The sequence below is a fragment of the Bidens hawaiensis genome, unplaced genomic scaffold (assembly GCF_021521415.1).
Source record: "Bidens hawaiensis isolate Kalapana, Puna unplaced genomic scaffold, B.hawaiensis_p1.1 tig00041722_1, whole genome shotgun sequence".
Classification (NCBI taxonomy): Eukaryota; Viridiplantae; Streptophyta; class Magnoliopsida; order Asterales; family Asteraceae; genus Bidens; species Bidens hawaiensis.
Genome location: NW_027497389.1, coordinates 75,679 through 147,767, shown reverse-complemented (window position 1 = coordinate 147,767; position 72,089 = coordinate 75,679). Strand labels below are relative to the sequence as shown.

At 35.6% G+C, this 72,089-nt stretch overlaps 1 protein-coding gene across 1 annotated transcript; it reads left to right on the top strand.

The window, feature by feature from the left end:
• The first annotated feature begins 12,545 nt into the window (after positions 1 to 12,545).
• Positions 12,546 to 23,976, top strand: LOC143593140 (protein VERNALIZATION 1-like). The gene is made up of 6 exons (XM_077072857.1): positions 12,546 to 12,730; positions 19,460 to 19,532; positions 23,416 to 23,477; positions 23,562 to 23,661; positions 23,738 to 23,779; positions 23,902 to 23,976. Exons 1-6 carry the CDS (start codon positions 12,546 to 12,548, stop codon positions 23,974 to 23,976), a joined length of 537 nt encoding a protein of 178 aa, XP_076928972.1.
• The last annotated feature ends 48,113 nt before the right edge of the window (positions 23,977 to 72,089 follow it).

Below are 72,089 nucleotides of genomic sequence, written 5' to 3'. Positions count from 1 at the left end.
TAAACCCCTTTCTTATGTTGGCAAGGAGAATGCTACTAAGCTCCTCCGCTGGTTTGAACAAATGGAGAACAAGTTTATCCACTGCGAATGTCCGGAAGATAAGCGTACTAGGTTCGTAACGAGTGTCTTTGAAGAACGAGCTCTCACTTGGTGGAACTCTTATAAAGCTCTACATGGTGTTGATGAAGTGTTGGCTATGTCTTGGGAGGAACTCAAGGATGCAATGAAGAGAGAGTTTTGTTTTGAGCATGAACTGCAGAGGCTCGAGACGGAGTTTGGGAGCTTAAACAAATTGGTGGTGACAATTCAACTTACTCGAATCGTTTTAAGGAACTTAGCCTGATAGTACCTCACCTTGTGACTCCTTTGGGTTGTGGTATTCGGAAGTACATTCGTGGATTGCCGACAATTTTCCGTGATGTTGTGGTTAGTCGAAACCCTTTCTCAATCGAGGAAGCTATTACATTTGCTGCTTCACTGTCTGATGATCATGTTAGAGATGGAACCCTGCCTCGTAAGGATGCTAAATCTACCCCTGACAACTCTAAAGCTGATTCCTCAACCGATGCTAAGGCCGAACCCAAACCAACTGGTAACCCTTCTCTCCACAAACGTAAATCCAACCATCGCAACTATGCTGTTAACAAAACCAACCCACCATCCTCTAACCAAGATGCTCCTAACAAGAAGAACTATACTGGGCTTTTTCCGTTATGCTCCGTTTGCAACTACCATCACCCGCCTCAATCTCCATGTCGCTTGTGCACCAATTGCAACCGTTATGGTCACCGTACTAACACTTGCCGTGCATCGTCCGATACCCAAACTACCCCACCTGATCAAACCGTTGTTCTTAAAACCCGTGCTTGCTATAATTGTGGAGATCCTAGTCATCTTCGCAATGCGTGCCCTCGACTTATCAATGCACATCAAGCTCAAGCTATGCCTGCCCCCCCCCCCCACTACATCCCTACTACTTCTCAAGTCCCGACCCATCAAGCATATCCACTGCAAGCTCCAATCACCAACATGACTCACCCTTATCCAACTCCATACCTGCAAGATCAAGTTTACCTAACTCATTTCAACCCAACCCCACTTATGCAAGCTGTTCAAGTCTAATGTAACATCCAACTTTTGTTAAATAATACGTAATAGAAAGTTTGTTATTAACTGTGTGTCGTTAAGCTAGTCGTTAGTGTTAAGTATTTGGATAATATTGGGAGTAGGAATTGGGAATTGGTGGTGGGACCCATGAAACCCCCCCTCTATATATACCCAACTACTTCTTCCTTTCTTTTCTTTTCTCATCCAAACACACAAACACACACACACACACTCAAGACACACACACATACTCTCTCTCTAGCACTCGGATTTAAAATCCAAGTCAAAGAAGGGTGGAATCTCGTGTTTAACATCGTCAAGCAACAAGAATCACGTCCAGATCTACGTATTGTCCAGATCTGAACTTGAACCCGAAGCAAAAAGGTAGGTTTTGGTTTAAATGGTTAAGTTTTATGGATAGAATCGTCATGCAAACAGATAAAAGGATAGATCGGGTTGTAAAATGTAAGAAAAATATAAACTTGGTAAGTTATAACCTCTTGGGTACACTTTAAGATGAAAAGGTGGCGTTGGACTATAAGAGATATGGGTTCAGGATCAGGTGCATGGGGTCAGAATGTGTCGGAAGATGGGTTTAAAATGGTAAAAACGACGAAAGGCAGGAATTTCGCATCGCACAGCCATGCGAAGCGAAATCAATAATTTCGCATCGCATGACCATGTGAAACGAAACAGTTTCATGCGAAGCGAAACAGCTCAACCCCAGCCAGGGGCGCTGCCCCTTGGACCCTGCTAGGGGCTGCTGCCCCTAGACCCCGCTACCAGGGGCGTTGCCCCCGGACCCTCGTTAGTTGAGGGTGTCATTGACTTAGATATAAGAAGTAGTAGTAATGGATATTTGACACTCGTAATGCGTTATACAGTTAGCCGTGCACAGCTAAAGAAGGGCATTACTATTAACGGCGAGAGAAATCGACTTCAGGTGAGTTTCTAGCCCCATTATCCGTTATGTTTTTGGGGCTGTGTGCATACTCCTTTGTGATAGTTGTTAATACACTTAACTTAAGTGGTAAGTGTATGATATATGTATGATATATGTATGACTAAGTATTGAATATTATTATGGAATGTTTATACGAATGAATATGTACATATATGTATATACATGACCAGAAGATATGTAAAGTATGCATGAATGAAAATGAATGTCTGATCGAGTGACGTGACAAGTATGGTTATTGGAGACAAAGGGACTAGACCCTAATAATATCTGAGACAGAAGGGACCAGACCCTGATAATATCTGAGACAGAAGGGACCAGACCCTAATAATATCTGAGACAGAAGGGACCTGACCCTAATAATATCTGAGACAGAAGGGACCTGACCCTAATAATATCTGTGATGGTAGAGATAGAATAGCCTATGGTAAATCACAAGGCCTTATGAAAGAAAGTATGTAAGCGCGTGTGCATGTACATAAAGTTGTATGAAAGAAGTAAAAGTAAATAAGGTATGAATACGTATCTTCGGATACGTATAAGTAAGGATGTGAATGTATTGTATGCTAATTGATTTTCTAGAACTCACTCAGCATAACGGACTTTTAGTATGCACGCAGGCAAATAGGTTGAGGCAGCTGGCTTAAGGAGGGACACAGGGCATGGACTGAAGAGACTTGGCATCCATGATGAAGTGTTATGACTGTTTTAATTAATTACTTATGAAAAGACAATTTGTATGTTAAGACAAGAATGAATGTTTTGTAATGTGATGTATGAAGTTTTAAATTATTCCGCGAAAGTTTTAATTAACTCTGATTTTAGAACTGTGTTTATGAGTAAATCCAACACCAAAGTAGGGTTACCGGGAACGGGGCCTTACATCCAACCTATCCAAGCTATTCCAAATTCATCTACTGCTGCTGCTCAAATAATCATGGATCCAAGTACCTCAAGTGCTCCAAGTCAAGGAAATCAAGCCAACCGTAATTGAAAATCTTTGGAGACTTTGAAGTTTTTAATGCTTTATTTATTTCCGTTTAAGACTATCCTATCTTTTCTGTTTTTGCATCGTATCGACTCTTTAGTTATTTAGGTGACGTTGAGTGATTTTTTTCGTTGGACTATGTTGCACGTTCCATCTTATGAATGACGTTTCCTTTTATTCGTTAGGTTTTTGTTCTTTTACTTTATTATCTTATTTCTATCAATCATAATTCATTATAGCGTCTCAAGAAATCAATTTTCTTTCGATCTTCTAAATTTCCTCTTAATAATCAAAAGATATACTAAGAATTTCATGGTTTTAATTACTCAAACTTGGATATTTATCACCTTTTGGATTTAAATTATCAAAATATTGTTTCTTTCAAAATAATGATTTTAAAGGTTTTATAACCCACATGATGAAACGAATTATGCGGGCCATCCGATGATAAGAGTAATTATGGTCCGGAACATAATTATTCAAGTCCTCTCATGGAAATCATGATACGTATAATTGTGTGTCATGATTTAGAATCGAAGGTAGCTAGGGTAACGGTATGAATGATGAGATGATAAGGACATGGTGGATACGCTGCTGGTACATCCTATATATAAGTGCCCTTATCGTATTGTCATTTGAAGCGTTGCTTCGGTTATTATAAGTTATATGTTATGATATTTTCTTTAAAAAGTTTGATTGTTTTCAAAACGATGATGTTATGATTTTCCTTAATTTCGGGACGAAATTCCCTAAAGTAGGGGAGACTGTAACAACATGGGTTTTCCAAGTATGAAATTTTAACTGTTACCCGACTCGTTTTATGATTCGGGAAATTCTAACAATAAAAAGTATCATGTTTATCGAGAATTTTTTTTTATATATACAATTTAATTGTTTATTATAATTATTAAAGATATGTTTAACTTTGGGGAGTGTACGTTTTTAGCCCAAACTAAACTTTAACCACCTATCGTTTCCACATCAAAACTATAAGGACTGAAATGCAATTCTAACATACTCTTTAGATAACCCGTTTACCCATACCCGAAATCCATACCCGAATACCCAATCCGTGACCCATTTAGCTTACTTGAGCCAAAATTTTCGATCTAAACTAGGAATCGAATCATGTTTATGATTATCTTTCCTCTTCGCGGCCTAACCGACACAATTAATTAAGAAACAAGATCCCGTGTGATGCGAATTGATACGTTAATAACCGTCTAAATCTAAGAACCGATTATATAACTTAAGACTAGTTATAATTCAATTAATCTCTTCTACACGCTTCTCATACCAGCGCGAATCGAAGCCCTATGATCAATTGGATTATAGAAGGCTGCATATACCCTGTTCGTTGATTGCTTCGCCGGCCCTGTTGATCCCAAATCGGACGGTGTTTAAACATCGACACAAGTAATCAAATACATGGTTTTGCTCGTTCTGATACGTCTAACGTTAACCCTAACATTAATTGAATGAATACAGAATGGATTGATCGATTGTATATTTAGGGTTCTTAATCAAATATAATGCTTATGGGTTTCTGTATATATACAACTGTTTATAGACTTTTACCAACTGATAAACCGGCCCAGTTGGCTGGTGTGTGTGTGTTAAGCAATGAGCTGGCCGTCCAACCTGAGTTCGAGTCCCAGCAAATCCCTGTTTTTGTTATTTTTATTTTTAGCTATTTCTAACTTATTTTAATGATATTTTAATGATTTATAATACATTATAATTAGTATTAATTATTAAATAAACAATATTTTAGTTGAACCGACATCATAAAATTGAAGTTTTGTGAAAATTAATCTCGTTACAAGTTTATATATATGTGTGTGTGTATATATATATATACACTAGGAGATGTGCCCGCGCGTTGCGGCGGGGACAACGAAAATTTTGTTTGGCAGCGATTTAGTTTGTTACGGTACCAACATTTATATTTTACTATACAAAATTTATATTTTCCTTGCAGATTGTATTTTGACATGGTATATCAAACCAGATTTTTCTAACACAAAACAAATTACATGTTGTTTTTCAAAATTAAGCAGTTAACATTTTTTTGGTGTATATAATAATTCATTCGATTGGGAAATACGACAAATGTATGATTTCAAAATTGAGTACATCATTCTTTAGCTTGGATATAACACATTTTACCAAAATAAGTTAAATGTATGATTTGTGTGCATGCCTTCTGTGTAAGGTAGAACAAACTCCATCCAAATCGATGAAGAATGTTGGCATTGCCAACAAAACACCTCAGTTAAGTTTTTCAAGCCAATCTCCTTTCTCATCTCCCTGTACAAATAGCAACAAAGTCTAAATCAATCATTAGATATTACCTTGATAATTCCAATCTACAATGCAAACAACATTTATAATTTACCTCGCTAAACCAATTATAAAATGTTGCCGCATTATCAGTCGACTGACCATCTCCATATCTACACAACAAAGCATCATACAAAATTCAGTTATTTGTAATCAACAACCTGCTACAGATACGTTTTTAAAAAGACCAGTTTTGACTTGAACCAAATCAATACCTTTTTAAATAATACGTGATCGAAACCAGATCGATGCCTAAATGAACAATTTTGATCGGAACAAAATTGATACATTTTTAAAATAACCCGAACAAAAGTGATACCATTATAAAATGGCTTGTTTTGACATGAACAAAACCGATACCATTTTAAAATGACCCGTTTTTACACGAACCAAACCGATACCTTTTTAAAATAAATGGCCGATTTTGACCTGAACCAAACTGGTATATTTTTTAAACGACATGTTTTGACCCAAACCAAATGGACACCTTTCTAAAATGACCCATTTTACATAAACCGTTTTCATCGGAACCAAATTACACTTACACTGCAAACTCTCATGTACCAATGCAAGTTTTATTCAAGTTTTGGTTGAAGATGACCAAAATAATTAATTCATAACAAATTTAGAAATTTAGGTACTGAATTAAATAGTTAGTAACAGTTTGTTGCTAATTATTGTAATTTGAGCTAATTTTATCAATTTCAAAGATTAGTAACAGTAGATTATGAAACTTCAACCAACATAGATAGATGAAATTGTCAAGAACTGTAGAAAAATGATTTGAAATCATTAACGGGATTAGAGAGTTTATATGGTGGTATTACAAGGAAATTGTGTTTGAATCTTTAATTAGACAAATGGTAAACAAAGAGTTACGCTGATTAAAGTTAATCCTAAAATAATCATGTGTAGTTGTAGAAATATGTGTAAAGTATTGGGTATGCATTGGTGTGTGATCTTAGGAACATGGCAGGAGTTAACATATTTATTTACTTACAGAGAGTGGAATTACGAAGATAAGGAGTAACACACTAACAACCGTTCACCAAGAAAAAAAACCAACCACTTCGATCAATTTCCATATATTTCCTGTCAAACATTAAGCTGAAATTCAACAATAATCAAAATTTTCTTAGGGAAGCGACTCTCTACATGTTAAATCTGATTACTAAAGCATACAAACAACAAATGTTTAACAACAGCCCACCAAGCATCAATGGTGACCAAGGAAAAAGTCAGCGAACCATAAAGTCAACTCATACTAAAATCAATTTTGATCCTAGAAAAGTCAAACCTAACAAAAATGTCAAACTCGACAATAAAGTCTTTCTTGACCAGACAGCCGAGTTATCATCATACTTTTAAATACACCAAAAATAATGTTGGAATCATTTAACCCCCTTTTGAGCAAGTTGACCATTTTGCCCATGGCTTTCGTTCTCATCAAAACACATCTTTTAAGCCTTGTAATTCTAATCTGATTAAACCATTTTGCCCATGGCTTCCCTTTTACAAAACACATCTTTTAATCCTTGTGATTCTAATCTGTTTTTCCCCCCCTAAAACTACTATTTTCATCCCACTCTATTTTGGCTAAAACCCGTCTTGGCACAAACTAAACTGTTTTTTTAAATGACCCGTTTTGACGCCGAAGCCATTTTTCTTAGAACCCATATTGACCTAAACTTTAAATTAACTTAATTAGTATCTTTTTATTTATAATAAATAAGTTAACATAGGTGACAACCATATCAGCATATATAGTATTTTGGTCAGTTTCATGATTTTACTTTCCTTGTCTTTGTTGTTTCATTGCTTTCATAACTTTCGTGGACTTGAAAGTTAAAATGCACTTGAACCAAAAGATCCATCTTAAAAATGTCATAAATGAGGTTCTTTGTTAAACTTTTCATTTTTTTTAAATATTTACCATACGGGTGTTCTTCGTTTTTCTTTCGGGTGCAAATCATCGCCCGCATATCGATCCAAATTATTTGAATATTTGTATGTTGGAGGGAAATATATCTTCCCTCCACCCCATCCTTTAAACACGCGTCCCCTTCTTTGTTCTATCCGAAGCTGTAATCACATAAACCCGCTTGGTTAAAAATAGTCTGTTTTGGCCCAAACTCATTTTGCTTAATCCCGTTCTAAACTAAACAAAAAATGATATCGGTTTGACCCAAACTCATTTTGCTTATACCCGTTCAGAACTGAACAAAAAATGAAATCGGTTTGACCCAAACTCATTTTCCTTATAATCTGTTCTGACCCCAAACCAAAATTGATACTATACTAACCAAATTCTTTTGAACTAAATTCACTTTTCTTATAACCAGTCCCGACCAGAACCCGTTTGACCCGCTACCGAGCTCGACCCGACCAGCCCGCTCTATCCTACTAATATGAGTATTGGAGAGTCATAATTATATGAATTCATGGATGAATAAGCAGAAAATAAAATTAAGTTTCAAGACTTGCCTGATCTTTTTCCAATAAAGCCCTCCAATTTCGCATCTCGACAAGGGCCTTTGCAGCTCGATACGAGAGGGCAATCTGGTAATTTAAATCTCCAAGCCATATGATTCGACTGCACGCATTCTCATAAATTACATGCTAGATATTGATCGATTAAGAGGGAAAAGAAGAATTACACAAAAATATAAAGCCTAAAAAAAAAAAGCATCCCACAAAAAAAACATATTAAATACCTATTGTCCCTAATATCATCAAAAAGTTATCAAGAATCCAATTATGTTGATAAATAATTCAAACATTGATAATAATAACACGTATAGGCGTGACGAACCTAACAATAACAAAATGGAATCGTTGGGCGCACCATCATAGTTGACAAACCTAAATAACAAAAATCAAACATTTGTTGATGGAAATCAATCAAAATCCTTTACAATGAGAAAAAATGCAGATAAACAAGGTCGAAACCTTACGCCATTAACGAAAGTGTGGTGGAGCTTCCCTGGATTGTTGATGCGCGCTTTGATTCCTCACAAGTCGATGAACACCATTCAATTCATACACAGTTAAGAAGGTTTAATTAATAGGGTAACTGCTCAAATAATATAAACACTAACCTTGTTGTTGGTGCCGGAGTTATTGACGTTAATGGCCGGAAAAAGCAATAGCACTGGTGGTCGTCTCCTTCGATACACTGACTAACCTTTCTTTCATCTTATAGCACTTCTTCCAATAACCGATCCTTAATAATCGAGATCATTGAAGATAACCCCAATTAAATTGAGTCCCCCTTCTGTTTTCAACTAAAACGGAGATGATGAATAGATAGGGTGATCAGAAAATGATGACCAATTGAAACCACAATTTAATGCAATAATGAATAGGGAAATTAATTCGATGAAGGTAATATGAACAAATATGAAACAGATCATTAATATCACTGATTGATTGTAGAATCCTTTTGCAAGGGAGCGCCAAGGGCAATAAATTCTAGCGTCTGAAGGAGAGAGAAGGTTGAAGGTGAACAGTTGCCTATCTGTTTTATAAGATAATATATATATATATATATATATGAATTATAAATGTATGTGTATATTAAACCAACGACTTCTTTATTAGAATTTGACATCGATATTAGTGTTTCTCGTCATTGAACGTTTCCATAAATTTATTAATTATGTATATATATATGAGTATAACAAACGCATTAAACATGTTACCTATATTTATATTATTTGTTCTTCGTTAAAATTTACAAACATATAAATTTCATGATAAATATATATAGTAAACGTTTATTATAATGGATCTCAACCTCATATTTTTTTTGGGTTAATTAATTGTAGACCCGATTTTTATAACAAACAATGATCTTTATAATTTAATAATAATAAAGGTCCTTGGAAAACACTCGTTCAATCCAAACATATAATCCATAATTGTAACTCAAATCATGTCGAACTCCTAAATTCATTATACGTATTTCATCATTCGTTCATAATATTATATTATTTAATTAGGGTTTTTGTCGATAATTCTCGAAGAGTGTGATTTCCACTTTCTTGACGTAAACATTCTTGTTTGGCTTAATCGATCAGGTGAGTTTACCATTCCCCTATTTTACTCGATTTTCATAAACGTTTTGGGGACATATGCGTACGTATTCGTATTTTTATACTACATATATATTCAAACAAATGCATACGTGTTATTGCGAGTGATTTAATCAATCATACGTGATACTTGCTTACTTGTATTACCATTCAATCATTCGTATGTTGGAATTACTATTCAATTAATCATATAGCGGGTGTTCTTGCTGGTGACCAATGTCCGATTCGCTTGGCAACGTTCCACATACTTGTTCACGGTTTGATTTCATTATTCGCATTTATCATGTTATGCTTATTCTATTGTGGTGTCAAACTGGTGATATTCTCACTCAACTTTATGTCGACAAAAACTCCATTTTATACGCATATGCAGGTTACTTGTATGGAAGATTGAAGCTTGGACACTAGACAAGACTTTATGATGAAATCAAGTTAAACTTTATTTGAATACATATTTGTTATTTAAATTGGTTACTGTATTTGTAAACGTGTGTGTATTTTGGAATTAAAATAATTAATTAGATATTATCACTTTTATACTATGATAGTATCTTCGAGCTGTGAGCAATCGGATCACGCCCCGGCATTTACGCCTTAGGTTGGGGTGTGACATCCAGTGTGTCATCTCCTAGACCTGTCACGTGTCGACACGTGTCGGCACCTGACAAAGTTACTTCGCGTAGTGCGAAGTCTTCTTACCTATTTCCTTCGCATCGCGCGAAAGAACTTAAATCTTAACATTTTCATTTTTAGTCCCTAGTAACTTGTCACGTCTTGATCTATCTTCCACGGTTCAAAAATACAAATGCAGCTCGCAGCGATGCGAGCGCGCGAAATGAAAAGCTCGTCATTAAAGCGCCACATTTCGCCTGAGCCCGATCCCATGCGCGTGCGCGTCGGGTGCTTCCTACCTTCCGCTAGGACTACTGAGAGTGATTAGGCATATAAGAATATTACTATGGGAAGTCCCTTCATTATAAAGTGCTTCCATTTCTTTCTTTCTTTCCATGTGAGATGAATTTTCCCTCTTTAATTTTCTTAACATAAGATGCTTTCATTTTTTTATCTTATTTTTCCTGTTACTTATCTAAAGAATATTTTTGGTCCTTAATCTTTATAATTTTGTCAAATTTTGACCGAAACTTTGGGGATGTTACATTAAATCCAGTATCTCACAAAAGGGCAAACATATTGATCTTCACTCATTTTATTTGGGAACTTGTTGCGTTTGGGAAACTATCCACCATATTCATTCCAACCAAGCCTTAGAGTGGCCGATACCTTCGCCAAAAATCTTCCATGGCCTCAATTTGAATACTTTTGTATAATGCTCCCTCTTGGTCCTCCACCGTTCCACTTGAGGGGATTCATTGGGGACACATTGGTAAAGTTAATATCATTGTCGGCTTAGACAGAGAGGGGCGGGGGGTGACTCTCCTGGCTGAATCACCCCGGTAGGCCTAAAATGTTTTTCAACGACAACTTTCATTAACCACGACAGACTAGCAAGAAGCTAGGCCAACAAACAAGAAAACAAATTAAAATAAAAACTTTACACAAATCTTTTTAATCCTGGTTAAAAACTTCTACTCTATATCATGACAGAAATCAGAAAAGAAAACAATTAGATTGATAATTATTTTAACATATCTCAAACTATGAAGTGAATTGAATTTATAAATATAATAATATAAATGATAATATACACAAAAACAGTTAAATAGATTTATGGCTGTCATTTTTACCTGAAACCTGAAACCCAACTCGACAAACCCGAACCCCAGAAAAGACAAACTCGAACCCGAACTGAAGTGATTGAGGTTGGTTCTTGGATTCGAATTCTGAGTTTCGGGTCAATCTGAAAAAACCCGAATAAATTTTTAGTTTTAAAACCAAGCAATAACATGCATATATCGAATGTTGTCATTCCGCTTATTATGGATATGCTATTTACTGTTTATTAATGTTTTCGATTTATGACTAAAAGCAACTATAATCGAATACCCTAATCTTGGCATATCGAAGACAATTATATTTGTATTATTTATTATGGCTAGACTTTGTAACATTTTACTCTTTTTTAGTTTGTTCTACCATGTTGTTTTTGTTTTCTTATTTGCTATTTACGTTACAAGTGAGAAAAACATGTTAGCTTTTGTTTTAGTGCTGTAGTTTTTTAATCTTTGTTTGTTTTTTAGGATACTCAAAATCTGATTAACCAAACCCGAAAAACCCCGAATCCGAAAAAACGATGAGAGATTTGGGTTGGGTTTCAGGCCAAGAATTTGAACATTGAAACCCGAATAACCCGACCCAAAAAACCCGAAACTCGAAAAATTAACCTGAAGAATACCCCCATATACATTTAATATTATTTTAATGGGGTTTGTGGAGGTTTTTTGTTGTGGAAGAGAATGATGTTTTTAAGAAAAGTTCGGAATATGATGTGACGATAAAATGACAGTTTGTATAAGTTTGTCGTTGCAGATGTTCATACTATACGTACGTACCTGGCAAACAATACACAAAACATGATCTAGGGCATGTGACTATGCAATTTTATCATTTCTAGTTTCTTTGCTTCGGTTTCGGTTATGGGAGACTGCTACGTGAAAGACTGAAATAAATCTATGTTCGTATTCACTCACTTGGTTTTATAATAGGTTGACTTGGTTTGGTAGACCATAAGTCAAAACCGGATAGCGGGTGACGTGTATTCGTCCAGTAAAAGTGAAAAAAAAAAAAAAAAAAAAAAAAAAAAGCTCGAGGAGATATTTAAGTGACGAGTGCAGAGCAGAGCCACAGTTGTGGAATAAATACTTTGCACTTTGTACTTTGTTCAAACGCATGGCTCAGAGCACCCGATGGGTTGACACGTGGCGCCTCATAAAGCGCCCTTACACCAAGGTTACAAAACTCTTGGTTCACAGCCACCCGGATGGAGCGACACGTGTCTCGTAACAAAACACCCAACCCCGTGTTATTTAATGCTGTGAAGATGCCTCCACCTAGCTTGACCTAAATAAAACTTTTAAGTTAAAAAACAGCAGCTATGGGCAGAGGGAAGGTTGAACTGAAGCGGATCCAGGATAAGGTGAGCCGTCAGGTGTCCTTCACCAAGCGCCGGAATGGACTGATGAAGAAAGCTCATGAGCTCTCTGTGCTGTGTGACGTTGATGTGGCGGTTTTCGTCTTCTCGGGGAAAAACAGGCTCTCTGAGTTTTCTACCGGTGACAGGTACATACTTACATGCTCCGCCCGGGAGACTAATCAAAACCACTGCTTCTTCTTTTATCCTTCTCATGTTAACTTAACTACCAAATATCATACAAATATATATACATGTATCAACCAATGGTTTAAACCGAAAAGAAAATGATTAATTCTCAGCATATTAATATATGTTCTGATCTGGACCTATGGACTGGTAATCCGATATATATATTTAATCTGGTCTGATGTTTGATGTACGAGGATATTTTTCAACATATATATTATATCTTCTTATCCACCAATATTCTAGCTAGTTTCTAATTAAGATGGTGTCTCAGAATCCACATAACTGATCACGGCTGATCGATGCAACGGTAGTAAATATACATGCATGCTAATTCATGTATATATTATCAAACTGTGACACAGATCAGCTATATATCGTCATCGTGCTATACCTCAAGGCGTCTGATGTTATGAAGACGAGACTTATTAAAAAATATTGAGACTAGCTTGGTGGTCTCTCTCACATGACATCTCTAATGATTAATGAATATATATGGATGCCATATTTATCAAATTGCTATTTTTTTAACTGTCTCACTTTAACAACATTTTATTAGCCTTTTTTCCTCTTAACTTAGGGTAAAGTCCTAAAGAAATATGATTTAACATGAAAGATATATAAGCTATATTACTTAACATGAAAGATATATAAGCTATATTACTTAACATGAAAGATATATAAGCTATATTACTTTCCATATAAGCTACTTAAATAACTTTTTCTAAAGTTTGCAAAGTTTTAAGATGGTTTTATTGTTGTAAGTTTAGTTGTAAATGATTAAAACTCTAAAACATTTTTGACGAATGATGATTGTTTAAAGCAATTGAGATGTCATAACTGATTTATTTCTCTATTGTTCAACTAATATTAAAAATCTCATAGCAATTAACACTAACAAGACATTCTTGCCATTTGATGATTTTTCTTTTCAAAATAAACTAGTGGGTTTGAACACATGAGCTGCGATGAGGACACGTTGGAAATCCAGTCTGTATTAATTGGCTTGTTGCGGTAACAACAGAGCATGATCAACGCTAAGAACTTAAAATCGAATATTAGTACCTATGTAAGTATCGGCACAGCTCGCCACCAAATTTATACCAGAACTGAGAAGAAAAATTAAAAACACATACATTCTTAGCTTTTTAAAATATAAAAAATTGAAAACCAAAAACCATGTAACTAAATCTCAAAAATTACCAAAAAGTGGCCAACATTTAGATGACAAAAGTTTCGTGATCATTTTTTTTTCCATTTCTCATAAAAGAAAAGTTTACTTAAAAGATCCGTGTACAAACTTGAAGATAACTTTTATGTTTGCACACTTTTCAATTAATCATTAATTAATAATACAATATAATATAATATAACCCACCTCTTAACCCTCTTAACCCTTGACTTACATATCTACTAGAATATGAATCATACAAATAAATATCTCGTTAAAAAGTTAACCGGAGCATCTTGTTGTACGATACCAAATTATGCATACAATATATATGTGTGAATATCTTTCTCAATTCTAAAATTCAGAACTTGAATTCAAGTCCGGTCATCAAATTTCTTTTGAATTATTAGAACTAGAAGTATTCCATTTTGTATTTGTTTGCGTGCGCGTTTATACAGTGTTATGCATATCATTTCTTGTTGAGATAGTAAAACAAGTAGAATGTGTTTAGTTGTAGGTTAGTATTATAATATCCTATCTAATATTTTCTAGATTATTACTTATACTTTTAAACCTGTTTAAACCTATTGAGAATCCAAAAAATTGTGGCCCAAGAGAGAAAATATTTAACCTTAAAATCTAAGATTATATGTCTGTTAAATTGACTTTGGGAGTTAGATAGTACGTTTGATTGCTATATTGGAGTTGAGATCTGAGAAATTCCCCCAAAAAGAAATTCCAGCTAGGAGACATGAGAAGGCAGCGTACGTAGTAACTTAGTAGGGTTAAAACATTTCCATATAATGATACCATATGGAAATGAGAGATAAGATGGATGCCTTCTAGAATACTTTGTGACTTCCTCGTTTTACTCCCATTTTCTAAGAGAAGCATAATACACAACTTTAACGAATAAAATTTATTGAAGTTTAGGATAACTGCTTCAAATGGTTTGTTAATTATGAGGTTATAAAGTTTATTATTCTTTCATCAATTTATGCAGTGGTGGATCCAGAAATTTTTTTCAGGTGGTGCGCTACTTTTATATGCTTCAATTTTATAGAATCGGGTATACAAAATTCCGGGTCGGTTCGAGGTTCGGGTCGATTCGATGGTTCGGGCAAAGTTCATTACAAACTAACAAATTAAACTAACAAACTAAAACCAAAACTTAACAAATAACTTAATAATTAATAACATCAAGAACAATTAAATATTTAACAAATAAATCTAAACTTACTTTTATAGTGGGAGGATTCTAGGAAGAGTAGTGGAAGGATTCTAGAAAGAGTAACAAGGTTGAGTATGAGGAAGGGAGAGAGATGGCCACCATTTACAAAACAAACAAGTTACCAGGTAATCCAACACTTATAGTATAAATAGAATGGTTTCTTTCTAATTTATAAGGTGGTTCCTCTAATATTTTCTATATATTGTTACACTATTATTTCAAAACCCGGAACCACCCACTTGCACTCTAAATCCTCCATTGAATTTATGTGCCATCATGAAAGGTTTTGGGTTAATGAGACGATAAAATATCCGATTTTACTTTACATGTATCACCCTATTGGTTGTGAACATGAAAGATATTGGGTTCATAACAAATAGTGATATGTCTAATATAACGAAAACATGATCAATTTGAAGGCATCATTTATAGAAGATAGAAAAACTCCATAGTACGTTAGGCACAGTGTCAAGTGGCTTGGGTTAAGTTTTGGATAATTGACCTAGGAGCTCTTTGCTTGTATAACCAAAAATAAATTCGAGAGCTCAACTTGGTAAAACAATCAATATTGGCTGTAATGAGAGGTAAAATACGAAAGTCGCTCCTTAATCATTAGAGTAGTGAAAAAAACCTGATCAAGTATGACGATAATCAACATGGGTGTTTGAGCCACCTTAGGCAGATCCACATCCCTTGGTAAGAATGGTCAGGGCAAACCTCATCAACGACGATGAGTAATAATAATGATGATTATAACACCCTAGACAAATAACATCTATCGTAAAGTAAAGAAAGAAACGGGTTCATAAGAAGTGTCATGTCTCGGATACCACTAACACGTTTTAAGCGCGTAGATTATGGATGAGATAAAATGTCCATAATTAAACATATTTGGATGAAAGTAATTTTGAGTGATCTCTTGAGAAGCATGCACTCATGTAACTAAAATTAACTTTGTTGACATAATAATAATAATAATAATAATAATAATAATAATAATAATAATAATAATAATAATAATAATAATGATGATGATGATGATGATTGAAGTATAGCGTTTTTTTCAACGACGTTTTTTTTAAGTCTACTTACCTATGACGAGATTTCAACGATATTAGTTATTTGGCGTTTTAGTTCTGGCTCGAAAACCCCTTATAAACGAAAAGTCTAAGTAACTCAAATACGGAACTATATTGATTTTTAGATCTCAAACGTAAATGAAGAGTTAGTCTATATATGCTTAATTTTGTAAATAATTAGATTAAACATAAACTGGTTTTGATTAATAAATAAGTAAGATTTAGGTAATAATAGTTGTTATTATTATTATTATTATTATTATTATTATTATTATTATTATTTCAGACGTTGGCAACCAGTTCAACCATCAAACTGTGAAACACCAGAATAACCAAACTACAGAACTGTTTATATATCGAGCCAAATTCAAATATTTTATCTTTTACGTAAAATAATAAAAGCACATCAAGCAAAACAAAAATTATCTATGTTGATATAATGATGCTGACACACATTTGAAGCCATTTGCCTCGCAAACGCTACGTATACTCTGCAAATTTAACGTAATTAAAATGGGTAACAAACTCGTGTCAATACTTTTTTCACTATTTAGGTGAAAATATGTAAAAAACAAAAAACAAAAAACAAAAACGAGTGGAAGAAAAAGGGCTATTGACATTGTTAAGAACATAGTATTATTATAAGCCACGTATATGTCCTGACAACCTATAGTATCATCTTATACAAGAGACATGTTCACTCTTATGAATGCAACCAGGTTTGTTTCTGTATTATGTTTTTGTCATACTTACACTCTTTTGCATGAAAACAAGAAGAATTAATATTTACATGAATGCAATGATGTGATTGATACAGATATTTAGAAATGAACATGTAATATTAATTCTTCTTGTTTGTATACGCGTAAAAGGGTGAATACGATAGACTTTCATTCGACACTTTTAATGCACATGAGTTAGTGATGATTGCTACATGAGCCAACTTTCTCTTTGGATATGTATCATTTGGCTGGTGCGTATGTTTAGAGCTACTGGACATATAATAGCTAGCATGCTTACGATGTGATACACTGATACCCTAACTCAACATAAGAGGCCGGATCTGTGGTAGGCCGCTTGTTGTCTCACATATCAGTTATGAAGTGATTCCGTTACCTCACCATACACTTAATTATCATCCTTAAAAACGTAATTGTATTTCCCATTCTCACTGAAACTCTCTTATCCATCCATGACTCATCGTCATCATCTTGCTGTTACATTATCATATTGTGGTCAACGCTCTTTTGTACACTAACCTTGAGCAACAATGTGAAACCATCTCAATCTCTTAAACATATATAGGAATATTATAAAGTGAAGACTTAAGAGGTTTAAAGATACCTTTCCAGCTATTGGAACTGATATTTGCCACCACTAGCTAGCTAGCATGATAGTGATTCACGTGAGTGAAGGCTTCAGGTACATATCTAATGGAGAGCGGTTTTTATTTAAAAGAAGAATACACAACGTAACTAATCTTAAATAATTTGTTGGTTCGCTCATTAATTGCGAAAGTGATTTTTAAAAGATTTGGTTTTGCAATTTAAAAAGGGATAGCGACGCAGTTTGTTGTCCGCTTGCCTTCTATTTCAATGTAATCACTAGCTTGCTTAATGATAACATATTAAAATGTTTATTTCTCATTAAACTTTCATATAAAATTGAAAAAGTCAACTAATCTATCTAACTATATATTAAAGCAACCCGTTTAGTTATGTTATAACCCATGATCTGATTTTCTTCAAATACAACCATCTTCATATGAAAATAACACTTTATAAAATTTTGAAAAATAAATTATTGTGTGATATGTTTCAAACTAAAGATACTTACCAACTCCACCTAAGTAGTTATTATGTTGAATTTTTGACTTATACATGATATATCGTTAATTCACTTATAATTAATACTAGAAAATCCTTAAACAATTAAGTTAACATCCAATGTTATATTCAAAGAGGCTTTTAGAGATTTATGAATTGTAAAATTTTGTTTATCATTATTAATATCTTATGAATCTATAACGTATGCTATCATGTATATTATTAAATTTAACTTTTTTGTTGTTTTTAACCACCCGTGTATTACACGGGCCGTATCATAGTACATAATGTGTCATTATGCAGGGACTAAACCTTTTGTCAACTTTTTGAAATTATAAATTCAAGAAGATTTGAAACTAAAGCCATAATAGTAGCATAAATTATGCTAATCAATGATTTACTTGTTTTACTCTAGAAAAAAAGGTGATAAAGATTGACAAATTTGAAGAAAAGTCTTGTTTGATAAAATCGAGGCTTTAAACCAAGAACTTTGGTTATGAAAGTTGGGCCAGAACCATCCACACGAATTGATCCTGCTCGTCGAGATCTTTATGTCAGTTGGTTATGGGGCCTTGTTGAAGTGTTTGTGTCCCCGAAACTTTCGTCTTGTATAACTAGTTGAAATTTGAGCATTTTTTTTATCATCTTTCAACATTCTAGTTTTATTGCATTCAAGACTAGAATGTTAAGTGATTCGCAAGGGAGGAAAGTTTTCCTAGTAGCGATTTGCAAGCGAGGCAAGACTAACAACACTCAGAGGTTTAGTCCATGGTCTCCCATCACAAGCCAACGTAGGAGTGTGATCCATATTAATTAATTAGCACCTTGAGGAAAAGTCCTAATAAGAGAATCACAGCACCAAACTTGCACAAATAAGATTCCCAACTTCTTTAAAATATACTAATTTCTTCTACAACACTATAAAACACACACATATGTTAGTTGCATGTGTGAGAACGAGGGGGAGGGAAGGGGGGGGGGGGGGCATTTATGTCCGTTTGTAGGTCCTAATTATTTTCGGACCTCTTTTCTGAACATCACAAACCTACCTCGACAATGCAAAGTTTGGACCTTGAGTTGGTTGAATCCACAAACGATGCTACATGGGCCCCGTTGTGTGTGCTCTAAAAGCAAGGTCATGATCCATTCAAATGTGTTTTCTTAAAACAAGTTTAAATTTAATTTATTACAAAACGGCCAAATACTATATTGGACTACAAAGACGTGCTATGTACTTTTTTAACTATATGTATGTAACCATTACTTGAATGCTATATATCTTCACCAAACAACTTTGCACCTTCAAATTACTACCCAATGTTTGTTAGTGTCATGCTACATAATATAGCCGCTAACCTTGCTTTTATTAACTCGTTAAGCAGCATGCCCGAGATACTTAACCGCTACCAGGACTACAAGCAAGCAGATGAAGCAGTTCGCAAAATTGTACGCGAGGTATGCGAATCAAACATTCTCAAAAATAGTAATTAAGCGTCCCTTAATATATATATATATATATAGAGAGAGAGAGAGAGAGAGAGAGAGAGAAGGGGGGGGGGATATGTAACTCGAAACCCCACTTGAGTGGAGAAACTCTTGAAAACCTGGTTTAACCATATGCTTTTGATTTCTTTTAACATAATGTAATATATGTTCTTATAATCACGTACAACAAGTTATACTATACGCAACATTTTAATTGTTACATAACATATTATGTAACAATTAAAATGTTGCAAATAACAAAACTGGTAGGTATGTCAACTATTTTATTTGGTTTTATTTTGTTTTACGTGATGATATTAACTTATATTATACTGTCTTAAAATGTCAGAAAAAAAAATTGATTTTTACACTAGGTTTTCAAGAGTTTTTACGGATCCGGAGACGCCGGTGTGTAGATATATACATATATACATACATATACACACACACATACACATACATACAGGGGAGAGATATTTTGAGAACCATGTTGAGTTTTAAAAATTTAAGAACTTAATTCCTGGCCATACATTTAATTAAATGGATTGGAATATATGGTTGAGATTAAATCTAACTAAAAAGTCAAATTATAAGAGAATAAAGATGTAAGTGATTACATTAACTTTTACGTCCGTTACACATGTGTAAAAAGTCGACTCGGTACGTAAAAAATTCTGTTGTTTTTTTGCGTAAATATATATATATATATATATATATATATATATATATATATATATATATATAGAGGAGATTTCAAATAAGAACCCCTTTGAGTTTTAAGAACTCGAAAGAACTCAGTGTAACGATTTTTTTTTTCGAATTTTTTACACATGCGTAATATATGTAAGTTACATACACATAAAAAAAAATTCCATAATTTTTTACGCACCGAGTTGACCTTTTCCACATGTGTAACGGACGTAAAAGTTAGTATAACCACTTACATCTTTATTCTCTCTTATACTTTGATTTTTTTGTCAGATTTAATCTCAACCACATATTTTAATCCATTTAATTAAATGTGTGGCCTAGAATGAAGTTTTTAAATTTTTAAAACTCAACATGGTCCTCAAAAGATCCCTCCCATATATATATATATATATATATATATATATATATATATATATATATATATATAGGATGAGTATCATTACAGAACTATTAAATTATTTAAAAACTTGAAGGAACTCTTAATAATTAACGTTTTTATAAAATTTTTTGTATGTTAATAGTATTTGAGTGTAGTTTTATCACTTTTTATATCCATATTTACTACAATTATGAAAATTAGTTTTTACACGTATCTAAATTTTTTTATATATATGTAAATTTGTTATTACAAAAATTTTATACATATGCAAATTTGTGATTTATATATGTAATCAAAAAATTATAAATAAAATATGATAAAACTAGTCTTAAATAATGTTAATATATGAAAAGTTAAAAAAAATATTTAATTGTTAAGAGTTTTTAAAAATATTTAACTTTTTTAGAGTTATGAATAATACCAACATATATATGAAAATATATACACACCGATGCATTACTAGTACTATCTTAAAAAAAGTGTGAAACCATCACCGACATTGGCTCTTTATGAAGTAGTCACTTTCACTTACAAGAAATTGTTTTCACTGCTATATGATATTGTTCATTGACAAATGCAAGTTGTTTAAGCTTTCGGTAGGTCTTGCATGCATAGTACTTTGCCTTTTTATTTCTATTTAGTTTTAAGTTTTACACCTTTACCCTATTATTATTATTATTATTATTATTATTATTATTATTATTATTATTATAAGTTTCTAACTCATCTAACTTTTAAAAAGCAACTTTATTTTTTCTCTAATAATTTGTGTTTATTAGTTTTATTTATAAAAATTAAATACACGGTTTTGATTATTTTAAGTGTTATGATATATATATATATATATATATATATATATATATATATATTACTTTTTAGTATCCTAAACTATACTGTCTTTACAGGACTAATACCATAACTAACCGAACTAATACCGACCGAATAACATAGATACCGATGTTAGTTATTATTAGGACTAGTGCCGATATTTATTTATATGATTTTTGACTCTTATACATAAGCAATATATGTCTTTAACCCATTTAATTTTTTTTTTGTAATTTCTTTATAAAACTTGGCGTTGTTAAATAAAAAAAAAAAAAACTAAATAGTTGTGATTGGTATTTTTTTTTCTCAATGTTCAAATAAAATTATATTAGAAAATGGAGGTGTATTTCAAAAGAGTAAAGTGCCATTTTTATTCTTGAGGTTTACTGATTTATGCGAATTTCATTCAAAATTAATTTTTTTGCATCTGTATCCTTGAGGTTTCACGATTCATGCCAATTTTGTCCAAATCACTAAATTTTTTTATTTTCCATCGTTAAATCATGGGTAGTTCTGTCAATTTCAATGTTTCTTTTATAAAAAGACAAAAAGAAAAAAAAGTGGGCCCTCACTATTAAAATATAAATAACATAATGCTATAAAAAAATTATTTAAAATTAAAATATTAACCAAAATCCAAACTCCGGTGAAATCCATTACCCACCCTTGCCTTCAGATCGTCTTCCTCAACCTCCATCGCTGCTACTTTATTCCGGCCAGCTCCATCGTCGCCACCCACTTAATCCTCCGTCTCACCTCACCCTACAAACTACCGTCTCCGACCAAAGATCTGAACTTGCTCGTCTATCCCTCCTGAATTTCCGGCATCGATCTCCTCTTTCTTCAATCTTCAACAATCGGCACCATTGTTGGCCGAAAAATGGTGGTTTCACTTAGCGAGGAAGATGGTGGTGCTAATGGTGCTCGCCGGAGAAATTTGCCGCCGGAAATTTGGTAGCATGAGGAAGACGATGAATTGAATTTTTCATACTCTAATTTTTTTTGTCAAGTGGGTCCACTATAAATATATAAGTATTAATAATTGAAATAAGTAAAGGAAAAAAAAAGTTAAAAAGACATAAATACCTTTGACTTAATGTTAAAAATAAACGGAGTTAGTGATTTGGACGAAATTGACAAGAATCGTTAAACCAAAAGGGCGCAGATGCAAAAAAATGATTTTTTGGATGAAATTCGCATAAATCAGTAAACATTAAGAACGAAAATGACACTTTACTCATTCCAAAATAAGGCGTTTTTAGCATGGCAAACTATATCAAGTGTTGTTATCGTAATGAAAAGAACCAATATCCATCAAACAACCTAGGTATCGGTGTCGGTATCATTGGGACGGCGTGTATCCAATTTTATGGTTTTTTATTGATATAAAACAGGTGTCGGTATGATTTTATGCATATATCTACTTTATTTTTGGGTTACGTGGGATACTTTATTGACGGTAATTAATTTTAGCTTTGTGAACATCTTCTTAAACAAACTTAGTGGTTTGAACTTCGAATCTTGTAATTTTAGCTCCTTTTTTAAATAAATTAGTTTTAGCGTCTAAGGTTACATGCTACTAATATAATGTCTAATCGTTACAATACTTTTTGCTACAACATGCGGGCACGTTTGCTAGTTTTACAATTTACCACCTTGTTTTGCCTAATTGACTAAAATAAGCAAGGTACCGGAATGCTTGATTATACAGAAAATGAACTAGTATCAATACTTCATATATTTGCACATAATCTCAGCCAATGCAATCGATGCCGGCTTGTAAAAAATCAACATAACTCAGTATATATGCCTTATTTGTAACAAATGTCGAAAAACATAATGAACACTACCCGTAAAGTATAGAGGACTTACGTATCTCACTATGGTATACTTAATTAAAATTCTTATGAATAAAAACTCTGGGAACTTTGACAGGAACTCACACTGCAGGGTAGGGATGTACGGACCGTTGATGAGTTAACACGTATAATCCAACGGTAATCGCACTATATTTAGTTCAAACAATTTGATAGATAAACTGGCTTTCTAAATGGTCTTTGTTTTGCGTGTATGTCTTGCAGGGATCTGAATGAGCACAAGGTTCAACACTCAGATGTAACCGAGCTCTGCCAGTTAGAAAAACAGACCGAAAGCGTTCTCAGACAAGTCAGAACCATAAAGGTGATCTTACCATTTTAAAAAGTTGATCAATGAAGGTATTATAAGTTGATTTACTAATGACTTCTATATTTTGCAGACACAGTTAATGTTAGGAGTGGTCAAAAACCTGCAAGAGGAGGTAGTTATACACCCATTTTAGTTTACAAGTCATCCTAATACGGAAGCTTAATATACCGCAAGTTTAAGATTTTTGAAAGCACTAGCGCATCTAACGACTTTGTAAATTGTATGTTTGAATAGCAAAAGCAACTGAGACAAGAAAAGCAGTTGATGGTAGGAGAGGTAGCAAATGAGTTGCTGATTTTAGAACTTTAAAACTAGACACTGGTTTTGAAGGTGTTGGTATACATCTTTATGATACACTTCTAGAGCTCTAGTGATGTGGTCGCATATTATGACAGCAACAAGTTTGAATAAAAAGTAATGTTGATGGTTAAAGCATCCTCTCGTTTGTAATAGTTTTCTGTTTTCTAGCATCTTTTGTTTCCATCGTACCAGTAAGGCAAGAATGTTGCTTTTCCACTATGTTTTTCTATGTATAATAATGTTTTCTATCTCCAAGACTTGCTCGATCTTATGTCATGTAATGTCTTTCCTAATGGATTGGTTACCCATTTTGCTATAGTCATATCACAATTTCCTCTCAGCGAAGTGAATTTTTAGGAAATGCACTTGGTAAAGAGATGCAAATGTACTTCTAGGTCCTTTTTGAAAGTAGTTAAACAAATAGACTCGCCGAGCGAATTATAAGAAAAATATAATAATGTTTTTTTAGTTCACTCGTATGGCAAGTGAACTTGCTTACAGACAAATCATGGAGTTCGCTTCTTTGACCAACAAACTCGAGTCAACAACAACTCTCGTAAGTCTATGTATGAGAGTTTCTTCCTAGAAAAGAAGTCAAAATGGAGTTCCCTCTCGTTTGACTAACAAGCTGAAGCTATGCTCACTTGCTGCACCAGCGAAGTTATACAATTTGACTAACATACTGAAGCTATGTTCACCAGCGAAACAACTGAAGCTATGCTCACCAGCGAAGTTATAAAATGCACTTCACTCATAGGTTTAATGAATTGCATACGCGCAAAAAAACTTTCAAAAATAGCCTAGAAATAATTATCAGCCTCTAATATACCTACAAATCCAAAATAATTTTAAACGAAGCAAGTAGAAACACATGAACTGTAGTTGTTCTGGCATGCTATAAATACGAACTGGAATATCAAGTTTCACATTGTAGCATATCTATTCCATTTGGAGCTTCTTCCATTTGATGAAATTCCAAAGATAAAGATTTGAGCTTCATATGGTTTCACGTTCTTTGCTCGGTAATAATAGGTTGTATCTATTCGTTTTAGTTATGATTAATTTCCTCGTATTTGTTTTTCTTTCTTACTTCATTAAGACAGAGTATATTTCATTCGGTGCTTAATGATTCATCCTTACGGAGATGAGTATCATGACTTGTTTTTGCTTTAAAGTTTATACTTTTACGCTGATTGCAATTATGCTTCGAACTTTGGGATCACTTGTGCATGCATGGATTTAATGATGATATCGTCTTTGGAACCAAGGTTTGCTCCAACACATCACAGGAAAGGGGGGGGGGGGTTGTATTTAACTTTTATCCCCTGCTCCCAACTCATTGTCGTATTTGTGTTGTGAGACAACCTCTTTCGTTATCCGGCACAAATCTCATTGATTTTAATGCTTTTATATTCTACGGAGTTGTTACTCGGATTCCCTAACATCATGCAAACTTTACTCAAACTTTGATTTGTCATAGTCATTTATCGCGCTGAGACGTTTGATTGCTAGTGTTAGCATCTCCAATAATGTTGGGCTAGGTTTTGGCTATGATGGTGTTTTTTCAAGATCTTTATATGGCTTTGAATATTGACATGGATAGCCATAACAATTTTTGGACCTTGGTAAACAATAACAATTTTGTGTGTAATGGGGTCCTATATAAATCTCACACCAAAGTAATCCCACTTTCATAAAGATATCCACTGGATTAAACCCGTAGTAGCGCTCTATGACAATTACGACAAGGACTCAAACAAAAAGGATCGCGTGCGTTAGATAAGCATGAACGAACAAAACAAACTGAAGATCAAAGTAGTGAAACTAAGGGTCTACAGAAGGAAACTAAACTACACTTCAAATTGAGGAAGCAAGAATCATCATTGTTCATACATTAAACTTGGATCTAGTCTACGTTTATAGTCAATTTGAGTCAATTAGGGTTACTGTGTGTTAGTGTGTGTTTTCAGAGAGAATTTAGATAGAGTTTGGACACACAGGTTCACGAGCCACATCGGATCAAAGACTCTAATAAATCACACATTATTCCTTGTACCTAGCACAATCACAGCTTCACCTGTCTTATCATCATGATACCACCTGTTAATATCCTTATGAAAGTTCTGTGGCATAACTTTCAAAGGAATATTCTTCAAAGTACATTCCCACGATTGATAACGGTTGGCTGGCTAATGTATGAACATCCCATCGAGGCATGGAGAGAATGCCAGTGAATATTTCAAAGTACTCCATTCCATTCTCCTACTTAACGATGCAGACTTTCAACTCGTGCTCGTACATCTAGGAGATAATGTCACGCTTAACCGTCTTCACACTTGTGAACTTCTTCATCTGATTCTCTGATAGCTTAGCTTTGGCCTAGAGATAGTATTTTTGTTAAGCATGTCCAGCCACTTATTAAGCTTTTTCGCATAGTAGTTAAACAAATTATCAGATTTTCTTAGCTCGAGATCGGCACATCAGATTCTTTATCCTTTCTCAACTTCTCTTTCACGATTCTTTCCTCGACCATATCAAAATGCTCAGCGGTAAAGATTGGAATCCCCTCATTAGTGTTGTTCTTGGTGTATAGATCGGGGTATTCCTCGGCCGTTACGTCTTTAATCTCAACATCATCATAATAAGTATTATCAGTTGGAGCATCCTGATCAACACCTACATCCACTTCATCTTCCACTTCTTTATCCTCCCTCCTCTTCAACTCATCAACATCCTCCTTGTTCAAATCAAACAAACATGGCGATTTGTTCTTTAGATAAACAATGTTCAACAAACTCACCATCTTCAATCTCATTAGCATTCACCTGACTTTTTAACCACCGCCGTCTCATCAACAACCTTGAATACAACAACCTCCTTCCCACTTGACTCCCTCTAAGCAGGTGAAGGACCATATGTTGAGGCACCTGGTTGCTTATCATCATGACCTGCTTCGGGATTATCATCATGATCTTTTTCTTTCAGCCTTTTCAATTCGTCTTCTTTGCATTTAAGCTGCAAGATCAGATCCCCTTGTTCCTTGATTTTCTCCCCCTAAGAAGCTACTAGAGCTCTCAACTGCATTTTCTTTGTTCAAGGTTTGCATCCCTCTAATAACCCGAAGTTGATCCGCTCGCACCTCATCTTGATACATACGATCAACATTAATTTAGTTGGCTTGAAGATGCAGCAAATTGAGCAAATAGTGCATTTGGTGTTGAACCGGCATGTTGGAAAAGCTGGTAGGTATAGGCATTAAAGCACCTTGGGATCTATTAAAGTTTAGCATAGGAGTGGGAATCCCAACGGTTCCAACTAACACCGCCGGTCTTGGAGCAGTCATCTAAACTTGTTGAGGAATAGGAGTTGGTATTTGTTGGAGACTCGGTTGAGGAATAGAGCCAAAACATTGTTTAGTAGATGCAGTTCTAACCAGAGTTACAAACGAAGTCTCTTGAGCAGTTGATCAAAAAGTTTCTTGCATTCTTTGTCTTTTGGGTGCTGGAGGAGCAACATCTCTAGGCACAACGGGTTCAGGGCTCTCACCAATTACTATCCCCGAACTCCACCTTACATGCTTCTTCTTCTTTTTAGGCTCTTCCACAGCCACAACCTTACCCTTTTCTTTCCACTTTCTCGTTTCATCATCACCATCACCATCATCTTCTTTCTCTAAATTAGAATCAACATGTATCCAGTGGTCATTTGGTGGCGGTTGATAATTCAGATTTATCATATGACCAATCAACCATTTTTGTGGTGGCTTTGTCTCTTAAGTCTTGCCTCTACAAACCAAAATTCTCTTCGCTCTTTCTTCGTTCATTGGATTGATAAAGATCACATGTTGTATACTGAGAGGGTATTTAAGTAGATTCGGTAGCAGCTTATTCATTATCATCTAGAGAAATCACGGATACATAAGAAACTTCTCTTTTTTGCTTGCACAATTCTCCTTCATGTGATAAAATATCATTTACGAAAAATTAAACAGCTTGCTCAGCACCAGAGCTACCATCGTTGTTTGTAGCATGATTCTACATTTATCAAACCCGCCACATCTACCACCAATATAATGAATCAACACGTGCATAAGATACTTGTAAGACTCACATAGATTAGCTTTGTTGTGCTGTGAGTCATTCAAGTTCCCACCATACTTCAATCTTCTGAACAACCCCTGAATCAGCTCCTTATCAAAGCAGAACACATAGTTGTCATTGTCTCCAAACAACAATATGTTGCAGATAATCTGAGGAGAGATTATAACTTCTTGGTTCTGGGCTTTTGCATCAATGTGATTCTGTGTAGATACGAATCAAGCGGTCTCCCAAAACGGAGGGATAATGCTTTAATACGCTTGAAGATTCGTGGAAATAGCTAGCTTGATAAATTCTTGATCTTCGAAAGAAATTGGTAATCCCAACAAATGTCTCACGATAAGCAAAGTTTAGACCAAGAAATGCTGCTTGATTATGCTCTAGACCTGCTACCCAACGAGCAGTAGCAGCCTCTTGTTCTTGTTCTAGTGCGGGTTATGGTGCAGGCTCTTGTATTTGTTGTTGCTGAATAACTTGGGCCTGATACACCTCTTGTTGTTCTGGCTAGCCCTCGGGCATATTAAGTTGCTCTTGATTAGCAATAACTACAAAAACGAGAATATTAGATTTGATATTCAAAGTGAAATGACCAAATTGCCCTCATTCACCAACAAATAATTTTAGAGAATGAGCAATGTTCATTCGCTTCATATTTTAGCGAATGGCTGTCCATAGTGAATGATCCATTCGCTAACCACGATAGTAAAACACATAATCTTATCCATTCACTGGAAAAAGTTAGCGAATGAATTCCATTCGCTACGGAGTCCATATGCTTAAAATTAAGCGAATCACAACACAGTGAAAGAACTAGCGAATGGTCGAGATTTGTCGAATGATGCACGATTAACGAATGAGTTTGAACTCAACGAATGAGTCAAACAAACTGATAAACATTAAAACTCAAACCCAGAATCAAAATCCAATTAACCTTAAAACATAAAACTTAACATCAAAATCTTTTATATTAGGTATTGATATATGGCTGAGAATCCTAATATGTTAATTAATTTAGAAGTTAATCAAGTTTTAGATGTCAAATGGTCCAATTTATGTCTGTCTAGGGTTTAACACAAGTTCAGGTCGAATATCAAGTCCATAACAATCAATTATCAGTCGGTGATTGTCTAATACCTATCGATGATGATAAACGATGATCCAAACACAACTTTGATCTTTAAAAAATTTGGCGGAGTGACTTTTAGAGTGAGAGAGTATCGATGAGAAAGGTGATATGACGGATGGGTACCCATTCGCCAACAGCTGTGTACGGCCTCATTCGCTATATGTAGGTCCCTGGAATGGATCGATACAAGATTGACACGTACTATCAGAGGTGCAGAATCCCTCTGATTAACGCTAACATGATGTAAACAAGTATACAAGAGCAAGATCAATTTAAACGATTCTTCTATTGATTATAAACATATTACAATTAAAACTAGAACTGGAACTCAGAAAAACATAGTTCGTCTATCCCTATGGACGGCTGAATGGCTGGAAGCCTTTGGAATGTCTAACCTAAAACCAAACCGAACTTATGTTTATATAGACCCATAAGTTCGCTGGCCCATTAGCAGGCGAACTTAACAACTTCGCTTGCTAATTTGCTGCCATTCAAAGCCCATTTTCATAACATTCAAACACAAGCATATTACAGACTCGATTACAAACATGTCCTATCTATTAAGCTGTTGTTACACAGAAAATGCACCAACAGACTCCCCCTTGACAACAACTTCATAGATTCTTGTTTGTATTCAGTCTTTAGTCTTTAGCCTTTAATCTTCTGTGGCTTCGCTCGATATATCTTCTTTCTTGAATACCCTATGAATCCTCAATATCTGCATCATAATCATTATCCTCCTCCTTGTAAGGATTCAGTTTCTTCAAAAACTTTATCTTTTTATGTCCTGTGCTGGTCTTCAATAATCTTAAGTCTCTAACGTAATCATCTTCAACGATCAACTAAATTTACTCTCCTTGAAGTTTAGATAGCATCCGAATGCTGTTGAAGTACCTCTGACTCCTCTTGAAGTATAGCTTGCTACCTAGTACTATTGTTGAAGAACTTGGCAACTCACCAACTTTAATTTGGAATTGGGATCATCATTAGTCTTGACGTCTCTTTGAAATTATCTGCTTACTAATCTTCAAAATTCTTCTCCATGTCTCCTTATCTGCAATTTCTCTGTCTCTGTATTCTCCCCATTGAGATGCAAGTTTCTTCAACATGAACTACCTACTTCTCATATGCAAACAAGTAAAGAAATATCCAAAAATTTGTAAAAGTTTAACTTTTTCAAAAACTCTAGCAATTTCAATTTTTAGAAACCATAGCCTCTTGTCCCTTGTCATTTAAGTAATATTTTGAGAAGCTCGTGAATAACCGTTAAGTTTAAAGTAAAATAATATAAAAATAAAGAACTAAATATAAACAATGCTAAATATATACGCAAGTATGTTTATTGGGAACAAATATTTCTTCGGCTGATCAAAGAATACTTATCGGCACACATATACTTTGTTAGATTTGGTCCATTGTCGTTATTGTTGTCCACTTAAACTCATGCCCGCAATACTTACATAGAGGGATAAGACTTGACACAATTTAGGTTCGTATGAGCTAGTGGGCTCCAAACTTAAAAGCCTAGAAACCACTTCGCCAAGTTTCATTACGGTTTTACCGACCAAGTTACCCCAACTTGACTTAAACCTTTTGCAATATGATGAAAATTAGTTTTGACTCAATATACAACCTATTAATTTTAAAGTGGTCCTTGAAAGCAAGATTAACCGACAATAGTTTCCTTCATGGTGGTTTAACTAGATACTTTACTTAACTGTTGGTTGTGCTCTTTGCTTTTTGCCTTTTGGCTTTTATTTCATCGAGCATTTAGCATTTAGCATTAAACACTTGAGGCTTGTGCCTTTTTTGATACTTTGACTCTTAAAACAAAATCCACCATGTTGGACAATATACAGACTGCTTCAAGACTCTGGTTTGTGCCACCGCGCAACATAGTACCGAGCAAAACTATCTTCCGCTAGCATCAAAATTTAGGTCTACGCCACCGTGCAACATAGCACGTAGTTTCGCTGGTATGAATACATATATATAAGATATATATATATATATATATATATATATGTATATAGAGTACGTATACAAAAAGTAGGCTTTTATAATTTATGATCAAGTGACATGAGGCTTGAGTATGACTTGACCTTTCATATTGGTCCTTACGCAAAGACTTAGTTAAGTTGACAAGACCCTAGGATGTTTCCCACTAAGAGCAAGTTTATTAATTTCCAACAAGTCAATGCTCAAACCGACTTTTTATTCTCAAGGGCTGAGCCTAGCAACACATAGATTACATAATTTATGCGTTTATGCTATAGTACCTTACGTGTGTTAACCTTACTATAAACACGAACGTTCATATCATTTCCCCTATAATTTTTAAAAATATTACTGTAATTTTTCTGATTTTGTATTGTTTTTGAGTTTTTTTCTTGTTTTTTAAGAATATGAAAGAAAAAAGAAATATTTTTTTTTTATTTTTTAATTTTTTTAAAATTTTTTTAATATATATTTTTGTTGTTTTTATATTTTTTATGAAAAATGGTTAATCGGAATTTCTCATATCATTTTATTTGGACTAAGGAGGAATTAAAATTTCAAATACACGATAAATGGATTTAAACAACCTGAAACCCAATTTGCTTCTTAACAACCCGCTTCCCATTTAGACACAACACATATTTACAACTTGAAACTCATAAACCAACCAATATCAACTCTTTAGACCAACATACTCACTCAAACCTGTGCCAGAAGTAGCCACTATCAACGACCTATATTCTATTAACAATCCATCTCTACTATTCCTGCACTCACTAAACAAATTAGTTAGAACTAGAGATCCAAGCCATTACGGTCTTAGATTTTCTAAACTCATCAACATATGAAAACTCCTTCAAATAACCCTCACACTTATCATGTGTCTTAGTTACATTACCCGTCGATCTATTTGTGCTGTTATAATCAGTTTGAAATCTTGAATTGTGAGAATTCGAGTTGTAAATACCAATATTCCCAAACCTTTTATTATAATTATAAGTTGAAAATTGATGGTTTCCATAATTCTGAGATTGTCTCAATTGCTCACAACTGTTGGATGGAAAAAAATTTAACTGACCTTTAATTTTATTATAATTCGATGAAGCACTTCGATGTCTGTTAAAATGTTTATAATTTGAGGACTTGGGAGTAAATCTAGATTGATTTCTTTGAAAATTTGAATTTACTTCTTTAACCCCTTTTTCCCCAACAGCTTCTTGTTTCTGTTGCTGATTCATTTTCTTTTGAGAAATAGATATTTTAGTTCAGTTTCAATTTCCTTATGTTTAAAGGAGTTGCTAGAGCTAGATTCAGCACCAGCAGCTGTGGCAAAGTTGCTCATCTTCGCTTGACTAGTTTCGGTGAAGTTGGGCAATTTCGCCTTATCTATTGAATTTGCTGGAGCAGGGTTAGCGAACTTAGACAAGTTTGCCTCCTCTTTTTCAATGACGTTAACTTTAGTTGGCTGGTCAACTGTTGACTTTTCACAAAATAAAGATTCATTTTCAGGTAACTCCTCAATATGTTTGCTCGTATAGTTATCATTAAAAGGAGGTGGGACTTCATAAAATCACAGTCGCTCTTTATCTTTGGTTGTCTTTGTGAGCTAATCATTTGATTTAAAATTAGAGAGGAGTTTCTAAGTTGTTCAACTTTTCTATTTAACTCAACCAACTTAAAGTGATAATCGGCTATTTCCTTATCCTTTTCCGACAAAGCTTTAGTTTTCTCTTCTACAACCTCATAAGCTAAGTCGATTACATGAACTTTCTAACAAATGGTTGCTTTTAGAGCCCTAGCATATTTCTCAAATATTTTAATAGTTTTATGATAGGCACTCTCCTTTGCTTTAATATAAAGATTATTTTCTTTTAGTGCTTGCATTTCACTTATTAATTTGTTATTTTGTCCAGTCAACAGATTCCTTTCGTCAGACGAAGTTTCACAACTAGGACAAGAAACTTCAAAACTTACCTCAGATTGTACATCTACCTTGTAAGTTCCACCACACGCATCCTTTACCATTTCAGCATCCTCCTCTTCAGTCATGGATTCATAATCAATTTGTACGGCTTCCTCAACATTTTTCTCAACCTGAGAAACATCCGTTTGATTCTCCACCTATTCTACCTGAATATTTGATGTCCTAAATGCAGTCTATAAAAACTTAACCTAACCTAGAAACTCTAGTTTTAAATTTAAAAACCTAGACTCTCCTATTTCTAGATCACTAGACAGGCAAGTGTACCTATCAACTGTAGTAAAGCTTAATGAATTCCCTATATCGAACCCAAAGGACACCAGCGACATTTAAACTAGACTGACTAAAAACTTAATGATTTTACTGATTGGACACTTAACTAATTAAGATAGAACTAACACTGACACTGACACTCTTTAACACTATAACCTAGACGAACTCAAAGATAGGAAAAACACTACCTAGGTTTAGAATCCTACTTGTAACTCTTAGATTTCTCTCGGATATAAAAACTATGATGGAACCGGGATCTTAAAATACGACATCCTTAGACAATCTAGTGGATTCCTGATCATTCTCTGGGTGTGACCTAAAAGGAAACTCTAGGTGGTGTTTAAACTTACCGACTGGTCGGATTACCTGTAAGTCTCTCCAACAATGCTAAGGTACCCTAAAAGACAGATCACCTGTCGGTCTCACAATCTCAATACACCCTAAAGTGCAAGGGGTAACCCAAAGGAAATCGATAAACACAAAATTACATTGAAACTATGGAAATCTCCTGTCAAAGTGTTTAAACCTGAACTCATAACGACAAAGATAACCCGACTATCTATCATCTGTCAGCTATCTAGATAGGTAGAATGTAAATGTAACCAATCACCAGTCAATGCTCGTATGGATTACTACGTCTAGCAAAACCTAAAATGATCACAAACACACAGTAAGCGATCTAAACATGCATCTATAACTGAAATATATTCAACAAGGCACATGTGGAATAAAGAAAGACAATAAATTAGACCTAAATATGCATATACATCATAACAATTGTAATCAAGTTCTTTACTTTAGTATTAAACCAACAATAAGATATAATAAACCGATAAAAATCCATAAATCACGTAGTAATCATCAAAAACCTAGGTAGAACGGGAATCTAGTCGATAATCATCAAGAAAACAGCATCAATATATCAAGAACAACAGCAAAATATAATAATTAATCCATACATGATTTGGAAATAGAAGAAAACACAAGAAAAACCGTATAAACAAACCAAGACTTAATTCTTGATCAATCTCGTGCACCGGACTTTAAAAATCTTGATCCCAAACACTCTCCTGCTTCAAAATCGCCCCAAGGGTCCCTGAGGGACGGCTAAAGGTTGAATGAATCGATTAGGGTTGTTTAATGCTGGTTATATACTTGAAATAATCCTAAAACCATTGACACACGTCCCCGTGCCCCGCGCGGGACTTATTCTTGTTCTCCGAGGGGTCCAATGAGACAAAATAGTCAGGGTACACATCCGAGCGTGCCGAGCCGCACGAGGCACTTTTTTGTTCTTCATTCATCTCCAGCATTGATGCAATTTCAGATTTTTCTTCGAATGTGCTATTGACTAACACCAGACTCTCATCAGCTTTCTTTTTCGAGATTTCCTCTTCATCTTCTTTATTTTTTAGGTTTATCAAAGATTCAATCACCTCTTGGGGAAATTCATCGTTTTCAATCTCCTTATTCCTCAACTCCATAACCTTTATTACAGACTCCACTTCTGCAACATTAGGATCGGCACATACTTCATCATCCAAAAAGTCATATCCAGAGGTTATTTTAGGGGCACTGGTGGGCGGTAAGTCTTCTTCAGTCGTTGCCACACCTTTTCCCTTCATTTTTCTCTTCTCAATATGTTTTGGAGTTTCTTCTTCAATCTCAATTTCTTTCTCTAACTCCGTTTGAACTTCATCCATTTTCTTAGGCTCCCCTTCACCTTGAAAAGTTTTCCTTTCCACAGCCACAAGCACTTGTTCATTATCAGATATATCATACTCAGCTTCTATCAGATTCAGAGCATTAGACACAACCATCTCTTCTTCCACCTCATCATCATTTTCATCGTATAATTCATCGATCATCTTTTAAAGCATCCGTATTTATCATCTCCCCCTATTTTGGTGTATCTGAGGTCTTCTCAACCTCAGAGTGCTCCAGGGTTTGAATTTTCGCTAGAGTCCTCTTCAGTGCTTCTTCTAAAGCCAGATTCTTCATCTTGAGTTCAACATTCTCTGCCTCTAACACAACATTCCTTGATAATAGATCATGATTTGTCATTTCAAGAGAGGATATTGGGGAATCATGTGTTGGGAATAGCTCTAGTTTAGATTCAAGCTATTTGGATACGGATTCTGGTGAATATGATGTAAAAGTTTTAGTAATGGATTGAGTGAGAGGTTGGGTCTGGATTGGTTGAGTTGGTGATTGTGGTGTAGGTTCAGTAATTGGAGAATTTTGTGGTGAGGATTCTGATTGTTCATGGATGGGTTCTGGTTCTGGTGAGGAGTTTGACTGTTCATCTATGGGTTCAGGATTTGGTGAATATGATGGTGTAGGTACATTAGATGTTGTGTCAATGATTTAGTCAGGTGAGAGTGGTGGAGTAATCATCTGAATGGTTACATGGACCTGATTTATGACATTATCAACAAAAAGTTCTTCATCAACAAGTTTATCCACAACCACAATAGGCTCTTCCTCCTGCACTTTTTTAATTTCAACCCATGCTGTTCTTGTTCAATGTTCTCATTCACTTCAGCCTCCACATTCATTTCAACATTCTCATTTACCCCAAATTCGACATCACAGCCTTGGTCATCACCATCACTATCACTAGCATCAGACTCATCATCTCCATCACTTTCTTCACTGTCCTCCACATCTGGTTCAGGAGATGGTGGAACCTCCATTATCTCAATTTGATGATTTAACAACCATAGTAGTATGTCAAATTCAATCTGTGTGTTAAATTGACTCCTTGCATTCACATTCTTGATCCATTTATAAACATTGGGACCTTGCAAAATCAGAATATCACCATCAGTAGGTAACTCTGGAAAAGCACCACTTATCAAAACCTGCAGGAACCTTGGATACATTAAAAACTTATCCCTTGGATTCTTCTGTGCATTACTAACCAAAACATTGAAAATAAGTCTTGAAAAATTGAATGGTTGGTTGTATAAATTCGCCACTGTTGCTTTTGCCAACTCTCTGCTCAGTAAGGTCCAGGTGCCTCTTCTGAAAGATAAACTTTGAATAACGTGATGAATCTGCAGATCAAGGGAAACATGCCCTTTTGAAACTGACCCTCATGGATGTTTCCTTTGTAGCCCATGGTCTTTTGGAATATCCTGAAAAGCCTCAGCTGTGAGTAGGAAAGTTGTACTTCATGATTGTCATTTAATTGCAGTGCTTGTCTGATGGATTGTTAAGTGATTTCAATTTCTTGTCTAAGTACGGTGGCATCTATCCGTCTGTCATTTATGTCATCTGTGTACTCGGCCGAACCCCAAAAATCATTCAAATGGTTCCTATATAGCGTTGGGCTCTCAGTCAGGGAAAATCTGAGATTTGAGTTGTTTAAGTAGTTTATCATTAATCCCAACTCTTGATTTTCTAGATTTATTTCCAAAAGAGGGTACATTTTGTGCTTTGGTTCAAATTTCAACGCCATTATATATGTTCCATGACAATTTGCGAACCTACACAAGCAAGTGAATTGATAAGTAAGATGAACAATAAAAACCCTAATTCCAACAATCGGTCATCGGAAATCTGATATCGGTTTCTTACCATGTCAGAATCAGAAATAATGGATGTAAATGATTTTGATTTTGAGCGAGCAAAGAGCGACGAGAAGGCACGAGCAGAGAATAATTGATGAAGGAGGGTAAAAGTGTTTGTAAAATTTCTAAGTCCCCCTTTTATACCTAACGCTTGAGGTTTAAAACCCTAGTTTTTCGTTTAGTGCAAGCGATATATCTTTTTAATAAAAATCAATTATTCTATTATGCTCGAGCAAACTGCCAAAGATAGTTGTCTCCAAGTATGCACAAAAAGCAATTTCAAAGTATGCTCAATCAAAATCAATTGAAATTTGGTTAAGTATGAATTTTAATCATTTAATTGATTGCTCAAAAGCCAAGTCAACTCGAATGAAAACTTAAACAAATTAAGTAACTTCTTGATGATTTCAAACCTGTACTCGAGATCAACCTGTGCTCGAGTTCTTTACCTTAACCGAAATTCACATCACAAGTAATTCACAAAACCTTCAAGTACGCTCGTGGGAGAGATCATACTCGGAAAGTAACAGTGCAAACACTTAGCACACATCTTTGCATTTATAATTATCAGTATGCTCGAATGTACAAAGAATGCATCATTAAATCAAATTAAGTGATTTCGTGCTTGAATCACACGCATGCTCTAAGACACTTAGGCCATTTCTAAAATCACACAGTTGCTCGTGTATGTTATCACTGTGCTCGTTTCCTGTAGCATACATGAGGTGTGCTCGAAAGACTTAGAAAAATTATCAGTCACTCAAACATACTCAAACAAACCCAAAGTATGCAACTATACTCGAAAACACTTAGAATCTTTTTCATTCACAAACTCAAGCTCGAGAAGCAAAACTTAACTGTTCAAGCACCAAGTCATGCTCGAAACACTTAGAAAATTATTCAATTCTCAAACTCATGCTCGTAGAGCAAAAATCAACAGTTTAAGAACAAAATCATGCTTGAAACACTTAGAAAATTATTCAAGCTAGTAAACATACTCGAATTTACTTTAGAATTAGTGCAAAATATTCAAATGCCTAACTGTTTAGGCATATTCACACAAAACTTTCACTTAAATCATCAAACATTTATCATTTAAGTTCTGAACTGACTTAAGCATAAGTTTAAGGTGAAAAGGAGATCAAATTTAAGTTCTTTTCTTTTCAAAACAAATTTCTTTATGGAAAGATCTCAACATGGGATCATATTGATCAAATAACTTCACAACACTTCATGGTCAGCCTTATTATGACTTAAGTCAGGTTGATAGCAGGTATTATGAACTTATCATGATTATCACTGCTTTTGTGATATGATTAGGGTGGGTTCAATTAATGCACAAGTATTGACAGGACCCCACTTCGGATTTAAGTTGTCCCATATCTCTTCTCAAGGCTTATTCATCTTTCTCTAAGTCATCTCAATTTGACTCCAACCCCCTGATGCATGGTAAAAAATATTTTGATATTGAACAGTATTTTATAACACACAAACTTTAAGTTTGAACGTTGGACTTACATGCCATCCGGACTTACAGCCTTACATTCAAGGTGTTTAGGACTTATTTTGATGCCCCACCTCTATAGTTCTCTGAAGCCCCTTTAAGTGTGTTTATTTTCATAATTTTAATAATAGTTACATACTTACATAGAAATTTTTTTAAATAACTATATGCATAAAGATAAACTTGTTTAATTGTTCATATCTTAGAAAAACATATTTTAAGGGTTGACCATAACACCAATAGGCTTGTGTATGACTGGATAATTACCTTTCTGCCTATCACCCGGAGAGATGTATATTGGAAAATACTCTCATCTTCAAATGTATATCCATATCAGGCTTAGCATGATCATTATATTTATATCACTAGAGCATCTACACATCATTGAAAGCTACCATACATACCAATGACTATACTTAAAGCCTTTTTAAGCCTATAATTCATGTCTTAATTGACTTAACCAATTTTCTATCATTTCCTAAAAGGTTGGATATGATTTCCACTTTAAAACCTTAAGCTTCTATAAAGCTTTGAACTGAATAATCTTATCATATCTCTTTTGAGATCACCAAAAATAGTTTGCTTTTATCAAAATTTTCAATTTGTTTTAAAACTTAACTCTTGATATTTCATTTACTCTCAAGTTTTAAATAAAATTTTCTTTTGAAAGAAATTCATTTTGACTCACACAAACACTTTAAATCATATTGAGACATTTACATAAATTCATTCATTATTAATGAATGATTTTCACTTAGGCACACAAGAAAGAATCATTTTAGAAATACTCTTTTCAAAACATTTGATTCACACTTAGTCTAAAAACAGATACTAGCATCACACTAACAGATATCCATACACAAACATGAAATCATAGTAGTAGCACATCACATTCAGTAAATAAGCAGTCAATTATCATGGTCAGTCAAGCACACACAAGTTCACATATTCAAAATAGACAAACACTTAGCAATTAATCATTTAAGCACTGAAACACATATCATTAATCAGAATTCATTTGCATTTATCATTCCTAAAGATTTTAACAAAAAGTTGAATATGGTTTTATCCAGTGGTTTGGTGAACAAGTCAGCCATATTGTCAGTTGTTTCAACTCTTCTCATTTCTATTAAACCTTTTTCGTTGCAGTCTCTAATGAAATGATGTCTGATTTAAATGTGTTTTGTTTTAGAATGATGAATAGGATTGTGACAATTGAGAAAAAACTAGGTACACCCTAATATACAGTTACTGATTTAACGATTAAACGCGCATTACGTACCGAACACACGACTAACCAAACGGGTCTGGTTATGACCCAGATATCCCGGGGGGACATCTATAAGTGATATACGTTTAATATAAGCCAATATATTAATATTATGGTCTTAGTTCGATAGCAAAACAGCTAAACAAAAACATGCTCATTTAACTACCTGCTATGCATTTAAAAGCGAATGAGAGTTACGAAACAAGCATTGTATCATCCGTTAAGCCGAAAAAGATTTACAAAACACTTTGTGGGAATGTTTTAAGTGATCCGTGAAAATATTTTTGATTTTTACAGTCAAATAATATGTTTTTATAAATTTACACAAAAATAGCCGAAAAACACTCGTTTTCGCACTGTTTGTCATACCTGATAAATTTTTCGCACCAAAAAACCGAACCCGAAATAAATTTGGACTCGGCATTTCATGTACGAGCACGCCAATAGAGATAAATGGGCCAAAATGGGCCCAAGGGAAGCCCAAATCAATCCTGGCCGCCACCCTTAATAACATATTAATTTTTGTTTACTTTATTACCATGGAAACTAAAGATATTTTTTCAAAAAAAATCCAGAAGCTTAGGACTAGAACTTGCTGCTCATTCATACTAATAGCAAAACTCAAGGTAATTTAACCAAATTCATCAATTTTAACATGTTTTAATCTTCTTTAGTATCATATAAACATAAGTTTGATTACCAAAAATCATTGCTAACCATGCAAAAACCTTAAAAATGGTACAAAAACATGTTTTGATCATACACATGGTTAGGAATTAGAATCATACTCTTTTTTGGCCATAAATACGGATTAGAGGGTTTAAACGGCGTGTTTACGGTTCAAAAGTTCAGCTTAATACCCTAGCCGAAACCCTAAGTTCCAAGGCTACCATATTGATGAAACATGATTTTTTTATGATATAGGACCTGTACCTAGCTTACATAGGAGCACGCGAACCCGGAAATTGGAATAAGAGACCAAAAACAAGCGAAAAACGCAAAGGTAATGTCGAAATGCTCGATTTAGGGCTTTTTAGGTTAAGGTTATGATGTGCATATTGTTAGGTCATGAAAATTTTCAAGGACATCAGGGATAATATCATTGAGTCCCTTTCCAAATTTGGTAATTTTTTAACCATGTGAGAATATTTGGAGAATTTATTGCCGATTTGGGGCGTTTATTCAGGGAAAAATACTTAGAATGCTTAAAAAATTTGAAATTTTGTAGGGAACTCAGATTCTGTATAATATGGTCACATATGAAATTTGGGGTCATTTGGAAAAATTTAAGTATGCTTTGTGGATTCGTGTTTATTCGGATTTCCATGGTCGTTTTTTGCTCGAAAAAGGTATTTGGCATGTTTTTTAGCTTCTGGAATTGTTACAGGTTGATTTGGAATATATTTATTTACTCAGAAATTTTGTTGGAATTTTTGGAAATCGTTTGGTATAAACGGACGATTTTCGGGCTAAATATAGCAGATAAAATGATTTTTTATAAATTAATAAATCAATAAATAATTCCAGAAATATTTTTATAAAACTCTACATATTTTAATTGATAAATGGATAATTTTTATAATTTAATGATTAACGGTTAATTAATGCTAATTTGAAAATTAAACAAGTTCAATTCTGATATAAACCAACAAGTTCGTAAGGAACCTGTTGGAATATCTAAACACCAAGAGTGATCAAAAATTATATTTTTTGGGCTAATTAAGGAAAAATAAACTTTTTGTGAGAAATCCGGACAATTTGAGTGAATTGTGCGCGTTTTTCTCCAAATCAAATTGAATAAACGGAAATGAGCCCCGTAGCGAATCCAGACCCCTAAATTGTGATCTTTCTTTATAACTTAATCATTTTATCAACCAACACGTTTACCCAAGATTACATCCCCATAACTGTTTTATAAACGCATAAGCAAACAACTTGGCCCAGCTGGTGAAACGGGGAAACTGAGCCAAGTTCGGTTTTAAGTATTAGGCATTGAACACATCACAATCTAAGCCTATTGACACTTTCTGGACGTAACAGCTATACCCAGATTAGATATACAGCCTAGTTTAGTACTAAGATTATAATAATATTAAAATATTAATATTATTATAGTATTCATTATAAGGACTAGTGATAACAAGTCAAAACGAATTGCGAGCTGACACTGTACCAGACCTCTACTAAACAGTGAGTTTCTGACCCACTTTCAGAACCGTTTTACAAACTGTTGGGGTGAAAAGCTTGTTTGCTTATATCTATATACATACCTAAAACATGTATTGATGTAAATTATCTAAGTGATAACACATGAAAGTCCCCACTAACACAATGATTAAATTCGAGCCGGTGGCTTGTGAATAGTACAATTGGTTTGGCAAACCCAAACGGAGCTGACATGGATTGCTGAGACTTTACACCGTTTGCACATGACCATAACTATACAAACACGCTATATAGTGGTAGACATAGCTACTTGGGGCATATTATGGGCGGAAAGGGGGCCACAGTGGTTGATTGGGCATGGACAATGGATGCACGCAGCACGGACAAACAATCAAGGCTTCACTGTAGCTTAGCATAATTGCATCATTTACATACATACTTATAAATATACCCACAAGTTATGACTTGTGAATACGCATAACTATTTTCTTGAAACTCATGAATCTCTCCAACTCTTGTAGTTGGCCCTCTTTAAACTGTTCTTTAGGTTTACCAAAGTTGGAATAATGTGATGACGTGCTACCTATCGTGGAACGTGGTTGATGACATGTGAATAGATACAAGTTACTAGTAAGGAGTGGGACAGTTAATATATAATTTTGTTTGTATCACCTAGACTATAAACAAAGAGAGAATGATGTAATATAATGTAAATTAGTTTGTATTGTTTCTTTATAAACAATGTTGTTGATACCATAGGTGTCTGTTACAATCCTGTTTTACGCTTCCACATTTTGCTAGTCGGGGTGTGACAAAGATACTTAACAATGAACATAGCATCAGTATTGTCAATAAAAATAGGAGTGTTAAGAAAGTTCAGACCATAATCCAGCAGTTGGTTTTGAATCCACAAAACCTGTACACTACAAGCAGATGCAGCAATGTATTCACCTTTAGCAGTTGAAATGGACACTGTAGTTTGCTTCTTGCACTACCAAGACACTAGTTTGTTTCCCAAAAATTGACAACCACCTGATGTGGACTTCCAGCTCATGTTGCATCCATCATAGTCACTATCTGTGTTGCTAATAGATAAAAAGATCTGTTCTTTGGATATCAGATTCCTAGATCAGGCTTTACTTTGAGATATCTGATTGAAGATTCTTTTCGCTGCAAGCATATGAGAAAACTTTGGATTTGACTGAAATCTAGTGCACACGCATACAACAAACATTATGCCTGGCCTTGAGGCAGTCAAGTACATTAGGGATCCAATTTTAGCTCTGTATTCGTGTCGATCCACTGACTCCCCCTTTTCATCAGCTACCATCTTCTCATGAGTGTCCATTGGTGTAGACACTGTCTTCAGGTCATGGCATTTGAACTTGGTTAGAACATCTTGAACATACTTGGACTGATTGATGAATATTCCTTTAGCTTTCTGTTGAACTTGTAATCCAAGAAAGAAGTTCATTTCACCCATGAGCTCATGCTATACTTTGACTTCATCACACTTTCAAAATCCTTGCGCATCTGCTCATTGGTTGATGTAAAAATAATGTCATCCATATAGACTTGAACCAATAGCAGATCTTTCCCTTGTCTCTTATAGAATAAAGTCTTGTCAATTGCACCTCTGTAGAAGCCATTATCCAAAAAGTGATGTAAGGCCCAGTCACCGGTAACCCTACTTTCGTGTTGGATTTACTCATAAACACAGTTCTAAATATCAGAGTTAATTAAAAACTTTACGTTGAATATAAAACTTTCATAAAACATTACATATCAATTCATAATCATGTCTTAAAACATTCCTCTTGTCTTTCAAAATCAAAACATAACCTATAAAACATATCAGATCTTCAGATGCCAGGCTTTAGTCTTCTGCCATGTGTCCTCCACTCAAGCCAGCTGTCTCATCCTACTCACCTGCGTGCATACTAAAAGTCAGCTACGCTGAGTGGGTTCTAGTTAATCATACAATACCATACAATACCTTATTACATACATACGTACTTAACCTCATAACTTTCTTTCATACACACATAAGTACTCATACCTTCATTCTTACTTACATACTTTCTTTCTTACTTACATACTTTCTTTACATTCATAATCATACGTTTTAAAGAGCCTTTCGCCCTATAACCTGACAGATATTATAAGGGTCTGGTCCCTAACATCACAGATATTATAAGGGTCTGGTCCCTAACATCACAGATATTATAAGGGTCTGGTCCCTATCCTCACAGATATTGTAAGGGTCTGGTCCCTAACATCACAGATATTATAAGGGTCTGGTCCCTAACATCACAGATATTATAAGGGTCTGGTCCCTTGTTTTCGAATATTAGTAGGGTTCGATTCCCTCTTCGTTACCATACAACCATACATCATACCTCGAGTATTATTAGGGCTCGGTACCCTTTTCGTAACCATACAACCATACAACCGTCATTTCCTTCTTTTATTAACTTTATTACGTTCATACACATAAACATACATATCATACTTACCATATTTATAACGTTACAACCTGACAGTACGTGCAATATCCGAAGATTGTTCACGTACCATCAAGCAATCATTCATACATATCACATATATCACATATGGCATACACTTATCACTTAGGATAAATGTATTAACAACACATCAAGTATGCACACAGCCCCGAAAACATAACAAGGAATGGGGCTAGAAACTCACCTGGATCCTGTTACGCTCGCCGTTGATCGTAATTCCTTTCTTTAACTGGGCTCGGCTAACTGTACAATATTTACACATATCAATTAACTACTACTACTCGTTTTGTATTTCTATCTATATATGACCCACAACGAACGGGGGTCCGGGGGCAGCGCCCCTGGCAGCGGGGTTCTAGGGGCGGCAGCCCCTAGCGGGGTCCAAGGGGCAGAGCCCCTGGCTGGGGTTAAGCTACCAGGTCAGCTTGGAAAAATTTTATTTTCGATAACTGCCTTAACACATTTTCCATTAGGTTTTTAATTTATTTTCTAAACGAACTTCACTTCAGGCGAAGTTAAACCTCGGGCGAACTTGGCTTCAGGCGAAGTTAAACCTTAGGCGAACTTGGCTTCAGGCGAAGTTAAACCTTAGGCGAACTTGGCTTCAGGCGAAGTTAAACCTTAGGCGAACTTGGCTTCAGGCGAAGTTAAACCTTAGGCGAACTTGGCTTCAGGCGAAGTTAAACCTTAGGCGAACTTGGCCGTAGGCGAAGTTATCCTTAGGCGAACTTGGCTTCAGGCGAAGTTAAACCTTAGGCGAAGTTACGCTTGAAGGCGAAGTTACGCTTGAAGGCGAAGTTCATCAGGCGAACTTAATCTTGCAGGCGAAGTTATCGCGCTGCAGATCTGTTTGCCCATAAATCCTTCGTTTCTTAGCCAAATAACTCGATTTTGGTACCCACGGAATCGTATGATCGGCGCCTACAAATCCCAACCATCAAATCGGCCTAAAATCGACGTTTTAGGGGTCCGATTTGGGCAGTTTGGGTTTCGGGTCCGGTTAACCCATCCAATCCTAACCATTTTCAGTAATATTAGCTTTGGAGGATTTGTTCTTACCTTACCAACTCAGATCTATCAACAAAATCTCGGGTCTCGGCTTCGAATCTTGATCGGTTAGAATGTGTGTGTTGAGTGTGTGAAGAAAGAAGGTGGAAATGAAAGATTGGGTTTGGGATGGGATATTTATATCCCTCAAAGCCCACGGACCCGAGGCCCATTCTCATTTAACCCATCTTACGCAATCTAAGCCCAACTCCCTCCTTACTCGACATTAAATAATTAACAACGTGAAATCACTAAACATAACTTTTTTTATTCATCATTAAAATTTTTAGGATGTTACAAGTGATTTGAAAGCTTATCATACTAAGATCTTGGAGCTTGATGTAGTCCATGCAATTCTTTGCTTAACTTATAGACTCTGTTAGGATAAATTGGATCTTCAAAACCAGGAGGTTGAGTTGCATAGAATTCTTCATCAGATTTCCATTTAAGAATGCAGACTTCACATCCAATTGATAGACTTTATGTTTATTGAAGCATATGCAAGAAAGATCCTAATAGCTTCTAGTCTTGCCATAGGTGCAAACAGCTCTTCAAATCTATTCCTTCCTCCTGTAGGCATCCTAGTGCAACCAATCTTGTTTTGTTCTTCACAACAATCCCTCTTTCCTCCTTGTTCCTAAAGACCCAATTGGTACCTATTACATACTCGCCTTTAGGTTTGTCAACCAAATCCCATACATGCAAATCTCTGAACTGAGCTAACTCTTCCTGCATAGCCTCCATCCAACGGTTATACTTCAATACTTGATTGATGTTCGGTTGTTCCATTTGGGATAGAAAGCAAGCACAAAGGCAAATGTTTGCCCTTCCAGAATAACTTCTTGTCACTCTTTCATGCAGGTCACCAATAATGTTCTCCACAGGATGATTCTTTGTGTGACAGTTGTTTGAATAATCTGATCTGCAACAATCTCTGTGTCCAAATTTGAAATATTAACTTCAGCTTCTTCAACTTGATCAATATCAGCATCTAAAGTGGGTTCCAAATTATTGACTTGAGTTGATATTGAAGCTTCGTTGCTCTCAATCTGTAATGTACCAAAAGTGACTGAAACATGTCTTGATTTGCAGTCTCTTCAGCTATTGCTGCCTAAACATTCCCTTGTAATGTCTCACTTGTTTCCATTGGAATTTCAGCTTCATTTGACACATTCAGATGAACATTTTGATTTTCATTATCAGCAGCCTTAGCTTGATCAAATTGTTTGAAATTCAAATTCTCCATCATCACCAGCAACTTTGGACCATCTGCTTGATCAGATTCTTTGAAATTCAAATTCTCCATCATCACCAACAACTTTGGACCATAGTTTGTCTAAATCAATCTTTTGTTCCTTCACTGGTTCAGGGACACTGGTCTTAAAAGATCCTTCATCAAAATCTTCAGCATATATCTTGAAAGACTTAATCAACTTCTCTAGATTAAATAGCCAACTTGGACCATCCATATTATTAAAATGATTTTTATTGAACAAAATATCAGATGACTGAATAACACACATGTGTTCCTTCGTATATACTCTGTAAGCTTTAAACTGTTAAGACTAACCAACAAAGAAGCATCTAATGACTTGGATTGGAATTTGTTCAAGTAATCTTTGGAATTCAAAAGTGAACACTTGCATCCAAATGGCTTCAAGAACTTCACATATGGCTTTTTTTTAATAAGATATCATAAGGTGTCTTGTTTTGAGCTTTGTTGAGAAGAACTCTGTTCTGAACATAACATGTTGTATTGATTGCTTCTACCCGAAAGGTAACAGGTAGTAAGCATCAGCAATCATTGTCCTTGCAGCTTCAATTAATGTCATGTTCCTCCTCTCAGCCACACCATTCTGTTCAGGTGTTCTTGTGGCACAAAATTACTGAAATATTCCTATTGAAGTGCAAAACTCATCCATTACCCCATTCTTGAACTATGTTCCAGTGTCACTCCAGATTACTTTGACTCTCTTGTCCAGCTGATTTTCATTCTTGTCACATATCCTTTGATCAGTTTTGCAGTCTCATTTTTAGTTCCCAAGAAAAATACCCATGTAAATCTTGAGTAATCATCTGTGATTACAAGATAAAGCCTTTTCTTCCCAATGCTAGGCACACTCACAGGACTAAAGAGATTCATGTGAAGTAATTCCAGCACTTCTTTAATAGTATTTACCAGTTTAGTCTTGTGTGATGATTTATGCTGTTTACCTCTGATGCATGAGGAACATTTGTCATCTAGCTTGAACTCCTTGGTGGGAAGACCAACAGCATGCTCTCTTTTTACCAATTTGTTCATGTTCTTTAAAATTGACATGACACATCTTCATATGCCAAAACCTTGTTTCATTTTCTGTTTCTTTTGACACAAAACATGATCCACCCCTTGACACTACATTCTTCATTCTCAGCTCATACAAATTTCCATTTCTGGGTGCCATCGTCATGAGCATGTCTGGAGGTATCACAAACTCAGGTTTCAAGAAGAAGCAATGTGCATCATCAAATACAACTTTATATTCTTTATCACAAACTTGATATATGCTCAATAAATTATATTGTATCCCCTCCACATGCAACACATTATCAAAAGACACTTTGTCATTGGTAAGTGTGTCTCTTCCTACTATTTTTCCTCAATTCTCATCACATCCAAAGGCAACTGGTCCTTCATACTTCTGTTCATAATTGACAAGTGATCCCTTATCACATGTCATGTGCCTGGAACATCCACTATCCATGTACCATACATCATTAACTTCAGTGGAATGTCCCTGCACACAAAAATACAAACTGATTAGTTATTGCTTGAAGTACAAACTTCAACAGTTTGTAATTCGTTGGCATTAATATCATATAAATCAGTTGGGATTGGATCCTCATGAACAATTTCACATGATTCATCAGATTCAAAATCACACACAACATTTTCAACTTCATTCTTCACTTCACACTGTTCAAGGACTGGTTCTCTTTCTTAACTGCAACTTCCTTGGTTTTCCATTGGAACCCTCTTGGTTCAAACCCTTGTTTTAAGAGGAATTTCTCATCACTATTTAATATTCAAACTCTTTGTCTTCCAAGCTTCTTTGATGTTGTAACACTTCTCATGCTTGCCTGTCCCACTTCAATTGATTTATCATTCAGTTTCAAAAATGCTTTTAGTCTTTTCTCTAGATTCAGTCTATCTGCTTCCATATCTTCTTCATTTTTGTCATTTCTCAAGTATTTCTCATACTTCTTCTTATACAACCTCAAATCTTGATCACAAAACTTGTTTGGAACGGCATACTCTTCCTCTTCTTTCCTCCAACAAGAATCTGTATGATGTCCATAAGAATCACATTTCTTGCACCACACCTTTCCTAAACTTCCAAGTTATTCTAAATCTTTATCATTTCTATACTTATCACTTGGTCTTGGAAAATAAAACCCCAATGATTTTTTAGAATAAGTGCATTTGTCAAAATTCACTTGTATAGGTCCACAAACATCAATCTTAGGTTGTTCCTTAGCCTCCACAAATTTCACTTCCATTAACCTCAATTTAGAACTTGTAGACCTTTCTTCCTTCCCGTAATATGTTCTTCTTGTAGGTGCATACTCTGTATCCCCAACGTCAAACAATTCATGGTTGGAGAAAACTGGATAAATAGGTGGACAAAAGTCATCTTTTGTAGAACTATCAACTCTTGCTTTATGAGATTTTGATCCTCCACGCAAATCAAACACTTTATGCTCTGCTCTCATTTTTTCATAATGCTTTTTCAACTTGGGAGTTGTCCTTGGCCAAATGGGCATTCTTTCTACTAATTTCATCTTGTTTGACCTTTTGTCATTTCCTTTACCTTCAAACCTTCTGCCCTTGCAATTGCAGGAACTGCATTCACTTGATGAATCATTTCTTGTATCATCCTTTTGCTTTGCTTCCTTCTTTTCTTCAACCTTTACGACAAGTGTAACCTTTCTTTGATTTCAAACTGACTTTATTTATTGACAGTAACATTTTCATATAAGCTTATGAACTCCCTTTTATTTTAAAAAACAATTTTGAATTGTTTCAAATATTCCTCTCTTTGTTCATTGTCAACTTTTAAGGGATATTTGTCACAGAATGGAGGATGTACATTATTCTACTTGTCTTCAGGCTTTATCTTTTCAATGTGGCCTAGAATATTTCCTGTTGAGACAAGATTGTTCAGGAACTCAATTTGAATTTGTAACTCAGTATTTTTCAACTTCTCCTTAGTGTACAGCTTCTTCAATCCATTAACTTCAAAATTCAATTTGGAATGAATTCTGTAATTTTTCATGTAATCTTCTTCCAAACTTTTAATCTAGTTATCATATGCCCTTTCACTTACATCATAGACGTTTATAACCACATCCTTCTTACCACACTCCCTTTCCACTTTTTAACTTCCCTATTCAAATCATCAATAACTAGTAATAGGTATGTTGTTGAAAGTTCAGAGGGTACCTGATAACTTGATGATTCTCCAACTTCATTTATCTTGACCATGCAAGAAACATTGGCTTTCTCCATCTCAGCAGCATGGTTACTCCAGTTAAACTCACCATCCCAAGGAACCATTGTAATAGCTACATTCCTTTGATCCCTATTCTGATTATTTTCTCCAGCATTCCTGTAATATCCCGAAATTTCAAGGTAATATTAATTATATTACTTAATAATAGAGGAAAAGTTTACTCGGGTTATCAGGAAATAAATAAAAGAATAGGAGTTGGTATGGGTCGGGCTAGTGTCGGGTAATGGACGTTGGTTATGGATTTGGATTAATTGAGATGGGTTAAATGAGAATGGGATTTCAGGGATATAAATACTCCCAAAATATCTTCATTTTCCCCCACTCTCCTAAACACACACATACACACACACCAAGCACACCCAAAACCGCCGCCGGCCGGGCCGAGAAGGAAGGAAGGATCGAGCGAGGTCCGGGTAAGAGAGAAAGATTAGTGGTGATACCAAGATAAACGAGATCCAAACAAGCTCAAAAGTCAGCCGAGCTCAGTTAAGGAAGGGATTTACTGCTATCAGAAAAAGAAGCAGAATTCAGGTGAGTTTCTAGCCCCATTTATGTGTTACGTTTTCGGGGCTGTGTGCATACTCAATATGTTTGTTAATACACTTATCCTAAGAGATAAGTGTATGCCTTATATGGATAATGTGAAAGATATGAATGATTGCTTGATGGTACGTGAATGATCTTCGGATATTGCGCGTACGGTCAGGTTGCAGCGTTAAGAATAAGGTAAGTATGTTATGTAGGTTTATGTGTATGAATATGATAGAGATAGTAGAAGAAAGAAATGATACGTATGGTTGTATGGTTACGAAGAGGGTATCGAGCCCTAGTAATACTCGAGGAATGTAGGGCGTAATGCTCTTTATAACGTAAGATATGAAAGTAAGATAATACAAAAGAAAGTAAGGAAGTATGAACGAAAGGATCTAATTTTATGTGTATGCCGTGTATGGTATATGTGATCGATATGAATGATTGCTTGACGGTACGCGAACGATCTTCGGATATTGCACGTATCGTCAAGGGAAGTAACTAGCTCCTTACATGGATATTAAATAATAAAGTATAGTGTTCCTTTTATGGAAGGTATAGTGTTCCTTTTATGGAAGGTATAGTGTTCCTTTTATGGAAGGTATAGTGTTCCTTTTATGGAAGGTATAGTGTTCCTTTTATGGAAGGTATAGTGTTCCTTTCATGGATAGTAAAGTGTTCCTTCTATGGATAGTATAGTGTTCCTCCTATGGAAAGCATATATATGGTAGGGTAACGGTAATGGTTCTTTTAATAGATATTACGTGACGATCCTCCTATGGATATTTATAAAAGGTTAAGGTAGTAATATGTGTCTTCGGATACGGGAAGTAATATATGAGAATAGATTGTATGTTGCCTGATTAACTAGAACTCACTCAGCGTAGCTGACTTTTAGTATGCACGCAGGTGAGCTGATTATAGAGTTAGCATGAGGTTGACACACGGCATGGATTGAACGGCTGGCATCTGAAGAAAGAAGTAAAGATGTTTCAAATATAAAGTTTTGTGTTATGGTATCAAAGAAAACATTTAATGTTTTGTAACAAATGATTGATGTTTTATATTCCGCGAAAAGTTTTAATAAACTCTGATTTGAAGGACTGTGTTTATGAGTAAATCCGACGCTAAAGTAGGGCTACCGGGTTCGGGGCCTTACAATTCCTCTGTTCTGTTTTGTCAGAATTTGTAACTGGTAATTTCTTGGTTGCTGTTGGTTCTGCTGTTGTCTGTTTTGAGGATAGGGATTATGATTCAATGGTTGATTCCTTTGCTGGTAGTTCTCCTGATTCTGATTTTGATTTTGATTTTGATTTTGATAAAACTGGGCCTGATTCCCATATTGCCTAGTAAGATTACACTCCCTAGCAAAGTTACCTGGTTGCTGGCAGTTATAACAAATGGCTTTTGACTTGGCAAAACCAATTCTCTCATTAGGACTAGAAAAGGTTGACCTTCATGTCCTATTGTATAATCTTTTGTTTCTAACAGCCAACATGACAGCTTACCACTTCAAATCCATATCTTCAAGATCATCAGCATCTATTTGTTTCAGATCCTCTTGAACTACACTGGTGTGGATAAGATTCTTCGCCACAAAAGCATTGTATGATTCAGTGAACATAGAAAATAGGGCCTGATAATATGTTCCTTGGCCTGAGTTGTTCTGAACATAAGGTGGATGTCCACTTGAAGTTGATGTATTGTTACTATCTTCAATCATTTACACATTGAACCTTTGTTGGTTAGTTCCCGAAGAGTTTCCATAGACTCTAGGTGTCTCTGAAGCAACAGAGTTGAAATCCGAAGGTTATTCAATGATGGGATGCATCTGTTGAGATCTTGTTGATAAATTTCCCATAGGATCCACCAAAGCATTAGTCACTATAAAACTAGGTCCCTCTTCTTTAATCATATGATTTTCAATCATCTCATGTTCAGCAGCTTTTAGAAATGAGATGACATCATCTAATTTGAAACTGGGAAAACTTACCTTCTCTCTTATGAACTTGTTGGTAGTGTACCATTCCCCTGAAAGTGAAGAAAGAAGCTTTTTGTTTAACTCAAAATTAGGGATTTGTAGGTCTGGGGTTTTGATTTCATTGACAATAGCAACAAATCTTTGTAGCACCAACTTCAACCTTACCCCTTCTCTGAATTTGAACTTGTCTAGCTGCTACTTGAACCTATCTTTTTTAATACCTCTCAGTTCAACATTTCATTCAAACATTTCAACTACAACATCATGCATAGCCTTAGCACTAGTATGATGATTCACACTTGTCAAGATCTCCCATGACAATCCAAGTTTCAGCATAGGCAGAGCCTTATCATCTCTTTTCTTCATATGTCTCTCTAGCACCTGATTAGCATTTGTAGTATCAGTGGGAATGTACAGACCATTCTTGATGGAAGCCCACAACTCTGTGTCATTGTAGTTCACAACGGCTTCTAACAATACCTTTCACTTTATGTAGTTTTCCTGTCCTAGTAGTCTTGGGATTTTGTTGGTTAATACTTCTTGATCATACATACCGTCAACTTCACCAGATCTAAAACCAGGAACCTTTCTGGATCTTAAAGCTCTAACCTTTATCAATCAAACTTCAACACAATGGTCTTCAAAGAGCGTACAAAGCTTTGATACCACTTGCCAGGACCAGATCTCGTGTTACACTAATAATAGTCGACAAGAACACACAAGATCTAAATATTGAAGACCCTCTAATTATTCTGGCGGAATCAGTATGATCAGGGCGTTGGATTTAGTATGATCGTAAAAGCAAAACACAAAATAATTAACACAAATATTTCAATGTATTATATAAATCGTTGATGAACAGTGGAAATATCTATAGGATTTGTATGGAATGTCTAGGATTTCGTGTATTGAATGAAGGCCGTACTAGGTAACATAAATGAGGAGTATTCTCTCAATGATCGTTATGCACCCATTTTTCATTAGGTAAACCTAGTATTATATTTATAGACCCTAACGATTACATAATGAATGATAAATAAATACAAGTGTAAACCCGGTCTTTGAGTATGATGTATTCTTGTTGAGCAGACCTTGCATACAGAGTATGCTTGAAACATGTCTTCGAGCAGACTTTACTTAGAATATTTTCCTTCAAAAATATTCTACTCCAGCATACTTCAATCTTCATAACATATTCAAACTTTGGTTGAATAGGTCCTACAAGTAAACATGTTCTTCTTGATCTCTTCAATCATTCCTTTGGATTTATTGTGAACAACTCCAGCATACTTAGAAACTGACATTTGCTCGAACCATGCTCGAAGCTTTTACTTAGAATATATTGAGATCTTCCTTTAATGTATCCATGCTCAACCCACCAAGATGCTCGCATAACTTGGTTTAAGCTGGATAGATCAAGTGTTTGCTCAAATAACAAACTGTGCTTGATGAAGAACATCCTTGTTCGATGAAGTGTGGCTTGCTTGAAGATTTCAAGACTTAGAAGAATTCCAGAAGATAATCTTACAAGCGTAAGATATCATGCTCGTGGTAGTAATCTTCATGCTCGAAGGTCCAAGCTTGCTCGAAGTCTATACTTAGCCATTTTATGAGGAAGTTGAGAAGATTCTAATCTTCCTTAGCAAATTTCTTACTCAATAGTTGTGTTGCAATTAAATAAACTAAATTGAGTATGGCTAGAATGCCAAGTTCTGCTGTAAGTTAATAAATTAAGTTGAGTATGGCCTATGTGCCAAGTTTTGCTGCAACTAAACAAACTAACTTGATTATGGCATGAATGCCAAGAAATTACTGTTATTATACATATTGTGGGTGGAAAGGGGGAAACAGTGATTGATTGCACATGGGAAATACTATATACATACATATATGTGTGTGTGTGTATACACATACTATGTAGTGCTTGATTTAGTTACTTGGAACCTGTTGTGGGCGAAAGGGGGTCACAGTGTTGAGTTTACGTGGAAAATGGAGGCACATAGCACGAACGAACAATCACGATCTCAACATATTTTTTCATACTTATATCATAAACATACATACATATATACATACATAGAAACATACATACAAACGTAAATACATTTTTACATACACGCGTACATAAAAACTATGATTGTGTGGTACGCAGGACTGATTTCGTTGAAACTTATGAAACTCACCAACTATTCGTAGTTGACCTGTTTTCAACATGCTTTTTATGTGTACAGATACTTGATGTAGATTTCTTATGTGCTACGTGTTTAGTTTGTGATCGAGGCCATGTAAATTAATGAAAGTATGCAAGTATAAAGTAACGTAGTTAACGGACTAGTTGTTATTTTATTTCCTAGTTTGTAAAAGATGTTAGAACAATGTAATATATTGTAAATTAGTTAGGTATGTTTCTTTATAAACAACGTGTTTGATACCAGTTCTGTCTGTTACATTACCGTTTTACGCTTCCGCAAATTTCTTAACGGGGTGTGACAGAAGCTGGTATCAGAACTATTGGATATAGAGGATTAGGTTATCCCTTTGGATACCTAAAATATAATCGTAGGCTCAATTATATCTGGTAAATTAATAATAAGTAATGATATATACTGATGGATACCGGAATGAACTCGAAGGGCAAGTGAGTTAGTATGGTCTGGAACGTAATAACAGATTCTGTGAGAAATCGTGGGACATACTGATAGGTAAAAATGGCAACATATTGTGACATTTGAGCCAAAACAAGGTACACCTCAGTACGTATTTATCGATTAAGCAAATAAACGCCTTTTGCGTAACAAACGAATGATTAACCCAACGGGTCGGGTTATGACCAAGAAATCCCGGGGGGGCAATCTATAAGTGATATACATTTAATATAATCTAAAATTTTAGTAATATGGCCTTAGTTTGATAGCAAACAAGTTAAACGAAAACATGCTCGTTTAACTACCCGCTATAGATTTAAATCTGAAAGATAGTTACAAACCAAGCATTGTATCATCCGTTAAGCCGAAAAAGACTTACCAAACACTTATTTGAAATGTTTTAAGCGATCCGTGAAAATATTTTCAATTTTTACAAACATATAGTATGTTTTTATAATTTTAAACAAAACTAGCCGAAAAACACTCGTTTTCGCGCTGTTTAACGCACCCGATAAGTTTTTTGCGCCAAAAACCGAACCCGAACTAAATTTGGACTGGGCTTTTCGTGTTTGGGCTTGTATAACCAGATCATTGGGCCAAAACAGCCCAAAATGGGCCCATAAGCAGTCCCGATCGCAGCTGCCCTCACCCCCCATTTTTTTTTATAAAACTTGTTATGTAAGCTTTTTTATTCATTTTATTTGATAAAAATTTGAGGTCCAAGCAGCTGCAAATCAGTTTTTCCAGAAAATCTTCAAAACCCTAAGGTAACAACTTAAATAAGCTACTTTTACACTTGTTTAACATTGATTAATATCAAATAAACATAGTTTGATTGCCAAAAATCATTCCTACCCATGTAAAAACCCTAAAAATGGTCCATAAACATGTTTTGATCATACACATGGTAAGGAACCTGGTTTGATTGTTTTTTTGGCCATAAACACGGATTAAAGGGTTGAAACGGCGATTTTACGGTTCAAAAGTTTGTTTTTGTGCACTAGCCGAAACCCTAAGTTAAGGGTTGTTATGTTGATGAAAAATTGCTTGGTTTGTGATATAGGACTTGTATCTAGCCTACATAGGAGCACAAGAGTTTGAAAAGTTGATTAGAAAGGCGGAAACGAACCAAAACCGCTAAGGTAATGCCGAAACACTCGCTTACGGGCTGTTTATGTTAAGGTTGTGATGTGCATATTGTTAGATCTTGAAATTTTTCAGAGACATCAAGGAACATGTCATTGAGTCCCTGTTCAAATTTGGTAATTTTTCGACCATCTGAGAATATTTGGCGAATTTATTACCGAATTGGGACGTTTATTTGGGAAAAATAGCTAAAATACTTCAAAAATTATGAAATTTTTCTGGGAACTCAGATTTAATGTATTTTGATCACATATGAATTTTGGGATCATTTGGTTGTGTATATGCGTTCGCGTGAATTTTTATAGCCGAATTTGGGCCGAAAAGAATAATGCACAAGCTTTTTACATACTGGAATTGATACAGGTTGTTTTGGGACATAACTTGAGTATTCAGGAATTTTTGGAAATTTTTTGGGGTAAACGGACGATTTTCAGGCGAAATATAGCTGATAAAATGAATTTTTATAAATTAATAAATCAGTAAATAATTCCAGAAATATTTTTATAAAAATCTACATATTTTAATTGATACGTGGCTAAATTTTCATAATTTAATGATTAAATTAATTATGCTAATTTGAAGATTAAACAAATTTAGTTTTTATAAAAACCGGAAGTTCGCGATTAACGAACCTGCGGGAATATCAAAACACCAAGAGTGATCAAAAATCATATTTTTGGACTAATTAAGTAAAAACAAACTTTTCTATGAGAAACCTGGACAACAATATCACAACCTAAGCCTATTGCCACTTTCTGGGCGTTCCAGCTATACCCAGAATAGTTATACAGCCCGGTTTAGTGTTGAGATTATAATAATATTAAAATGTTAATATTATTATAATATTGATTATAGGAAACCGTGATTGCAAGTTATACAAACCTCGAACCGACGTGCTACTGATTATCTACTAAACATTGAGTTTCATGACCCCACTTTTAAACTGTTTTACGAACTTTTGGGGTGAAAAGCATGTTTGATTTCATATACATACCTGAAACATGTATTGATGTGAATTATCTAAGTGCTAACACACGAAAGTCCCCACGATCACAGTGATTAACTTCGAGCCGGTGGCTTGTGAATAGTACTATTGGTTTGACAAACCCAAACGGAATCGGCCTGGTTGCCGTGTCACATAGCGCCGTTTGCACATGACCATATTCATATATACAGGCTATGTAGTGTTAGACATAGCTACTCGGGGTATGTTGTGGGCGGAAAGGGGCCACAGTGGTTGATTGAGCGTGGGAAATGGATGCACGCAGCACATACAGTCAAGGCTTCACTGTAGCTTAGCATAATTACATCATTTACATACATACATACTTATTTCATGATTACAAGTGTTAACTTGTGAATACTCATAACTGTTTTCTTGAAACTCGTGAAACTCACCAACTCTAGTAGTTGACCCGTTTTAAACTGTTTTTCAGGTGTACCTAAATCGGAATGATTTGGTGATCTGTTACTTGCCCAAGGTGTGTGGTTGATGCTATGTTAATAGAAGCAAGGAAGTTAGTAGTAAGATCGTATAGTTAACGAACTAGTTTGATTTGTATCACCTATACTGTAAAACGATGACAAAACAAGGAAATGTAATATATTGTAAATTAGTTTGTAATGTTTCTTTATAAACAATGTGTTGATACCAGAGGTGTCTGTTACATTTTCGTTTTACGCTTCTGCATTGTGCTAGTCGGGGTGTGACAGAAGTTGGTATCAGAGCCATTGGTTATAAAGGATTAGGTTATCCCTTAGGGTACCTAAAATATAACCGTAGGCTCTATTAACTCTGGGAAATAATTAAATAATAAATTAATATTATATTTGATGGATGCCGGGATGAACTTGTAGGGCAAGTGAGTTATTGTGGTCCGGAACATAATAGCAGACTTGCTTGTACGAGGGAATTCGGGGAGAAGTTGCGAAACGTTTGGTTAGGTAAAAGTGGCAACATATGTGTATAAAAGGTAATGTGAAAGTATATATATGTGTAACAACTCATACGTGCTTATTTGGAACAAGGTGTATGAATACGTGTACGTACGATACTGTTGATGACGGTAAATTTTATTATGAATATTATATTCATTTATATTTAGTATTGATTTTAATAATAATTAAAATTAAAATTTTAATAAAACTAATATTATATTCTAATATAATTAATATTAAATTTGGCTTAATTAATTAATCTCCTCGACAATAGTTAGCGATAGCAATAGATATTATTCTTATAACTAACCTATGTGCAGAGTCATGTCAAAGAATAACGACTACGTACTGGAAGAAGAACCAGTAATCTCTGCTGAGGAGGAGGAACCAGAGGAGGAGGATCCAGAGGAAGAATCAGAGGAGGATCCAGATGAGGAGGAATCAGAGGAGGATCCAGAAGAGGAGGACCCAGAAGAGGAACCGGAGGAAGAGGTGGAAGAAGAAGTTATTTGTAGAGAGCTACCCAGAAATGTCCCTACAAATGCGATAGTTATCCACCCAGGTCACCACGCAGGGATCAAAACGAAGTTAACAGCTAGTATCGTTCGCCTGCTAGAGTAGCCAGATCACCCACTCCACCTATTCACCTGTCGCCGACGACTTCAGCTACTGCGCGAGTCCGACAGACTGCTCGTATTCGGATAACCCCGATTGACCCTACCTCGATTCCATTTAGATCTACCCACTATCGGGGAGGACCTTCACGCCCTAGGGCGGATACTTCATCTTCCCGTTCGTTGAGTATACCTACTCCTCGCCCTGACCTCCCAAACGCAGGAAACAACTCTTGGATGGTTGTCCTGACTGACCGTGTGATAGACCACTCGATAGCCATAGCTAACATTAACCAGGAAAGAAGGGACGTGACCAATGCTTATCGACATTACATTAGACAGTACTGAACTTGCAGCAGTCAGATGCCTACCACCATTGGTGTTTGGATAGGGTGACAGTTCGGCTATGGAACTGTTACTGGATGATCATGGTGTTGTTGTTTTTATGTTTGTGGTTAGTCTATCATTTGTACGGATAGATGCAGGATGTTACAGATATGTGTACGTGATCTTTTGATACTCCATGTATGTATATAGTAGTATGTTATGTTAACATGGGGCACAATTTTGTACATTATTACAAGCACTGACCCTTATAGGGTTAAGTCTAGCAGTCACTTAGTGACAGATTTTGATATATGCATGCAAGCACTGGCCTTTATCAGGCTAAGTCTATGTGCTTTTGTTATTAATGCACAGGACAATTTGTGAAATGTTAGTATGTTATCTGGTTTACCTGTACAACATTTATTGTGATTATTATTACACAGTGCCGTAGTCTGGAATTATTATTAATTGGCTTATATGTGTTTATCATTATAGAATGGCCACAAAGAAAGCAAATCCTATGACTGAGGCAGAAATAGCCGAGATGATTGCTCGGCAAATGCAGGCAATAATTCCACTTATTGTAACACAGGTGACTGCCGGTGTAAACGCAAATATGCAAACAAACCAACAACCGGTTAATAATACTCCCCCAACCAACACTGAAACAGTTACAAATAATAATCCCCCACCTAATACAAACGCCCCTCCCAATGCAAATAATCCCCCACCGGATACAAATAATGTCAACAACAATAATCCTCCACCGAACCCAAACAATAACAATAACAACCCTAATCCCCCTCGAAGGGAATATTCGATTAAAAACTTTATGGCCTGTAAACCGATCGAATTCAAAGGTATCGAAGGGCCAAACGGGCTGATTAAATGGATTGAAAAGACTGAATCTGTCCTCAATATCAGCAATTGTCCACCCGAAAACATTGTCAAGTATGTTGCTTCTACTTTTATGGATCATGCTTTGATGTGGTGGAACACTACAGTTCAGATAAAAGGGCAAGATACAATTAACCGCATGACATGGACTGAACTCAAAACATTAATGCTAGAACATTTTTGCCCAAAGAATGAAATACAAAAGTTAGAACACGAACTTTGGAGTCTGGAAATGAAAGGAGCGGATCATTTGGGATACACGAACTGCTTCAATGGACTGGCTCGTTTAGTACCCTGGTTGGTAACTCCCGAGGACAAACGAGTTGAACGTTATATTTGGGGTTTAGCCTCAGAAGTGAGGAATCTGGTAAACTACGTGGGCCACACATCGTTCGAGAATGCCGTGACTCAAGCCGGCATTGTGAATTTTGACTTGGTAAGAAGCGGAGTGTTGAAAATGGCTGGAGAATCAGTGGGTATGAAACGAACTGAGTACAGGACGAGAGCATAAGGAGGAAAATCAAGCAAACATGCACATCCGACAATAAGAAATTATGCCATAACTGGTTCCGATACAAAGCAAGACAGGTATAAGGGACCCTTGCCCAAGTGCGATAAATGTAATTACCATCATGTGGGAGAATGCAGACTACCTGTATGTCAGAAATGTGGAAAAACTGGGCATTATGCCCCTAATTGCAGAGCAGGTACAGAAATTGTGAACCGATCAACTCAAACAACTCAACCTCGTCGTCCACAGCCACCCAGACCTCAGCCAATCCGCCAACAACCTATCCAGCAGACTGCAGCCGCAACCACCTACCGTGCCTGCTATGAATGTGGCAGTACAGAACATATTAGAAGAAACTGCCCCAAGTTGAATCCAAGAGCAGTTGCTAGACCGAACCAAGCATCGATGTCTGGTGTGCCTAGAGGACGCGCGTTCGTTATCGGGTCTGGAAAAGCAAGACAAGACCCGAACGTAGTAATAGGTACATTTGTTGTTTCTAATCAATATGCTTCTGCATTATTAGATACGGATGCCGATAGAAGCTTTGTTTCCACTAGTTTTGTATCCCTGAGTAATATGCCAGTTAGTGAACTAACAAATCCTTATACTATAGAACTCGTTAACGGTAACTCTATAACTGTCAACCAAATAGTCGAAAACTGTTCCATTATTCTTAATGACCACCCATTCCTTATTGACCTACTCCCGGTAGAGTTAGGAAGTTTTGATGTTATTGTCGGCATGGACTGGTTAACCAAGTATAAGGCGGAGATTGTGTGTAACGACAAGACGGTTAAAATTTCCCTTCCGGAAGGTGAAATGATTATGGTACAGGGAGAGAAGTCTGGTTCGATTTTACCTCTTGTGTCTCATCTTAAAGTGTTGAAATGTTTACGCCAAGGTTGTATGGCATTTTTGGCAAACGTGACTATAAAGAACCCTGATAAGAAACTCATAGAAGAGATTCCCGTTGTACGTGAATACCCCGATGTCTTTCCCGATGATCTACCTGGATTACCACCGAACTGACAGGTTGAATTCCGCATAGACTTAATTCCAGGATCAGCCCCCATTGCTAAGGCACCTTACCGACTGGCACCCTCTGAAATGCAAGAATTATCTAACCAGTTACAGGAGTTGTTAGATAAGGGTTTCATTCGTCTTAGTTATTCTCCTTGGGGAGCATCGGTATTGTTTGTAAAAAAGAAAGATGGAAGTTTTAGAATGTGCATTGATTACCGGGAATTAAACAAAGTTACCATCAAAAACCGATACCCTCTTCAACGAATAGACGATTTATTTGACCAACTTCAAGGAGCAAACTATTTCTCGAAAATTGACCTTCGATCCGATTATCATCAAGTTAAAATTCAAGAGGAAGACGTGTCTAAAACGGCGTTCCGAACTCGTTATGGCCACTACAAATTCTTAGTTATGCCGTTCGGACTGACTAATGCTCCCGCAGTTTTCATAGATCTTATGAATCGAGTTTGTAAACCGTACCTCGACAAATTCGTTATCGTGTTTATTGATGACATTTTGATATATTCGAAAACCAAAGAGAACCACGATCAACATTTACGAACTATCTTGGAACTGTTGAAGCAGGAAAAGTTGTATGCCAAGCTGTCAAAATGTGAATTTTGGCTACAAGAGGTACAATTTCTAGGGCACGATGTTAACCAACGCGGTATCCATGTAGACCCGAGTAAGATTGAAGCCATCAAAAATTGGCAAGCTCCAAAGTCACCAAAAGAAATCCGCCAATTTTTGGGTTTTGCTGGGTATTATCGGCGCTTTATTGCAAACTTTTCGAGCATAGCCCAACCTTTAACTCTTTTGACTCAAAAAGATCGTGCTTATGTATGGGGAGAAGATCAAGAAGCGGCTTTTCAATTGCTGAAACAGAGGTTATGCCAAGCCCCGATACTGAGTCTTCCAGAGGGAACTGATGATCTGGTAGTTTATTGTGACGCGTCCCGGAAGGGTTTAGGGTGCGTACTTATGCAGAGAAATAAAGTCATAGCATACGCTTCTCGACAATTAAAGGTGCACGAGAAGAATTATACCACCCATGATTTGGAACTGGGCGCGGTTATTTTCGCACTTAAGATCTGGAGACACTATTTTTATGGCACCAAATGTACAGTATACACCGACCACAAGAGTCTTCAGCATATTTTCGACCAGAAAGAATTAAACATGAGGCAGAGGAGATGGTTAGAGCTATTGAACGATTATGACTGTGAGATTCGATACCATCCTGGCAAGGCTAATATAGTAGCAGATGCTTTGAGCAGAGAAGACAGGATCAAACCACTACGGGTCCGAGCACTTGGAATGATTGTCCAAACCAGTCTCACCGAACAAATCCGTATTGCTCAAAACGAAGCTCTAAAAGGAGATCACTTGGAAGATGAAAACTTGCATGGGACCGAACAAAACTTTGAAGAAAGAACTGACTAAATATTATATTACAAAAACCGAGTTTGGATTCCCACTTTCAGCAATCTGCGCGACTTGATCACGGACGAAGCCCATAAGTCCAAATACTCCATTCACCCTGGAACAGATAAGATGTATAAGGACTTGAAGGAGTATTATTGGTGGCCCGGTATGAAGAAGGATATTGCCACGTACGTCGGTAAATGTTTAACTTGTGCGAGGGTTAAGGCCAAATATCAAAAACCTTCGGGAATGTTGCACCAACTGGAAATACCACAATGGAAATGGGATCAAATTACCATGGATTTTGTAACACACCTCCCTAAAAATTCTCGAGGAAACGATGCAATATGGGTGATAGTTGACCGACTAACCAAATCCGCACACTTCCTTCCAATCCGAACCACTTACACAACCGAAAAACTTGCTCACATTTACATAAATGAAATCGTATCCCGACACGGCGTACCCGTTTCAATTATTTCTGATTTAGATAGCCATTTCACCTCTCGTTTTTGGCAAGCCGTATAAGAAGCTTTGGGAACCCGAATTGACCAAAGTACCGCCTACCATCCCCAAACCAACGGTCAATCTGAGCGAACCATTCAAACCATAGAAGATTTGCTTCGCGCTTGTGTACTAGACTTCGGTGGGAATTGGGATCAACATCTCCCACTGGTTGAATTTTCGTACAATAATAGCTATCACAGTAGCATCCAAGCAGCACCATATGAAGCGCTGTATGGGCGGAAATGTAGATCACCCTTGTGTTGGACTGAGGTTGGAGATACCTAAATTACACGATCAGACTTGATTCAAGAAACCAGTGACAAAATCCGTAAAATCACAAGCAAATTAAAAATCGCCCGAGATCGACAGAAAAGCTACGCTGATGTTCGTAGAAAGCAATAATCTTTTGAAATAGGCGACAAAGTTTTTCTAAAAGTATCCCCATGGAAATGCGTTATTTGATTCGGAAAAACCGGTAAACTAGCTCCGCGATACATTGGACCGTATGAAGTAATTTCTATGATCGGTCCTGTAGCCTACCGACTAAAATTACCTTTGGATTTAAGTTATATTCATGATGTCTTTCACGTATCAAACCTGAAAAAGTGCCTTACTGACGAAACCAAAATTGTGCCATTAAAAGACTTGAATATAAACATTCGTAGAAGAACCGGTGGAAATATTAGAGGGAAAAATAAAACAATTAAGACACAACAAAATCTCTCTAGTCAAAGTTCAGTGGAATTCAGAACGGGGACCCGAATTCACGTGGGAACGGAAATCCGAATTCAAAAAGAAATACCCGCACCTGTTTCCAAATAAAGACAAAGTTGAATAATCAAATTTCGGGGACAAAATTTTCTAACGGGGAAGAATGTGACGTTTGAGCCAAAACAAGGTACCCCTCAGTACGTATTTATCGATTAAGCAAATAAACGCCTTTTGCGTAACAAACGAACGATTAACCGAACGGGTCGGGTTATGACCCAGAAATCCCGGGGGGGCCATCTATAAGTGATATACGTTTAATATAAGCTAAAATATTAGTAATATGGCCTTAGTTTGATAGCAAACAAGTTAAACGAAAACATGCTCGTTTAACTACCCGCTATAGATTTAAACGTGAAAGATAGTTACAAACCAAGCATTGTATCATCCGTTAAGCCGAAAAAGACTTACCAAACACTTATTTGAAATGTTTTAAGCGATCCGTGAAAATATTTTCAATTTTTACAAACATATAGTATGTTTTTATAATTTTACACAAAACTAGCCGAAAAACACTCGTTTTCGCGCTGTTTAACGCACCCGATAAGTTTTTTGCGCCAAAAACCGAACCCGAACTAAATTTGGACCGGGCTTTTCGTGTTTGGGCTTGTATAACCAGATCATTGGGCCAAAACAGGCCAAAATGGGCCCATAAGCAGTCCCGATCGCAGCTGCCCTCACCCCCCATTTTTTTTATAAAACTTGTTATGTAAGCTTTTTTATTCATTTTATTTGATAAAAAGTTGAGGTCCAAGCAGCTGCAAATCAGTTTTTCCAGAAAATCTTCAAAACCCTAAGGTAACAACTTAAATAAGCTACTTTTACACTTGTTTAACATTGATTAATATCAAATAAACATAGTTTGATTGCCAAAAATCATTCCTACCCATGTAAAAACCCTAAAAATGGTCAATAAACATGTTTTGATTATACACATGGTAAGGAACCTGGTTTGATAGTTTTTTTGGCCATAAACACATATTAAAGGGTTGAAACGGCGATTTTACGGTTCAAAAGTTCGTTTTTGTGCACTAGCCGAAACCCTAAGTTAAGGGTTGTTATGTTGATGAAAAATTGCTTGGTTTGTGATATAGGACTTGTATCTAGCCTACATAGGAGCACAAGAGTTTGAAAAGTTGATTAGAAAGGCCGAAACGAACCAAAACCGCTAAGGTAATGCCGAAACACTCGCTTACGGGCTGTTTAGGTTAAGGTTGTGATGTGCATATTGTTAGGCCTTGAAATTTTTCAGGGACATCATAGACCATGTCATTGAGTCCATTTTTAAATTTGGTAATTTTTCGACCATTCGAGAATATTTGGAGAATTTATTACCGAATTGGGATGTTTATTTGGGAAAAATAGCTAAAATACTTCAAAAATTATGAAATTTTTCTGAGAACTCAGATTTAATGTATTTTAATCACATATGAATTTTGGGATTATTTGGAGAAGTCTAAAGGTGTTTTGTGTATATGCGTTCGCATGAATTTTTATAGCCGAATTTGGGCCGAAAAGAATATTTCATGAGCTTTTTACATTCTGAAATTGATACAGGTTGTTTTGGGACATAACTTGAGTATTCAGGAATTTTTTTGGAATTTTTGGAAATTGTTTGGGGTAAACGGACGATTTTCAGGCGAAATATAGCTGATAAAATGAATTTTTATAAATTAATAAATCAGTAAATAATTCCAGAAGTATTTTTATAAAAATCTACATATTTTAATTGATAAGTGGAAAAATTTTCATAATTTAATAATTAACGGTTAATTAATTATACTAATTTGAAGATTAAACAAATTCAGTTTTTATAAAAACCGGCAAGTTCGCGATTAACGAACCTGCGAGAATATCAAAACACCAAGAGTAATCAAAAATCATTTTTTTGGAATAATTAAATAAAAACGAAGTTTTCTATGAGAAACCTGGACAATCCGGGTGGATTGTGCGCGTTTCTTCTTAAATCAAACGGAAATGGGCCCCGTGACTAATCCGGGAACCCAGTATGTGATCCTTCTTTATAACTTGATCATTTTATTAACCAATACATTTAACCAAGCTTATTTTCCCATAATTATTTTCCGAACGCGTAAACGAACAACTTGGCCCAGCTGGGAAAACGGGAATCTGAGCCAAGTTCGGTTTTAAGTATTAGACATTGAACAACATCACAACCTAAGCCTATTGCCTATTTCTGGGCGTTCCAGCTATACCAAAAATAGTTATACAGCCCAGTTTAGTGTTGAGATTATAATAATATTAAAATATTAATATTATTATAATATTGATTATAGGAAACCGTGATTGCAAGTTATACAAACCTCGAACCGACGTGCTACTGATTATCTACTAAACAGTGAGTTTCATGACCCCACTTCTAAACTGTTTTACGAACTTTTGGGGTGAAAAGCATGTTTTATTTCATATACATACCTGAAACATGTATTGATGTGAATTATCTAAGTGCTAACACACGAAAGTCCCCAGGATCACAGTGATTAACTTCGAGCCGGTGGCTTGTGAATAGTACTATTGGTTTGACAAACCCAAACGGAATCGGCCTGGTTGCCGTGTCACATAGCGCCGTTTGCACATGACCATATTCATATGTACAGGCTATGTAGTGTTAGACATAGCTACTCGGGGCATGTTGTGGGCGGAAAGGGGCCACAGTGGTTGATTGAGCATGGGAAATGGATGCACGCAGCACATACAGTCAAGGCTTCACTGTAGCTTAGCATAATTACATCATTTACATACATACATACTTATTTCATGATTACAAGTGTTAACTTGTGAATACTCATAACTGTTTTCTTGAAACTTGTGAAACTCACCAACTCTAGTAGTTGACCCGTTTTAAACTGCTTTTCAGGTGTACCTAAATCGGAATGATTTGGCGATCTGTTACTTGCCCAAGGTGTGTGGTTGATGCTATTTTAATAGAAGCAAAGAAGTTAGTAGTAAGATCGTATAGTTAACGAACTAGTTTGATTTGTATCACCTAGACTGTAAAACGATGACAAAACAAGGAAATGTAATATATTGTAAATTAGTTTGTAATGTTTCTTTATAAACAATGTGTTGATACCAGAGGTGTCTGTTACATTCCCGTTTTACGTTTAGTCGGGGTGTGACACATATGTATATAAAAGTTAATGTTGAGTATATGTATGTATGTAACACGCATACGTGCTTATCTGGAACAAGGTGTACGAATACGTGTACGTGTTATGTTATCGATAATATTATACTTATTATAAACAATATTATATTCGATCATAATCAATATTAATTCTTATTATAATTAAAATATTTTATTAAAACTAATATTATATTTTTTTCATATTAATATTATACCTGGTCACAACAAATAAAATACTTTATTTTTGTTTTAATTAATAATATCCCTTACTCTGGTCAATACTATTGAAAAATTTTACTTTATGACAAATCTTCGTACCGAAAGATGTCGAGATCCGGTAGCCTTTGGTTATAATAAAGAACCGGTGTTGCCTATAAACGAAAATATGAGAATTCTCTAACGAGTACAAACTGGATCTTGTGATATGACGGAACCACAAATGGGTTTAATATTCAAGTCCCAGGAAAGAACCGTGGGAGGTGTGATCTACATACAATCATTTCAAGAAGAGTACAACACTTCTAAGTTTGGGCCTAATCTTTATCTTATATACCTGTTTTCTAACAATAAACTAAACTTATTTCTGGTCGTGTTTACACTTTCGTCGTTCAAGAACAAACACTAATCCTAGGGAATACCTAGTGGTGAGCCCGATTTATCAAATTATAAATATAATAAATATCCTACGGAGTCCCTACTTTTATAATAGACCATGACCACTCGTATATACCAATGATCAGCTATAATTCAAAATATTCTACATCATCAGTACAACTAACCCTAACAAACCCACCTAATCAACAAACTCATTAAATCATCTGTGTACGAGTACCTCCAATCACTCCTATATTTTTGCTACTCCGATCAGTTGTTATAAAAGAGAAACCTCACGCTCGTGAACCAATGATGTACCTTGACCTATATTGGACATGCTTACTCCCAACTAATAAATCACCACTTTTAGTAAACCCAGCATGCTTAAGGGTACCGACCGACCTAGTAATAGAACATTCTATAGTTATACCTAGTAACACCCAAAGGTCAAGTGGAGTATACGATGTGCATTTCGACTCACAACACTCATAATGGTCAGATGCCTATTTACGGGAGTGACGGGATAAAACAATTGCCTAATTGTGAGATTATCTCGGAATAATCTTGCGAGTTGTGAACTGTCTACGATTGTATTATAATATGAGCACAGATAGACAAGAACCATATGGTATAATTGTGTTTAACATATTTTCGATACTCCATGCAAGCATCTGATAGTGTACTATGCTAATATGGAGGACAATTTGGACCTTTCATTACAATATTGAACCTTACCAAGTCAAAATTTCTTGTCACTTGGTGGCAACTAAAGACGTGGCCTTTGTTAGGCTAAATCTACATACTATCTTTGGTATATAGACACAAGAAAAGATGCGTGTGTTACATAGGTGCTATTTGAAATACCTGATTACCAGTTAATGTGATTCCTTTTGTGATTAGTTGTATAAGTGAATTGTTATTAAATGCGGTATAATTGGTAATCATTATAGAATGGCCCCGGAGAAAACAAACACACTATCTGAGACAGACGTGACCGAGATGGTTGCTCGGCAACGACAGACAGTACTTTCGGTAATAGCAACACAATTCGTTGCCGGTATTAATACAACTATGAATACAAATCAAATGTTGAACACTAGTGCGGCCATGAATACTAATCCCCCAACAAATAATAATGCAACTACAAATGCTCCCCGATAAATACTAACACAACCACAAATAGTACTCCCCCGTTGAATACTAATGCTACTTTCAATAATAATAATCCCCCACCGAACGTGAGCAATGGTAGTAATAATCCAAATCCCCCACAACAGGGATATCAACTTAAGAACTTCATGCTATGTAAACCTATAGATTTTAGTGGTACTGAAGGACCAAATGGACTGGTAAAGTGGATTGAAAAGACTGAATCCATTATCAATATCACTAACTACCCACCAGATTATATTGTCAAATATGCTACCTCTATGTTTGTGGACCACGCCCTAATGTGGTGGAATACTGTTGTACAAATTCGGGGACAAGAGACAATCCACCGTTTGACTTGGGCAAACTTAAAAACCTTATGATGGAACACTTTTGCCCAAGAAACAAAATCCAAAAATTAGAATAAGAACTTTGAAATTTAGAAATGAAGGGCACATATCATTTGGGGTACACCCACCGCTTTAATGAACTGGCCCGTTTAGTGCCATTGCTAGCTACCCCAGAGTCTGAACGTATCGAACGTTACATTTGGGGTTTAGCCCAAGAAGTAAGGAGTCTGGTTAACTCAACTGATCAATGAACGTTCGAGAATGCCGAGTCACAAGCCGACATTGTAGCTTATGACTTGGTTAGAAGTCGTGCGTTAAGTGTGTCCGAGGAATCATCTGGTATAAAACGAACCGAGTATGGAGCGAGAGTGCAAGAAGATAACCGAATAAACATGCACACCCTACAATACAAAATTATGCTATGATCAGTTCCGACGTGAAGCAAGATAAGTATAAAGGACATTTGTCAAGGTGTGGGGAATGTGGTTATCATCATGTTGGTGAATGTCGGACCAATGTGTGTCACAAATATGGGAAGGTGGGGCACTATGCCCGAAATTGTAGAACTGTTATGAATACTATAAACCAAACAACCCAACTCCAGTATTCACATATACTGCGACATATTAAACTGTTATGCCTGTTACGAGTGTGGCATATGGAGCACATCAAGAAAGACTGCCCTAGTTTGAATCGAGTTGCAATAGGAAGACAAACTCAAGGACCAACATCGACGTCCAGCTTGACTAGAGGTCGCGTATTGTGATTAAATCGAATAGAGGAAGTGTAGTAACGGGTACATCCTTAGTTCTTACTAGTATACTTTAGTTTTATTTATTACGGGAACTGATGGAAATTTTGTTTTTATTCATTTTTTACCTTTAACCCCCTATACCAATTAGTAAATTAATATATCTTTATACTATAAATCCCACTAAAGGCAAAGACTATAACTGTAAACCATACTATTCAAAACTACCCTCTCAACCTAAGCAACCAACTATTTCTTATCGATTTACTCCTTGTGAAATTGGAGAGTTGTTACGTAATAATCAGTGTGGAATAGTTATTTAAATTCAAAATGAAAGTCGGATGTAAGGACAGGACGGTCAGAATACCTCTTCCAGATAATGAAATGATTGAAGTATAGGGAGAGAAACCTGGTAATATAATGCCTCTCGTACCCCATCCTAAAGTATATATTAAAACAGTTACATCAAAGACGTGTTGTAACATTTCGGGTTTTCCATACTCATATTTGTATTCGTTTATCGGGTTACGAACCTTATTCGGTTCTTTTTCATTAATAAAGTTATGCAATTATTATTGAAATAATTATCTTTATCTTAGTTTATAATTCCTTAACTTTCATTTGTGCCAAATAGCCCTTAGAATCTCTTCAAAATTGCTTAAAATGGCTTAAAAATGCGTTTTTAGAACTACATGGACTAAAACTGTCAAAAGTTAAAAGTCTGGTGAATCTGCACCTTCACGCGGGGCGAAGATGTCAGCTTTGCATCTTAGCGCGGCGCGAAGATGCAACCGGATCAGCCAAATTAGTTCGTGATCTTCGTTTAATGCTAAATCTTTCCTAAATCAACCCTAAATCACGAAATTTGAACCACAAGTTATTTTATTTAGTGTGTAATGATGTCTAGGTTCATACTCAGTAATTTGGTTAATATAGCGATGATTTAAAGACCCGATTTCGTTCTTAATTGTATGATTTGGTTACCAAAATCGACCTGTTTCTTGTCCAACAAGTTGATTTAACCCCTATATAAACACATCATAACTCCAAACCCTAAAGTGTACTGCAACTAAGCATTCTCAGCCATCACCTACTCTCAATCGATGTTTTCTTGCTCGATTTTGCTCGTTTACTTGAAGATTAAGAGCTGCAGTTTGACCTTGACATTCGTTAAACCTTTGACCTCGATTTCTCACTAATACAAACACCATCCGGGTAAGTTGTTAACTGATCAAACGTTCTTTAATACTCACTTGTCGATAACCCTCAACCAATTTCTGAGATTGAGGGGTATTGACGAGTCCATTCGAGTCAAACCCGTTTAAGGAAAAATATTCAATAACTTTGACTATCCTTTTTCTCATACTCCTGGTCGGATTCAACGTTTAATCCATAAGACTTTTATTCTCGTAACGAAATTTTAAGGCTACTAACCAAAACCCGAATTCCGACTCGTTGTTTGGATTCTGGTCAGTACCAACTCGCTTAAATCTTTAATATAACATAACTTGAGCTCTAAGCGTCCGTTTGGATTGTTTCCAGTGGCCACGATTTCACTTTTATATTATCATATATCAAAGTTTCAGATTCTGTTCATTAATCTCGTTCGACGCGTAGTGGATGACTCGTTTAATCTTTAGTTCGTTTATCTTAATTATTAATCACTTGCCTTTAATCTAAGGTGAGTTTTATCATTCCCCTA

What these genes read in the sequence shown, in the direction of transcription:
- LOC143593140 (XM_077072857.1), top strand. Translation starts at nt 12,546, where the DNA reads ATGGGCAGAGGGAAGGTTGAACTGAAGCGGATCCAGGATAAGGTGAGC. An exon ending in TTAACACGTATAATCCAACG is followed by an intron (nt 23,478 to 23,561) that starts GTAATCGCACTA and finishes TATGTCTTGCAG; the next exon opens with GGATCTGAATGAGCACAAGG. An exon ending in TCAAAAACCTGCAAGAGGAG is followed by an intron (nt 23,780 to 23,901) that starts GTAGTTATACAC and finishes ATGTTTGAATAG; the next exon opens with CAAAAGCAACTGAGACAAGA.